Below are 72089 nucleotides of genomic sequence, written 5' to 3'. Positions count from 1 at the left end.
ATCCACCACCTCCAACCTTTCTCCCCAATATCATCTTACCACAAGGAGAGAGAAGCAGCGGACTGTTTACTATCCTCATGGTCCTTGTTTGTTGGCTTATAAAACGGTTTAGTAAAGTCATTTTCTACCACCTGAAACCTGTTTTTGTCTTCATTACTGTCAATAATAATAATACTGAGTCTTCCATAGATCTGTCCTCATGAACCTGGAGGAATAAGAACGTCTCAATGTTATTGTAGCAAAATTCAGAGTTATGAAAAAAATAAATAGAGGGGATTCCTCTTCTGGAGGGAGCTTCAGAGGTGCTATCTACAAGGGAAGGGGGATAGCACTATCAGTGGCGGATTAAGAAGACCATGGGCCCTGGGCTGTTACCCAAACTTGGGCCCCCCTTCTCCACCACCACCCTGCCGCGCCGTAACTATTGCTAACACTACCTAAACACTAGTACACAAAGTATGCACATTATGCACAAAGTATGCACATTATGCACAAAGTATGCACATTATGCACAAAGTAGGCACATTATGCACAAAGTACGCACATTATGCACAAAGTACGCACATTATGCACAAAGTACGCACATTATGCACAAAGTACGCACATTATGCACAAAGTACGCACATTATGCACAAAGTACGCACATTATGCACATGCACAAAGTACGCACAGTACACAAAGTACCACATTATGCACAAAGTACGCACATTATGCACAAAGTACACAAAGTAGGCACATTATGCACAAAGTACGCACAGTACGCAAAGTACCACATTATGCACAAAGTACGCACATTATGCACAAAGTAAGGACATTATGCACAAAGTACGCACATTATGCACAAAGTAGGCACATTATGCACAAAGTACGCACATTATGCACAAAGTACACAAAGTACGCACATTATGCACAAAGTAGGCACATTATGCACAAAGTACGCACATTATGCACAAAGTACACAAAGTACGCACATAATGCACAAAGTAGGCACATTATGCACAAAGTATGCACAGTACACAAAGTACCACATTATGCACAAAGTACGCACATTATGCACAAAGTACGCACATTATGCACAAAGTACGCACAAAGTACGCACATTATGCACAAAGTACGCACAGTACACACATTATGCACAAAGTACGCACAGTACAAAGTACGCACATTATGCACAAAGTATGCACAGTACACAAAGTACACACATTATGCACAAAGTACACAAAGTAGGCACATTATACACAAAGTATGCATAGTACACAAAGTACACACGAGTATGCACATTATACACAAAGTAATTTGACGTGTCTATATCAGGATCTCCTTTATTCCGCGCCGCCATTAGCCCCGTGTACCCCTGAGGACGCTACCTAGTGGCGAAACATGTCGGGGGGGCTGTTCAAATTTTAGACACTGCTGCTGATCGGACCTATTGCTGCTACTAGTTACTAACAATTTAACTGAATAGGGAAGACATAATCCTATGTTACATACAGATATGCCTGGTCAATCAGGTCATACATGTGTTTGTCCGATCTCGGCTGGTGATAATTTTAAATCCTAATTGTAGTTTGTCCAGCTATAAGTAGCTAATAAAATTGTAACTTTCTTTCATATATTAGTGGTGGCTGGGAAATAGGGTTGGCTGTTGCAGACAGCTTTTTTCTATGTTTATACACAAAGTAGGCACATTATACACGAGTATGCACGTTATACACAAAGTACACCTTGTAAACACATGAATATGGACATTAAACATACATGAATATGGACATTAAACATACATTAATATGGACATTAAACACACATGAATATGGATATTAAACATACATGAATATGGACATTAAACATAACATGAATATGGACATTAAACACACATGCACTTACCTTTTATGTCTTCACTGCAGCTCTTCTCCTGCTCACAGCACAGAGCCCGCCGACAGTCTCCCCTCCCCCATGTCCCGACAGCTAGCAGCAGAGGAGAGATGTTTAGAGCAGGGAAGGGTGGCTGGAGGGGGAGCTTCTAAAGCAGCACAGACCACGGCTGCTAAGTAGAAGCAAAGCTCCCCTCGCCTGACAGGTGCGGTCCTGGCACCGGGGCTCCCTCCGGTGCTAGCGACGCCACTGGGCATGAGGGGGTTCGGGCGGTCATAGGCCCCCTGGGAGCCTTGGGCCCCCTGGCAGCCTTGGGCCCCTTGCGACCGCCCGAAACGCCCTAATGATAATCCGCCACTGAGCACTATATACAGTGGGGGTGACACAATCTACATGGGTGCTGTGTGGCGCCATCTACAGGGGGTACTGTGACATTGTATATAATGAGACAGTACCCCCTGTATATAATGGTGCAGTACCCCCTGTATATATTGATGCAGTACACCCTGTATATAGAGGGCACTGCGGCATTATCTACAGGGGCATGTGTGGCACTATATACAGGGACGTGTGTGGCACTATTTACATGGGGCGCTAGGTGGCACAATCTACATGGACAAACGGTGGGGCTCAGAAGGGAAAGAGCGCCATTTGGCTTTTTGAGATCACATTTAGCAGGAATAGTTTACAGAGGCCATGTCACATTTGCAAAGCCCCTGAGGGACCAAAAGCAATGAAAACGCCCAAAAATTTACTCCATTTAGGAAACTACACCCCTTGAGGAATTCATCTAGGGGTGTAGTGAATTTTTGGACCCCACAGATGTTTCATAGAATTTATTAGAATTGGGCAGTGAAAATAAAAACAATCCCTTTTCTTGAATAAAACGTAGCTTTAGCTCAAAATTTCTCATTTTCTCAACAAATAAAGGAAAAAAAGAACTCCAGCATTTGTAAAGGAATTTCTCCCGAATACGGCAATACCCCATATGTGGTCATAAACTGCTGTTTGGGCACACGGCAGGGCTTAGAACGGAAGGAGCTCCATTTGGCTGTAACGTTGGGTACGTGGACCCACTGGACGGTACCGCCTTAACGGTATGGCTGCTGGCCGAATAGACACGAAGCGGCTCAGCGCTCACACGAGTGATTCAGCTGCTTCAATATAGCGATTGTTGGGGGTCTCAGTGCTCTGACGCCCACCAATCTAAACTTCTGACATGTCTCTATGACATGTCAGTAGTTTGTCGAACGTTTAGCTACACTTTAAATGTTAATTTAAATGTACCACAAAATAGTCACAATGAAGGGAGACAAAAGCGAAAAAAAATATTTGCAGCTTAAAAGACAAAATAGGTTGCAACATCAAGGGGTTAATAATTATAGTACATGCAGATCACTGTATAGAGCTTTTCAGCTCCCCAGGGGCATACGGTTGGGAGCTTTGACTGGCGGGGTCACTTTAACCCCTTCCCGCAATTTCACGTACAGTTATGTCATGGAAGATGGCCTTTTCCCGCATCTCCACGTAACTGTACATCATGGAGATGAAGCTGGCTCAGGAGCTGAGCCAGCGACATCACCGCCGGGTGACAGCTGTATGTTACAGCTGGCACCCTGAGGTATCGGCCAGGAACGGAGCTAGCCTCCGATCCGACCGATTAACCCCTCACATGCTGCGTTCAATAGAGATCGCAGAATGTGAGGAGTTTATAGCCATCGGCACCCCAGCAACGTGATCGCTGGGTTGCCAGTGGCTGCAAAGGCGATCGGAGGGCTAATACTTACCTCCCGATCAGTCTGTAACGGAATCCTCCTATGTCCCGTCGTCGGCGGGGCCCAGGAGGCTTCCGGTACCATCGGCAAGATGGCGCCGGCTCAGCTTCCGGTTCAGAAGCTGAGCCGGCGTCATCAGCAGTGGGTGTCCACTGTATGTTACAGCGGACACCCCGATCTATCGGCAGGAACCGGAGCTAGCTCCGATTCCTGCCGTTAACCCCTTCAATGCAGCGATTCAATGCAATCGCTGCATCAAAGTGGTTTGTATGCAATCGGCAGCCTTGCCATGCGATGGCAAGGCTGGCGACTGCTACTATGGCAAGTAAAAATAAAAGCTGTAAAAAATACAATAAAAGTTTCAAATAATAACACAAAACACAATCGCCCTTTTTCCCTTATCAAGTCATTTATTATTGATAAAAATAATAAAGCCATACATATTTGGTATCGCTGCGACCGTAACGACCTGAACTATAAAAATATGATGTTATTTATTCCGCACAGTGAACGGCGTAAAAAAAATAACTAAAAAATACTGACATAATTGCTATTTTTTGGTCACTTTGTCTTCCAAAAATTGAAATAAAAAGTGATCAAAAAGTCGCATGTACCCAAAAATGGTGTCTATAAAAACTATAACTCGTCTCGCTAAAAACAAGCCCTCATACAGCTCCGTCAACGAAAAATTTAAAACCGTTATGGCTCTCACAACTTGGCGACAGTAAAAATCCATTCTCTTTACAAAAGTTATTTTATTGTGCAAAAAGTTGTAAAACATAAAAAGTGCTATAAATTAGGTATCACCGGAATCGGACTGACCCGCAGAATAAAGCTAACATGTAATTTATAACACAAGGTGAACGCTGTATAAAAAGAACTAAAAAAATATGCCAGAATTGCTGTTTTTTGGTCACCTTGCCTCCCAAAAAAAAAGGATAACAAGTGATCAAAAAGTCGCATGCACCCCAAAATGGTACCAATAAAAACTACAGCTCATCTCACAAAAAAAAACAGCCGTCATACCACTACGTCTATGAAAAAATAAAATTAGTCAAGGCACCAATAAGTTAGGAAATTAAAAATATGCAGTTGTGCCGGCCTGAGGGGAACATTTCTTCTGTTGCAAGTGGCGAATTATCAAGGCCCCTAAAATTAGGGAACCAGGAAGGGGAGGGCCCAAACATATCTGCTGGAAGTGGGGCGCCCATATTATACCAGGACAACACTACCCAGCAAGATTCCCCAAACTTCAAAGGTGCGGAGTGCGGACCAAAAGGGGAATAAGTAAGGACCATTTATTAGTCCAACACCGGCCTGTGCAGAAAGGATTGTGTCACAGCATAACACACATCTATGGATTATTTTATTGTTTTTTTTTTACCCCACTATACCACCTGACTATGCCCCTTATATACTCCAGCCCGCCTTACATGTACCCCCACATTATAAACGGAAACACCAGTAAGACTCCAAACAAAACTACTACAAGCAAAATCCATGCTCCAAAAGCCAAATGGCGCTACCTCCCTTCTGAACCCTACAGTGTGCCCAAACAGCAGTTTACTTCCACATATATGGCATCGCCATACCCGGGATAACCCTTTTAACAATTTTTGGGGTGTGTGTCTCCAGTGGCACAAGCTGGGCGCCACTTATTGGCATATCTATTGAAAAACCATTTTCACTCTGCAACATCGCGTGCACACCAATTTCTGCCAATCACCTGTGGGGTTAATATGCTCACTACACCCCTAGGTGAATACCTTGAGGGGTGTAGTTTCCAAAATGGGGTCACTTCTGGGGGGGATCCACTGTTTTGGTCCCACAGGGACTTTGCAAATGCGACATAGCGACCAGAAACCAATCCAGCAAAATCTGTACTCCAAAAGCCAAATGGCGCTCCTTCCCTTCTGAGCCCTACTCTGTGCCTAAACATCAGTTTATGGCCACATATGTGGTATTGCCGTACACAGGAGAAGTTGCTTTACAAGTGTTGGGGTGCTTTTTTGCATTAATTTGTTGAGAATATGAAACATTTTCAGCTAAAACTACGTCTTATTGAAGAAAAAGGATTTTTTTTATTTTCACTGCCCAATTCTAATAAAATCTATGAAACACCTGTGGGGTCAAAATGCTCACTTCACCCCTAGATGAATTCCTCAAGGGGTGTAGTTTCGCGAATCGATTCACTTTTGGGGAGTTTCCACTGTACTGACACCTTAGGAGCTTTACAAAAGTGACATGGTGTCAAGAAACCAATCCAGCAAAATCTGTGCTCCAAAAGCCAAATGGCACTCCTTCTCTTCTGATCCTTGCCGTATGCCCAAACAGCAGTTTATGACCACAAATGGGGTATTGCCGTACTCCAGAGAAGTTGCTTTACAAATGTTGGGGTTCTTTTATTCCTTTATTTGTTGAGAAAATGAAAAATGTTGAGCTAAAGCTACGTCTTATTGGAAAAAAATGATTTTTATCTTCACTGCCCAATTCTAATAAAATCTATGAAACCCCTGTGGGTTCAAAACACTCACTATACCCCTAGATGTATTCTTCAAGGGGTGTAGTTTCCTAAATGGAGTCACTTTTTTGGTGTTTTCACTGTTTTGGTCCTTTAGGGGCCTTGCAAATGTGACGTGGTCTCCGCAAACCATTCCTGCTAAATTTGAGCTCCAAAAGCCAAATGGCGCTCTTTCCCTTCTAAGCTCCGCCGTGTGTCCAAACAGCCGTTTATGACCACATGCGGGGTATTGTTTTACTCGGGAGAAATTGCTTTAAAAAAGTAGTGGTGCATTTTCTCCTTTTAGTCCTTGTGGAAATGAGAAAAAAATTAGCTAAACCTACATTTTCTTTGAAAGAATGTAGATTTTCATTTTCACAGCCTACTTCCAATAATTTCTGCAAAATGGGGTCACTTTTGGGGGATTTCCACTGTTTTGGTGCCGCAAGAGCCTTTCAAACCCGACATGGAGCCTAAAATATTTTCTAATAAAAAGGAGGCCCCAAAATCCCCTAGGTGTTCCTTTGTTTCTGAGGCCTGTACTTCAGTCAATAAGTGCACTAGGGCCACATGTGGGGTATTTCTAAAAACTGCATAATCTGGGCAATAGATATTGAGTTGCGTTTCTTGGGTAAAACTTTCTGTGTTACAAAAAAAATAGTTAAAAAATGAATTTCTGCAACAAAAAAAAAGAAATTTGAACATTTCACATCTACTTTGCCTTAATTCCTGTGAAACATCTAAAGGGTTAAGAAACGTTCTAAATGCTGTTTTGAATACTTTGAGGGGTGAAGTTTTTAAAATGGGGTGACTTATCGAGGGTTTCTAATATATAAGGCCCTAAAATCCACTTCACAACTGAAATGGCCCCTGTAAAAATAGCCTTTTGACATTTTCTTGAGATGTGAGAAATCGCTGCTAAAGTTCTAAGCCTTGTGATGTCATAGAAAAATAAAAGGATGTTCAAAAAACGATGCCAATCTAAAGTAGACATATGGGTGATGTTAATTAGCAACAATTTTGTGGGGTATAACTATCTTTCTTACAAGCAGATACATATAAATTTAGAAAAATTCTATTTTTTGCAATTTTTCGCTACATTTTGGGGTTTTTCACAATTAAATACTTAATGTATCGAGCAAATTTTGCCAGTAACATAAAGTCCAATGTGTCACGAGAAAACAATCTCAGAATCGCTTGGATAGGTAAAAGCATTCCAACGTTATTACCACATAAAGTGAAACATGTCAGATTTGAAAAAATTGGCTGTGTCCTGAAGGCCAAAACAGGCTGTGTCTTGAAGGGGTTAAGAATAAATAAATGGGGGGTGGCATCACTTCATCATGATCTACAGGGATTGGCCAGTGATCACATAGTAGGGGGCTATAGAGCTCCCTATAAAATAGTAATGCCCTTCGTCCTCTTCCTCTTTGGACCCTGCAGCTTGGCGTCTTTCCCCCACTCCCTCTCTTGATTTGACTCCTTAATGACACGACCAATTTTTGTTTTTTCATATTCGTTTATTACTCCCCGCCTTCCAAAAGCCATCACTTTTTTTATTTTTTCGTCGGCATAACCGTATGAGAGCTTGTTTTTTATGGGACAAGTTGTCATTTTTTATGGTACCATTTAATGTATCAGATAATGTACTGGGAAACTGAAAAATTAATTATTTGTGGGGTGGAATGAGCAAAAAAAAAGCTAATGCGCCATTTTCAGGGGGATTTCGTTTTTACGGCGTCTATCGTGCGGTAATAACTACATGTTCACTTTATTCTACGGATAAATACGATTACGGCGATACTGAATGTATATTTTGTAATGTTTTACCACTTTGTAAAACTATTTGTTAAAAAAATTTGTTTTGCGTCTCCAAAATCTGAGAGACTTAATTTTTTTTATGGTTCCGTAGATTGAGCGATGTGAGGGCTTCGATTTTGCGAGGCGAGCTTTTGTTACCATTTTGGGGTACATGCGACTTTTTGATCAGTTTTTATTCCATTTTTTGGGGGAGCTAACGTGACCAAAAAAAAGCAATTTGGATGTTTTACATATTTGTTTTTCTTACAGTGTTCAGCGAGTGGGTTAGATAACATCAGATTGTAATAGTTCGGACTTGCAAACGCGGCGATATCAGTTATGCTAACTTATTTTGTTTAACATTACTTTAGGGAAAAAATGGGAAGAGGGAATTTTTTAGAAATAGAAAAATATATATTTTTTTGGGATATTTATTTTACTTTTTTTAAATTCTGTTTAGTAGTCCCCCTAGTGGACTTGAACCAGTGATCATTGGATCGCTCACACGATCTACTGCAATAGTAACGTATTGCAGTTTATCGTGATTCTTACAGCCACCTATGAAGCCCTGCCGGAGAACAAAGATGGCAGACCCTTCATTAGGCCCCCAGGCTGCCATTATAACCAGCCGCATCCCGCTATAGCATCGTGGGGGGACAATGGCACGTCGGAGGGGGTCGTCCCTCTCATTCTAATGCGTTAGATGCTGTTGTCGTGATTGACTTTGGCATCTAATGGGTTAAACAGGCAGACTCAAAGTGATATTTGATTCTGTCCATTGCAGTGCGGTGTTGGCTATATTACACAACCATTACCCGCTAAGTATGGAGTGACCCCAGCCCGTGATCTCGCTCCATACTTCCCTTCAACGACTGCCATGTACATGTATGTGACATCTTGTTAAGGAGTTAAATGTCATTTTGTTGATAATTGATTCAGAGTTTTTATGTTCATCCTGTTTTGATCATTTTCTTCTGTTCCAGACGTCACAGCGGCGGTTCTAGGAGGATCTTGTCTCTCCCGTTCGTGAAATCACCCGGAAACAACTGGAGCATGCCCATCGCGCCTGCAATGTTCTGGCACCCGGGGTGACCTGTTTATCTTGCAATGTGTTTATCCAACCAGCGGACATAATAATAATAAAAGCTGGGGCCGACCCCCACTTTACCCCACATCTTGGTCTGAGTCCCAGTTATTTCATATAAATGTTAGAGGTTGTGTTATGTGGGGGTGATGCCTTCATTGGTCCTGTCAGTCTTCTTTTACCAAATGTAATCCCCTGTGATACAATGCTGTCACCCAAAACAACATGGAAAAATCAATGGAGGGGGGTAAATAGTTTTTATTAGCACAGTATAACAGATGACCTTACATTGACCTCTGTGAAAAAAAACGCTAAAATGTCACTACATCAATGACTTATGTTCTGGGGTCTGCGAAGCGCATAGCAGAAATAAGTTCATAGCAGATACTAAACCATGGCAGCTCCAGAGCAGAACTGACCTTACTGTGACATCACGATGACATCACTGAGCTATGATGTCACAGAGAGCTGAGAATTTGGGAATTCCCCTGACAGCAGCAGAACTGACCTTACTGTGACATCATGATGACATCACTTAACTATGATGTCACAGAGAGATGATGGGAGGTTATAAATATTCCCCTGACAGCAGCCCGGTCTTTCTTTCTGTGAATTGACACAGAGTGTGATTTGCAAATTTATTGGCGACTTTTCACTATTATGGAAATCAACGGATTGGGATTCTTCCCCATCTTCTTGGCCTTTTGGTGTGTGGCCTGGCTCTCTGGTGGCTACACCCTGACTGTGATAAAGGACCATGCCCCCCCACTGATGTACATCAGGTAAGATGGAGAATTACACGACTCTTATTTTATAGTTTGGGAATGTATAAGGTAATTACTTAATTATGGAGGAAATATCTAATAACAAAATGGCTTCCATTACCCAGAGGGGCTGCAAGAGGACAGAGAAACGCATTCCCTCATCCCTATAGATTATTATCAGACTGCTGATTATTAAGATTAAACAATTATGAAAATTTTTCGATATTATTTAACATTGACTTTTTCTTTTTCGTTTCACAGTGAAACGGGAAATTTCTTTCCCGAAAATATCCTGTTTAGAATAGGATTCGTAGGAATGGCCATTGCCTGTAAGTAAATATCACAGAAGTGATTATAATATGTTCTTACTTCTGGGGGATGGCGGGTTATTATAAAATGTCTTATATCTGATTATATTACTCTGGGGTCAAACCTACATTTATTTTTATAAAAATTTGATTACTACGTCAGTGAGAGACGCAGGCCGGTTGCTAGGGACACATTGCTGGACAAGACTGTGGTTGTTAGGTAGTGTTTCCCTAGCAACCAGACTGTCAGACATGACTCAGACTTGGCATCAGTCCCGCCCTGTCCCTATCTCAGCCTGCAGCAGTAATCAGATTATTCAAAATAATAAATAAAGTTTTGTTAATCTCAATTGATAATAATAGTCCGGATCAGACGATGCAGATAAATGTTCCCGTCCATTATTGTAGGTTTCTTGTTGGGTTTAGCGCTTGGTCCGCGCTTCATAGATGTTATTAGGTTGTTTTACACGTGGTACAGGATTTATTTGGCTCATTTTCTCTTTTTCAGCTCTGGGTCTGACGTTTCTACATTACAAGTTCATCATGCTCCATGCTGAAGCCTTTGGGCCTCGTCAGACCTTGGTTCAAAAGATCCTCCTGGCAATTGGATGGTCATCATGCGTTGGGACGGCCGTGATGGCTATGTTTTCGGTAAGTTAATAAATGTTTTATGTTAATAGGGTTGTCCCATCTGCCCTAAATAGGGACCCGCTGGCAATCAGCTGATCACTGTGTTTCCGGCAGCTGAACCCCTGGTCATCATGATCAGCGGTTATCACCGTGTGGCCACACATTAAATTGGTAATACATGGCTTATTCGAATGAATGGACGACCATGTAGTAGATGTGTGTCTGCTCCATCTAACAGAGAGGAGTCCCAAGCAGGAGACCAGCCTCTATATCCATTATGTCTCTGTGGTTATTATATCAGAACACGTTATTTAGGATTTATTGGGAAGTTCTGAGGGTAAGTTAGTGATTATTTCCATAAGATTTGCTGTAACCTCTGTCTTCTTGTTTTCTAGACCTACCGTTATCCAATGACTCACCGGATTTGCGCTTTCATTGCATTCGGGTTTGGCAGCCTTTACAACCTTTGGCAGTCCATACTCCTCTACAAAGTGCCCGAAAGCCGAAGAGTCATCAGCCATTTCAGACTGGCGTCCTGTATAATGGCCGTGACCTTAGTGGTTTTCTGTATCCTTTCTTAAATAATATTTGAATGGAATCCAACCGTACTTGTCTTTAGGTTCACATGTAGGAAACATCAGATCCTGAGGTGATCATTTCCCTTTATTTTCTGATCTCCGCCGTCAGATGGCGACATGCTGGTGTAACACAGCGCCATCTGGTAACATTGTTCAGCTTCTTGCAGGAAGATACTGAATAGAAAGCAGCGGTACTGTCCTTGCTATACTGTATATGTATTATATTAACATTTATCTTACATAAAAGTGTAGTAAATTGTATAGGACACTTACTAAACATAATAAACGTTATTTTCCTATATAATAACCCACCAGTCATTGGAAGTAGGGTATCCGTATACACCTACCTGTGCGCTGGAGATCAATGTGTAAAGGTATGTACAGTATATCTCATACATAAGTTATTGACATGCTGAGCCGCTGGTACAAACCAGTGAACGTAAAATTCCTTTAATCCGGCACTAATGAGATTATCAATAATTCTGGAATATTGTATAGATTTCATTTGCACCCCTAGAAGCCGTTCTATAGGAAAACAATTGGACCTATAATCTTTGTGCTTATTCTCAGCATCATGGTGGTCGTGACGTCCGCAATGTAATGGATGTGGTGTCACATGACAATGGGTCAGGTCCGTTTTGCATCGCCGTCAGTCGCATGACTCCATGCAATAAACATGAATGCAGCAAAACCTCGCCCCGGTTGGAAAGTTCTTGTTTTGTGCAACTTTTAATGTATACATTTTGATATTTTTTTCACAGATCAGTGAAATGACAGCAAAGATCATGGAGTGGTCGATGTTGGTCCTCATGCTGGTGAATGTATTGAGCTACTATCAGAATATGCAGGTCAGTAGACGTCACCTCATTATCACCTCGTATACCGGACCTCGTAATAACATTATTATTCATCTCTACAATCATGGGGTTTATAATGTGGATATGTGTTTCTTTTCTTAGAGTTTATCTATAACAATAACCTGGAAAAGCTTCACCATCTCCAAGAGGGAGAAGAACCAGGACTCTGGAGTATAAAGAGGACCATCGTGGACGGTGACGTGAGACGGTTTCATCAGACCACCCAGATGCCTGTCTGTTTTAAAGAAACACTATGGGCCGGTCACTAACGGCTTAAAAGGGGATCCCGCCCCATAAATGTGAGGAAATAACCAGTCCACTACCCACCCTCTGCCCCCTTGGACCTTGCCCAGACAATGATGACTACTACCACTGGGTTCAGCTGTTATGGTCACTACTGTCTCCATTATCATCTAATAATGTTTTAGAAATATTAGAAGATTTGTCCATATAGTTACAGGTTTACTTTCTCTTATTTCCAGTTTTATACAATGATGTGGAATGGCGCGCCACAGCCAAGCAGTTATCACATCCCAAACTGCAGAAGATCTGGAGATGGCGACCAAGTGCCAAGACATCCACCATCTCCGACCTTTCTCCCAAATATCATCTTACATCAGGGAGGACGAACTACAAGAACCGTTTATAAACAGTGGACACTAGAGGTGGAATGGCACGTCACAGCCGAGCAGGAACTTCTCTGGGAACATCCTAAACTGATGAACTCCAGAGATGGCGACCAAGTGCCAAGACGTCCATCAGCTCCAACCTTTCTCAAAAAAAAAATCTTACAAACGGGGAGAAAGATCTGCAAGAACCGTTTATGACCAGCGGACTCTACAGCGAGGTGGAATGGCACGTCACAGCCGAGCAGGAACATCTCAAACTGCAGAGGCTCCAGAAATACAACCAAGTGCCAAGACATCCACCACCTCCAACCTTCCTCCCAAATATCATCTTACCACAAGGAGAAAGAAGCAGCGGACTGTTTACTATCCTCATGGTCCTTGTTTGTTGGCTTATAAAACGGTTTAGTAAAGTCATTTTCTACCACCTGAAACCTGTTTTTGTCTTCATTACTGTCAATAATAATCCTGAGTCTTCCATAGATCTGTCCTCATGAACCTGGAGGAATAAGAACGTCTCAATGTTTTTGTAGCAAAATTATGATTTATGAAAAAAATAAATATATATTTTTTACACTATAAGGCTATGTTCACACGGTGTATTTTGCAGGAGGAATATCTGCCTCAAAATTCAGTTTGGAAGTTTGAGACAGATTTTCCTCCCCCTGCACGCCGATTTCCGAGGAGTTTCTCGCGGCGTTATTCGCCCGCGGCCATTGAGCGCTGTGGGCATAAAAAACAGCGGAATACGCTTTCTCTGCCTCCCATTGAAGTCAATGGGAGGTCAGAGGCGGAAGCGCCCGAAGATAGGGCATGTCGCTTCTTTTTCCCTCGAGGCAGTTTTACTGCTCGCGGGAAAAAGACGCCGACGCCTCCCATTGAAATCAATGGGAGGCATTTTCGGGCCATTTTTGCCGAGTTTTGCGACACGGTTTCCGCGTCAAAAAACTAGGCAAAATACTCCGTGTGAACATAGCCTTAGACGTACATTTTATCAATAAAAAAATCTTGCTACAAAATGTGTACACGTGATAGTCTGGCCCCTTATTAACCCCTCTGATCTGTATGATTGATGCAGGGTGGGGAGGGAGTTCGATCACGATGTGAATATTGCATTCAGCTTCCCGTCAGCGGCAGGAAACACCACTAGAGCGTGTGGAGGAGGGTAAACCATTAGACTACCAAGGAGGAGGCAATTTACCTTTTCCTTACCCAAGACCACCAGGGAATCAAATACTGACCCCTCTATGTAATGTACGGATGTGCAAGTTCCACCAGAGAGATGCTCTTTATAGGTGAGGGTAGTGGCATAGTTATAGGGGTCACAACGGTCGCCCCTGTTCTTACACAGCGCTGACCGTGCTGGTCTCGCCTCCAACGGAATTTGCATCCGCAGGACACACATTCAGTGGGGTTCAATGCTGGAGCCTTTCTCCAGCATTCACTGTGCCGCGATGTAGTGACGTTATCGCGCCTGTCTGCGCCGAGTCACTCACAGCACAGACCGGAGGGGAAGGATCCTCCACCCATCGTGGGAACGGGAATAGGTAATTAATTGTTATTATTTTTCTATTAGGTACATACTTATGGGGGCATTATAGAGGGTATGGGAGGGGGGCTCATATGGTAGCTGCTGAGGGGGCATTATACTGAATGAGACAGCTATAGGGGGCATTATACTGTAGGGGGGCATTATACTGTATGGGGCAGCTATGGGGGCATTATACTTTATGTGGCAGCTATGGAGGGCGTTATACTGTATGGAGGTATCATACTGTATGGGGCAGCTATGGAGGGCTTAATACTGTATGGGGGCATTATACTGTATGGGGCAGCTATGGGTTGCATTATACTGTATAGGGGCATTATACTTTATGGGGCAACTATGGGGGCATTATACTTTATGGGGCAAATATGGGGGCAATATACTGTATGGGGGCATTATGTTGTATGTGGAAGATATGAGCGGCAATATACTGTGGGGGCAGCTATAGGGGCATTATACTGTATGGGGCAGCTATGGGGGGCATTATACTGTATGGGGGCATTATACTGTGGGGGCAGCTATAGGGACATTACATATTGGGGGCAGCTATGGGGCATTAAACTGGTGGTCAGCTATAGGGGCATTATATTGTTTGGGGGCATTATACGGTTAGGGCAGCTATAGGGGGCATTATAGTGTGGGGGCATTCATGAGGTCTGTCGGGCATAAGCGTGCGCAGGGGTCTGGTGGTGTTGGGGAGGAGTAGGGGGGTCCAAGCTGAATTCTTGCACCAGGGACCATGAGCCTTAGCTACGCCCCTGGGTGAGGTTATTAATGGGTGAGGGTCCTGAAGGGCATCCAGTGCACAGTGACTGTTAGGGGAGAAAGGTTTAAATGTGGTTTTAATTTATGTGCAGATTGTGAAGGGGTTAATAAAGTTTTCTCCTCTTCCATTATCTCTAATTAGCATATGGGTGCAACATATAAAGAAGCTTACCCTTCTATGCTGTCTGAGGGTACTGGCCACACTCATGGGCCAATAGAGAGAGGTTTTGTACTGGACTTTGCCCACAAGCAAAGGGCTTAAATTGTCTGCTTTATAGTGCGGCTTCCTCTTTTCACTGGGATCCTGGAGGCGAGTTTTGAGGTACCGCTGCCCTGTCCAGAACAGAGTGCCATGGCTGCTGCTGATGGTGATTTAATGACAGCCTTTAGGGCTCGTATCCTAACAGAAGGGAAAGGTTGGCTCAGCCACTTCCTTGATGAGACGGCTTCCCCACCCACTTCTATTGATTTTCCACACACTTTCTATTACCGCTGCGGTGATGCAGCAGAATGCTCAGGCACCGATCATACCGATGACGACTCCGGTGGTCCCCTTACCATCCCCATCCACTTCAACTGGTACTTGTGAGTTCCCATACACTGGGGCCTGGGGTGCGTGGGGTTAATGACTCTGAGGAATTATCCACCTTAAAAACTGTCTTAGGGGCCGTTCACATATGTCTGGTGTCAGCTTCAGTTTACCACCCGGTGTGTTGAAGAAAAGCAGGAGGCAAACTGATGCTAGAACGGATGCCATAGCTTTCTATGGGATCTGTTCTGGCACAGGGCATATCAGTTTTGGCGCCGTACGGTGCCGGACCTCCCTGGGAGCTGGATCCCATGGAGGTCCGGCGCCGTATCCTATCTATTTTAATTGTGGTCGGATGAACGCCAGGTGCTGCCGCATCCACCTTTCGGCAGCACCCGGCGGGAAGGTGGTCGTGAGCTAGGAGCGGAATCCTCTGTCATAGTATTGCTGGGGATTCCGCTCCAGGTGGAACCCCTGACGACTACCCTCCCCCCGTCCCGGATTCAACGGGACAGTACCCGATTCCGGGCGGTGTGCCCGCTGCTCTGTGCGCCTGGGGGTATGTCTAGCTGTCAACTGTGATCAGGTCCCTGCTTGAGAATTAGTTCAGAGTGGAGGAGCAGAGGGAGCTCCTCCGCTCACCGAGAATTCCCCTGGGCACAGCGCTACTTTAACCCTTTCATGCCAACAATCTGTATAGCCACGTCCTTTTCGTACATAGCAGAAAAAGAAAGTTGGAGCCAGCGCTGGAAGTGGTTAATCTGTTAAAAACGGGAAACTTCTTCCAAGTTTTAATGTTACTTTGGTAAAAACAAATGGACAACAAAATAATGATGATGGGCGGGTAATGTCCAAAGTACAGAGGGTGATGAGGAGATAGTTTACTTTGAAACGCAATTAACCAACCAATTATGAGATCGACTGGCTACAAAAGGTCTAGACTGCATAGTCAGACAAACTACAAGCCATGACTAAGGACCCAGCAGGGGTCTGAAACGCGTAGGCTACCGCCTATCTCCTCATCACCCTCTGTACTTTGGACATTACCCGCCCGTCATCATTATTTTGTTGTCCATTTGTTTTTACCAAAGTAACATTAAAACTTGGAAGAAGTTTCCCGTTTTTAACAGATTAACCACTTCCAGCGCTGGCTCCAACTTTCTTTTTCTGCCATTTCCAATGCGTGTGCCGACACGAGGATCCGTGCGCTGACTACCATACCTGTGACAAGGTGAGCTGAAGGAAATTACCCCCCCCCCTTTTTTCCTTTTCGTACATACCCTGTGCAGCCAGGGCGTGAATATACAGATCACTGTTCCAGCTGGCATAGCGCTGTGAAAAGCGCTCGGACGCCGGCTGTGTCAGTGTCTGCGGGTTTGTGCAGCACCGACGTTAATTTACAGTGGGTGTTAAAAGCGCGATCCGGGTGTCTAAGAGTAGTGCTGACACCCGGATCGCGCTGTTATCCCCTGCCTCTGGTCCCGGAGACATGACCGGGACCTGATTGGTTCAGGTCTTGATCATGTGATCGCAGGGAAAGTTTGTTGTAGCAACAAATTGGAAAGTTTGTTGCTACAACAAACTTTCCCGAGGACCGATTGCGGGTGCTGCCGTCAGTTGCATGGCAAAACCGGAGGCCATACAACAGCCTCCGGTCTGCCATTCTACGGACCAGCTGATCCTCATAGGCTTCCTGTCAGTGTGACTGTCAGCGTTGCACTGACAGTTTATAATACGTTACACTACCTATGTAGTGTAATGTATTATAGCAGCCATCAGTGCTGCAGGTCTTCAAGTAAAAAAAAAAAAAAGTAATAAAAATGTTTTATACAAATGTAAAAACAAGTTATAAGCTACAAAAAATGCTTTTTTTTCCTATAATAAGTCTCTTATTATAGGAAAAAAATAAACCGTTAAAACAGTACACATATTTGGTATCACCGCGTTCGTAACGCCCCCAACTATAAAACAATGATATTATTTTTCCCGCACGGTGAACACCGCAAAAAATAATTAAAAAACAATACTAGCATCACTTTTTTTTTGTCAATCACCCCTCCCAAAATATAGAATAAAAAGTGATTAAAAATTTGCATGCAGCCCAAAATAATACCAATAAAAACTACAACCCGTCCCGCAAAAAACAAGCCCTTACACAGCTTTTTTGGACTGAAAAATAAAAAAATTACGGCTCTCAGAATATGGTGACACAAAAAATAAATAATTTTATAGAAAAGTGATTTTATTGCGCAAACGCCACAAAACGTAAAAAAACTATATCGCCGTAATCGTACCGACATGCAGAATAAAGTAAAATGTCATTTATAGCGCACAGTGATTACTGTAAAAAAAAGGACAAAAACATTGTCAAAATGTATGTTTTTTTTTGTCACTTTGCTTGCCAAAAAAATCAAATAAAAAGTGATCAAAAAATCACATGTACCCTAAAATGGTACCAATGAAAACTACAGATTGTAACGTAACAAATAAGCCCTCACACGGCTCCGGTGGAAAAAAAAAACAAACAAGTTCTGGCGCTCAGAATATAGCGACAGAAATTGTGCAGAGTGTCCAAAAGCGGATAAGATCGGGCACCATTTATCAGTGCGACACCGGCCACAAATCTATGAGTTTTTTATTTACCCCCTTATTATGCCCTGATGTACTCTGCCCAGCTTACATATACCCCCACATTATAAACTGAAATACCAGCAAAACCCCAAACAGAACTATTACCAAGCAAAATCTGCGCTCCAAAAGCCAAATCCCTTTCTGAGCTCTGCCATGGGTCCAAACAGCAGTGTATTACCACATATGGGGTATTGCCGTAATCGGGAGAAATAGCTTGACAAGTTTTGGGGTGCTTTTTATTCTTTATTCCTTGTAAAAATTACATTATATTTTTTCAGAAAAAATGTAGATTTTAATTTTTACAGACATATTCCAATAAATATAGCAAAAGACCTGTCTGGTCAAGATGCTAACTATACCCCTAGATAAATTCCTTGAGGTGTGTAGTTTCCCAAACCACTTTTGGGGAGATTCCACTGTTTTGGCACCACAAGACCTCTTCAAACCTGACATGGTGCCTAAAATATATTCTAAAAAAAGGAGGCCCCAAAATCCACTAGGTGCTCCTTTGCTTCTGAGGCCGGTGCTTCAGTCCATTATCATACTAGAGCCACATGTGGGATATTTCTAAAAACTGCAGAATATGGGCAATAAATATTGAGTTGCATTTCTCGGGTAAAACCTTCTGTGTTACAGAAAAAAAGGTATTACACATTAATTTCACCAAAAAAAATTAAATTTGTAAATTTCACCTCTACTTTGCTTTAATTCCTGTGAAACGCCTAAAGGGTTAATAAACTTTCTGAATGCTGTTTATAATACTTTGAGGGGTGCAGTTTTTAAAATGTGGTGATTTATGGGGTCTATCTAGTACATAAGGCCCTCAAAGCCACTTCAGAACTGAACTGGTCCTTGACAAAATATTCTTTTGAAATTTTCTTGAAAATGTAAGAAATTGCTGCTAAAGTTCTAAGCCTTGTAACGTCCTAGAAAAATAAAATAATGTTCAAAAAACAATGCAAATATAAAGTAGACATATGGGGGATGTCAATTAACAACCATTTTATGTGATATTACTATCTATTTTACAATGGAGATTACATTTAAAATTAGAAAAATTATAATTTTTGCAAATTTTCTTTAAATTTTGGCGTTTTTCACAAATAAGCTACGAATTTATTGACCAAATTTTTCCACTAACATAAAGTACAATATATCACGAGAAAACAATCTCTGAATCGCTTGGATAGGCAAAAGCATTCCAGAGTTATTACCACATAAAATGACACATGTCAGATTTGAAAAAATGGGGCTGGTCATTGAGGCATCGACGACCCTTGGTCCTGAAAGGGTTAAGTGCTGTGCTCGGGGGAGCCCTTGACATCATTGTCCATATATGGACAGTGATGTCAGTGGCTACTGATTGAGCGGAATCCCCGTTGCCGATGATCTGGTCGGGGATTCCGCTCCTAGGGGAAACCCCTGAGGTTACTGTCTATATATGGACATTGATGTAAGGGGGCTCCTCCTGGAGTGGAATCCCCGGCCAGAGTCGGCAATGGGGATTCCGCTCAAGGAGTAGCCGTCAGCGATGCTTTGGCCGGGGATTCCATTTAGGGAGTAACTCCTGACATCACTGTCCATATATGGACAGTGGCGTCAGGGGGTCCTCCGAGAGGGAATCCCCGGCCACAGCGTTGGCGATGCTCTGGCCGGGGATTCCTCTGCTGGAGGGAGCTTCAGTGGTGCTATCTACAGGGGAAGGGGGATAGCACTATATACAGTGGGGGTGGCGCTATCTACAGGGGGACGCTATGTTGCACAATCTACATGGGGCGCTATGTGGCACAATCTACATGGGGCGCTGTGTGGCGCCATCTACAGGGGGCTGTGTGACATCATATACAGGGGGTACTGTGGCATTGTATATAATGACACATTACCCCCTGTATATATTGGCGCAGTACCCCCTGTATATAGAGGGCATTGCGGCATTATCTACAGGTGCATGTGTGGCACTATATACAGGGGCATGTGGGGCACTATATAAAGGGGGGTGTGGCACTATATTAAGAAGTCACTGTGGCATTATCTACAGGGGTGTGTGGCACTATATACAGAGGGCAATGTGGGTATCTGTAAAGGTGCCAAAAACAATCTACTCCTTGAAGATATAGTGAGTGTTTGGCGTCTTTTCAGGCTCCCATGGCTGCTTCGTAGACCTGATCTGAGGTCAGTGGACGGCAGCTGCCTTCTGGGCTCTCTTTTGGCGCCGGCCTTAGCGCTGCACTGAACATGACACACGTGATATTACAATGTGTGTGTCAGACTTCAGTGTAGCGCCAAGGCCGGAGCAGAGAAGGAGAGCCCTGACATGGAACACAAGAAGTATCTAATCTATCATGTATCTAATCTATCACAAACTATGGCACATTTTCAGACCCTGGACCACCTTTTTGGTGAACCATTGTGGTAAAAACGGATGTTAAATACTGATGGTAAGAAACTGATGACAACTGACGCTTTTGTAGTAAAAATTGTGAAAAAGCCTGATGGCGACTCATACGTTTTTGCATCAGTTGTAATCACTTGAGAGACAAAAAAAAACTGATGCTGATGCAACTGATACATGTGAACGCAGCCTTAGAGAAGCTCTCCACCCCTAACGCAGTCTCTGCTAGTAAAGCGGCTCCGCCGGTAATGGCAGGGTACATATGCTGGAATATTACAACATCTGCAGCTGAGTGCTGGAGGAACTATCTCTCACTGACAGTAGATGGCGCTGTGGTAACTATTAGTTGTTATCCCTGTGCAGCTCCTCTGGTGATGATGTGTTATCTCTGGTATTCTCCATCTTGATGTTGTTACTGATGTCGGTTGCTGTCTGTCCCAGTCTTATTCTCCCACAATGTCTGACTGCTGCTGAAAGCTGCAAATACTGCAACAGGTTCTGGGCCCAGACGAGGAGCAGAACAGCTCAGTGACCCGACTGATAGCAGGAATCACCCCGAGGTCTCACCTCCTGAATACAGGAGACATATAAGGAAGATGGCGGCAGCTCAGAGCTGACACTGACAGCCGCCTAACTGAGCCCTGACAATCACCAGCAATGGAAGGTTAAAGTGGAAATGTCACTATCCAGAGAGGACGTGTGGGGGCCATTACTGCAGGGACCAGAGAGCAATTATCAGGACTGGGACCAGATAAATAGACAGGGACCACCATAAAGTTATTATACTGTATACCCCTAGATTGCCCACTGCCCGAGATCCTGGTTAGGTAGCAATGACACCTCTCATTTAGAATTTGGTAGGTAGGTAGGGTATCCCCACTTTTAAATACAGCAGGGTCACTGGTGGACGCTCCGCTCCTATTGTTCAGTTGAAATATAAAAAAAAACAACTACGGTCATCAGACCTGTCATCGCCTGTCATCAGACCCGTCATCGCCTGTCATTGCCTGTCATCAGATCTCTCATCGGCTGTCATCATCTGTCATCAGACCTGTCATCGCCTGTCATCAGACCTGTCATCAGACCTGTCATCGCCTGTCATCAGACCTGTCCATCGCCTGTCATCTGACCTGTCATCAGACCTGTCATCGCCTGTCATCAGACCTGTCATCGCCTGTCATCAGACCTGTCATCAGACCTGTCATCGCCTGTCATCAGACCTGTCATCGCCTGTCATCAGACCTGTCATCGCCTGTCATCAGACCTGTCATCATCTGTCATCAAACCTGTCATCGCCTGTCATCAAACCCGTCATCAGACCTATCATCAGACCTGTCATCGCCTGTTATCTGACCTGTCATCAGACTTGTCATCGCCTGTCATCTGACCTGTCATCGCCTGTCATCTGACCTGTCATCGCCTGTCATCAGACCTGTCATCGCCTGTCATCAGACCTGTCATCGCCTGTCATCAGACCTGTCATCGCCTGTCATCAGACCTGTCATCGCCTGTCATCAGACCTGTCATCAGACCTGTCATCGCCTGTCAGAAACTGACTCTGAACCCCCCATCAGCGCGGATGAGTCGCAGGTCCTGCTATGCCCGGATTATCACGGGTAGCTGCAGATAATTATAGCCCCAAGTGCCTGATTTTACAGCCTCCTCAGGTATCAATTTGATGCCACAGGTTCGAGGCCATTGATTCGAGCAACGTATCCACATCAGACATGACAGCGCTGCAAAAGCTGCACGACAGCTCCAGTCTGAACAGCAGCTTATTTCTGCTGAGGAAACGGTATAAAATGAGACCCAACATAGAGAAAGATATAAATGCAGCGCTGGAGGCGGCACAACATGAATAGAAGGTTACATTATAGGTATCGCCGCGTTCACAACGGCCTGAACGATGAAAATATCGCATTATTTACCGCACGGTGAACACCGTAAAAAAATAAATAAAACACAATGACAGCATTTTATTTTTTTGTCGTCTTGTCTCAAAAAAAATTAAATAAAAAGTGATGAATAAGTCGCGAGTAACGCAGAATTGCACCAATAGAAACGACAGTTCGTCACGCATAAAACAAGTCCTCCCGCAGCGATATCAACCGGAAAATAAAAAAGTTACGGCTGTCAGAAAATGGCGACACCAAAACAGGATTTTTATTGTGGGAAAATAGTGAAACGTAAAAAAACGATATAAATTTGGTGTCGCTGTAATCGTATCGCCCCGCAGAATAAAGGTCACATGTTGTTTATACCGCACGGTGAACGCTGTAAAAAAGAAGAAACAAAACTGCGCTAGAATTGCTGTTTTTTGGTTTCCTCATCTCCCAAAAAATATAATAAATAGCGATAAAAAAAATTGTATTTACCCCAAAATGGAACCAATAAAAATGACAGCTCGTTCCCCAACAACCGATCCCTCGCACAGCGCCGTCACCGGAAAATAACACATTATGACTCTCAGAACGCAATCACGCTGAATGACGGCCCAGACTCATATTTTAGGTCCAGTCGTTTTTCACTAATTACCCCACATCATCATTTACTGGACCCCACAGGTGACCCCGTAGATGCAGCGGAGATGAGGAAACTTTAGGGCCTTGTGCGGCTTATAGGACTAATGAAGAAGTCACATATAAGGCGATACTGGAGCGCAGATATTCTGTATAATCCCCAATAATCCCGGCCTGTGCATGAAGTGACCCCACCAATCCATGGATATTCACCCCATTATTACATCATCCTATTACCCTGATGTACTCCGCCCAGCTTACATATACCCTGATGTACTCCACCCAGCTTACATATACCCTGATGTACTCCACCCAGTTTACATATACCCTGATGTACTCCACCCAGCTTACATATACCCTGATGTACTCCTCACAGCTTACATATACCCTGATGTACTCCTCACAGCTTACATATACCCTGATGTACTCCGCACAGCTTACATATACCCTGATGTACTCCTCACAGCTTACATATACCCTGAGGTACTCCGCCCAGCTTACATATACCCTGATGTACTCTGCACAGCTTACATATACCCTGATGTACTCCGCCCAGATTACATATACCCTGATGTACTCCGCCCAGCTTACATATACCTTGATGTACTCCGCCCAGCTTACATATACCCTGATGTACTCCTCACAGCTTATTTATACCCTGATGTACTCCGCCCAGGTTACATATACCCTGATGTACTCCTCACAGCTTACATATACCCTGATGTACTCCGCCCAGCTTACATATACCCTGATGTACTCCACCCAGTTTACATATACCCTGATGTACTCCGCACAGCTTACATATACCCTGATGTACTCCGCACAGCTTACATATACCCTGCTGTACTCCGCACAGTTTACATATACCCTGATGTACTCCGCACAGTTTACATGTACCCTGATGTACTCCGCACAGTTTACATATACCCTGATGTACTCCGCCCAGTTTACATATACCCTGATGTACTCCGCCCAGTTTACATATACCCTGATGTACTCCGCCCAGCTTACATATACCCTGATGTACTCCGCACAGCTTACATATACCCTGATGTACTCCGCACAGTTTACATATACCCTGATGTACTCCGCCCAGTTTACATATACCCTGATGTACTCCGCACAGCTTACATATACCCTGATGTACTTTGCCCAGCTTACATATACCCTGATGTACTCCGCACAGTTTACATATACCCTGATGTACTCCACCCAGCTTACATATACCCTGATGTACTCCGCACAGTTTACATATACCCTGATGTACTCCTCCCAGCTTACATATACCCTGATGTACTCCGCCCAGCTTACATATACCCTGATGTATTCCGCACAGTTTACATATACCCTGATGTACTCCGCCCAGCTTACATATACCCTGATGTACTCCGCCCAGCTTACATATACCCTGATGTGCTCTGCACAGTTTACATATACCCTGATGTACTCCACCCAGCTTACATATACCCTGATGTACTCCGCACAGCTTACATATACCCTGATGTACTCCGCACAGTTTACATATACCCTGATGTACTCCGCCCAGTTTACATATACCCTGATGTACTCCGCACAGCTTACATATACCCTGATGTACTTTGCCCAGCTTACATATACCCTGATGTACTCCGCACAGTTTACATATACCCTGATGTACTCCGCCCAGTTTACATATACCCTGATGTACTTTGCCCAGCTTACATATACCCTGATGTACTCCGCACAGTTTACATATACCCTGATGTACTCCACCCAGCTTACATATACCCTGATGTACTCCGCACAGTTTACATATACCCTGATGTACTCCACCCAGCTTACATATACCCTGATGTACTCCGCACAGTTTACATATACCCTGATGTACTCCGCCCAGCTTACATATACCCTGATGTATTCCGCACAGCTTACATTTACCCTGATTTACTCCGCACAGCTTACATATACCCTGATGTACTCCGCCCAGCTTACATATACCCTGATGTACTCCGCCCAGCTTACATATACCCTGATGTACTCCGCACAGTTTACATATACCCTGATGTACTCCGCACAGCTTACATATACCCTGATGTACTCCGCACAGCTTACATATACCCTGATGTACTCCGCCCAGCTTACATATACCCTGATGTACTCCTCACAGCTTACATATACCCTGATGTACCCCGCACAGCTTATATATACCCTGATGTATTCCGCACAGCTTACATTTACCCTGATTTACTCCGCACAGCTTACATATACCCTGATGTACTCCGCACAGCTTACATATACCCTGATGTACTCCTCACAGCTTACATATACCCTGATGTACCCCGCACAGCTTACATATACCCTGATGTACTCCGCACAGCTTACATATACCCTGATGTACTCCTCCCAGCTTACATATACCCTGATGTACTCCGCACAGTTTACATTTACCCTGATGTACTCCGCACATATTACATATACCCTGATGTACTCCGCACAGATTACATATACCCTGATGTACTCCGCCCAGCTTACATATACCCTGATGTACTCCGCACAGATTACATATACCCTGATGTACTCCGCCCAGCTTACATATACCCTGATGTATTCCGCACAGCTTACATTTACCCTGATTTACTCCGCACAGCTTACATATACCCTGATGTACTCCTCCCAGCTTACATATGTCAATACCTATACCAGACTGTGAAGACTACTAGTAAATCCAAAAAATGAGCGACACATAGCACAAATTATGTACCATGACAGTATAAAACAAACTTTATTGAAATGCAAATAACACATTGGCCATGAAGAGATAAAAACAGTATTGCACACAATTTAAAAAGGAGAGTGTGGAGGAACTGCGTAAATAATCCAAGTTATAAGCTAACACAATATAAACATCCTGTGATGTGGTAAAGTGCAGAGGTCTACATCCAAAGAGGATGTGTAATGAGTCAATTTGTTAAACTGCTGAAGAGGCTATAGATATACTATGCACCTAACCAAAGAGCACAACATTGTGCATACGTGTGAAAATACACGGCTACGACTGCACAATTGCACCCAAAAATTGCCCTACTTCATAAATTAAGAAGACTGCACAAACCCGTGGATTGCATGATGGATCTCACACAAGATAACTCCACACTGACCGCCCCCGACGCGCGTTTCGCCGTCAGCTTTCTCAAGGGGTATTGACTGCTGGGATAATGGTCACTTTAAGTATGAGATACAAAGGGAGGGGATTATGTCAATGTCCAATAGACACAAAGTGTGCACAGCATATGGGCATTATAATCACAGGCAAGGTTACACCTACCATGCTGCAGAGATCAGAGATGTGGACAGATGAAAGGAGCTGCACTTGTGTTTGCGGACGCCATTATGCCTCCGTTGCGCATGCGCACCGGCGTTCATCCGAGCGCCGGAAGTCATGCCCATAGACATCAGCCGCATCAGAGTACGCACTGCGCGTGCGCGCCGCAAAAGAACTAAAGGGAGGGACTGGCGTGGCCATACTTGTTATGTAGGGAGAGGTCAGTGGCCATCTTAGAGCCTGGCAAATATGCCAGAAGCCCAAACAAGGGACAATAGACGTATGCAAGCTAGGGATGCCGTATACATCGCTGAGACAGTTCACCCCGAAGGAGTAGAGACCATGTCTCAGCGATGAAACACAGCTGGCAAAGTTTAAAATAATCCCGAATACCAGGGTATATCCCAAGGCAGTTCATACATACTTTCTAGACGCCTATAGCACGCACATAAACATCACATATGAATATACATAAATACATATATGTGCATACACCAACACAAATATAAGAATCTATACTTTACAGGCATATATATATATATCAATATAAAGAGTACCATACACTTTAAAAATTCACTTTCATTTACAATAAAAAACCATAATGGTAAAGATATATATTCGTGTATGCATAAGTATTGAAAATAAAAGAATAAATAAATAAAGTGAGGCTAATAGACAGAGAGCGAATACAGGTGAGTGAACACGCGTGCTCGTGACAGTGATAAAAAGAGAAAAATACAAAAGAAATAAAATATGTGAGAAGAGATGAGGACGGCACCTGAAAAACATAAAACCGCTGCTACTCATACACAAGTCTTACACACATTTTTTATGTGGATCATTGTATAATGTGCTGTATAAATCGACAAAAATAGGGACCTATATGAAAGTGTCAAAATACAGATCGTTGTAAAATGTGTTATATAAAAGGAGAAAAAATATACTTATCTGTGTACAGATATAAAAACAATATATGAAATAATAAATATGTAGTAACCTGAAATCCATCAATGTAGATGGTCTAATACATAATAATATATCCAACAATAAACATGGATTGACCTAAAATCCATATGTGTAAAAAAATATACTACATCATTACATATCCAATAATAAATATTTTGTGGAATAAAGTGCATATGTGTAAATATGATGTCATAATGAATTTGTTTCATAAAACATAAAACAAGTGAATTTGTGCATATTCAATATATATATAATATGCTATAGGGCATAAACATGAGCATGTAAATATATGAATTAGTGCACCCATAGTTCCATGTAATACTAAAAATATAAATAAGGTCGGTACACAAAGAAATATAGTATATACATGAAATAGATATGATATCGTGCAGAAATACAGACATACCAATATATAAATGAATATACCAATAGGCATATATAAGAATAAAAATAGAGCCGGTACGCATAAAAGTACCAATACCTACCCCTTGAGAAAGCTGAAGACATACCGAGACGCCAAATCCATATATAGAAAAGAAAAACAAGTATATAAATGCGTATACATAAGGTAACACTCCCATGCATACAGAGGGCCCGCATGTGGTAATAACCAACAGGAGAAAGGGGGAACAAGCCCACAATTTCCAAAGTTGAACATCATAGACAACCTCCACTATAGAACTGGACGAATGGACCATAGGTATCCATAACACCTGTAGAAAGATTAAGAATTTATTGGAAGATGGTATCAGATAATCAAAATATTCCAACCTGAGTGTACATGTTACACCAACAAAAAATTGCCTTACATATACCCTGATGTACTCCGCCCAGCTTACATATACCCTGATGTACTCCACCCAGCTTACATATACCCTGATGTACTCCACACAGCTTACATATACCCTGATGTACTCCGCCCAGCTTACATATACCCTGATGTACTCCACCCAGCTTACATATACCCTGATGTACTCCACCCAGCTTACATATACCCTGATGTACTCCACCCAGCTTACATATACCCTGATGTACTCCGCACAGTTTACATATACCCTGATGTACTCCGCACAGCTTACATATACCCTGATGTACTTTGCCCAGCTTACATATACCCTGATGTACTCCGCACAGTTTACATATACCCTGATGTACTCCGCCCAGTTTACATATACCCTGATGTACTTTGCCCAGCTTACATATACCCTGATGTACTCCGCACAGTTTACATATACCCTGATGTACTCCACCCAGCTTACATATACCCTGATGTACTCCGCACAGTTTACATATACCCTGATGTACTCCACCCAGCTTACATATACCCTGATGTACTCCGCACAGTTTACATATACCCTGATGTACTCCGCCCAGCTTACATATACCCTGATGTATTCCGCACAGCTTACATTTACCCTGATTTACTCCGCACAGCTTACATATACCCTGATGTACTCCGCCCAGCTTACATATACCCTGATGTACTCCGCCCAGCTTACATATACCCTGATGTACTCCGCACAGTTTACATATACCCTGATGTACTCCGCACAGCTTACATATACCCTGATGTACTCCGCACAGCTTACATATACCCTGATGTACTCCGCCCAGCTTACATATACCCTGATGTACTCCTCACAGCTTACATATACCCTGATGTACCCCGCACAGCTTATATATACCCTGATGTATTCCGCACAGCTTACATTTACCCTGATTTACTCCGCACAGCTTACATATACCCTGATGTACTCCGCACAGCTTACATATACCCTGATGTACTCCTCACAGCTTACATATACCCTGATGTACCCCGCACAGCTTACATATACCCTGATGTACTCCGCACAGCTTACATATACCCTGATGTACTCCTCCCAGCTTACATATACCCTGATGTACTCCGCACAGTTTACATTTACCCTGATGTACTCCGCACATATTACATATACCCTGATGTACTCCGCACAGATTACATATACCCTGATGTACTCCGCCCAGCTTACATATACCCTGATGTACTCCGCACAGATTACATATACCCTGATGTACTCCGCCCAGCTTACATATACCCTGATGTATTCCGCACAGCTTACATTTACCCTGATTTACTCCGCACAGCTTACATATACCCTGATGTACTCCTCCCAGCTTACATATGTCAATACCTATACCAGACTGTGAAGACTACTAGTAAATCCAAAAAATGAGCGACACATAGCACAAATTATGTACCATGACAGTATAAAACAAACTTTATTGAAATGCAAATAACACATTGGCCATGAAGAGATAAAAACAGTATTGCACACAATTTAAAAAGGAGAGTGTGGAGGAACTGCGTAAATAATCCAAGTTATAAGCTAACACAATATAAACATCCTGTGATGTGGTAAAGTGCAGAGGTCTACATCCAAAGAGGATGTGTAATGAGTCAATTTGTTAAACTGCTGAAGAGGCTATAGATATACTATGCACCTAACCAAAGAGCACAACATTGTGCATACGTGTGAAAATACACGGCTACGACTGCACAATTGCACCCAAAAATTGCCCTACTTCATAAATTAAGAAGACTGCACAAACCCGTGGATTGCATGATGGATCTCACACAAGATAACTCCACACTGACCGCCCCCGACGCGCGTTTCGCCGTCAGCTTTCTCAAGGGGTATTGACTGCTGGGATAATGGTCACTTTAAGTATGAGATACAAAGGGAGGGGATTATGTCAATGTCCAATAGACACAAAGTGTGCACAGCATATGGGCATTATAATCACAGGCAAGGTTACACCTACCATGCTGCAGAGATCAGAGATGTGGACAGATGAAAGGAGCTGCACTTGTGTTTGCGGACGCCATTATGCCTCCGTTGCGCATGCGCACCGGCGTTCATCCGAGCGCCGGAAGTCATGCCCATAGACATCAGCCGCATCAGAGTACGCACTGCGCGTGCGCGCCGCAAAAGAACTAAAGGGAGGGACTGGCGTGGCCATACTTGTTATGTAGGGAGAGGTCAGTGGCCATCTTAGAGCCTGGCAAATATGCCAGAAGCCCAAACAAGGGACAATAGACGTATGCAAGCTAGGGATGCCGTATACATCGCTGAGACAGTTCACCCCGAAGGAGTAGAGACCATGTCTCAGCGATGAAACACAGCTGGCAAAGTTTAAAATAATCCCGAATACCAGGGTATATCCCAAGGCAGTTCATACATACTTTCTAGACGCCTATAGCACGCACATAAACATCACATATGAATATACATAAATACATATATGTGCATACACCAACACAAATATAAGAATCTATACTTTACAGGCATATATATATATATCAATATAAAGAGTACCATACACTTTAAAAATTCACTTTCATTTACAATAAAAAACCATAATGGTAAAGATATATATTCGTGTATGCATAAGTATTGAAAATAAAAGAATAAATAAATAAAGTGAGGCTAATAGACAGAGAGCGAATACAGGTGAGTGAACACGCGTGCTCGTGACAGTGATAAAAAGAGAAAAATACAAAAGAAATAAAATATGTGAGAAGAGATGAGGACGGCACCTGAAAAACATAAAACCGCTGCTACTCATACACAAGTCTTACACACATTTTTTATGTGGATCATTGTATAATGTGCTGTATAAATCGACAAAAATAGGGACCTATATGAAAGTGTCAAAATACAGATCGTTGTAAAATGTGTTATATAAAAGGAGAAAAAATATACTTATCTGTGTACAGATATAAAAACAATATATGAAATAATAAATATGTAGTAACCTGAAATCCATCAATGTAGATGGTCTAATACATAATAATATATCCAACAATAAACATGGATTGACCTAAAATCCATATGTGTAAAAAAATATACTACATCATTACATATCCAATAATAAATATTTTGTGGAATAAAGTGCATATGTGTAAATATGATGTCATAATGAATTTGTTTCATAAAACATAAAACAAGTGAATTTGTGCATATTCAATATATATATAATATGCTATAGGGCATAAACATGAGCATGTAAATATATGAATTAGTGCACCCATAGTTCCATGTAATACTAAAAATATAAATAAGGTCGGTACACAAAGAAATATAGTATATACATGAAATAGATATGATATCGTGCAGAAATACAGACATACCAATATATAAATGAATATACCAATAGGCATATATAAGAATAAAAATAGAGCCGGTACGCATAAAAGTACCAATACCTACCCCTTGAGAAAGCTGAAGACATACCGAGACGCCAAATCCATATATAGAAAAGAAAAACAAGTATATAAATGCGTATACATAAGGTAACACTCCCATGCATACAGAGGGCCCGCATGTGGTAATAACCAACAGGAGAAAGGGGGAACAAGCCCACAATTTCCAAAGTTGAACATCATAGACAACCTCCACTATAGAACTGGACGAATGGACCATAGGTATCCATAACACCTGTAGAAAGATTAAGAATTTATTGGAAGATGGTATCAGATAATCAAAATATTCCAACCTGAGTGTACATGTTACACCAACAAAAAATTGCCTTACATATACCCTGATGTACTCCGCCCAGCTTACATATACCCTGATGTACTCCACCCAGCTTACATATACCCTGATGTACTCCACACAGCTTACATATACCCTGATGTACTCCGCCCAGCTTACATATACCCTGATGTACTCCACCCAGCTTACATATACCCTGATGTACTCCACCCAGCTTACATATACCCTGATGTACTCCACCCAGCTTACATATACCCTGATGTACTCCGCACAGTTTACATATACCCTGATGTACTCAGCACAGCTTACATATACCCTGTTGTACTCCGCACAGCTTACATATACCCTGATGTACTCAGCACAGCTTACATATACCCTGATGTACTCCGCACAGCTTACATATACCCTGATGTACTCCGCCCAGCTTACATATGTCCCCACATTATAAATTGAAATAACAGTAAAACCAAGCAAAATCTGCGCTTCAAAAGCCAAATGGTGGTCCAACTGAACCTGGCAGCGTGCCCAAACGGCAATTTATGACCACATATGGGGTATTACTGTATTCTGGAGAACCTGCTTAAATATTTATGGGGTGTTCGTCTACGATGGTACAAGCTGGGCACAACACATTGGGCACTGAAGTGGCATATCTGTGGAAAAGGGCAATATTCAATCTGCAACATCTATTGTGTACTAATTTTTTCAAAACACTTGTGGGGTCAAAATGCTCACTACCTTCTAGATGAATTCCTTGAGGGATGTAGTTTCCAAAATGGGGTAAGTTTTTTGGGGTTCCACTGTACTGATACTATAGCTCAATGCAACATGGTGTCAAAAAACGAATCTTGTAAAATCTCCACTCCACATACTAAATGGCGCTCCTTCCCTTTAGAGCCATTGCCTTACCCTGGAGAGAATGCTTTACAAAAGTTGAGGTACTTTTCTCCTCTAGTCCTTGTGAAAATGCAAAATGTTGGGCTAGAACTACAACTTTTCTCAAAAAAAAATGACAATTTTTTTATTTTCACATCCCAATTCTAATAAATTCAGCAAAAACCTGTGTGGTCAAAATGCTCACTGCACCCCTAGATGAATTCCTCAATGGGTGTAGTTTCCAAAATGGGGTCTTTTTTGGGGTGTTTCCTTTGTTTTGGCACCACAAGACCTCTTCTAACCTGACATGGTGCCTGAAATATAATTTAAGAAAAGGAAGGCCCTAAAATCCACTGGGTGCTCCTTTTCTGCTGAGGCCGGTGTTTCAGTCCAGTACCCCACTAGGGCCACATGTGGGATGTTTCTAAAAACTGCAGAATCAGGGCAATAAATATTCCGTTGTGTTTCTCTGGTAAAAACCTTCAGTCTTACAGGAAAAATCGATTAAAATGGCATTTCTGCCCAAAGAAAATGGAATTTGCAAATTTCCCTTCCACATTGCTTTAATTCCTGTGAAACGCATAAAGGGTTAAGAAACTTTCTAAATACTGTTTTGAATACTTTAAGGGGTGCAGTTTTTAAAATGGGGTGATTTGTAGGGGTTCATAATATATAAGGCCCTCAAAGCCACTTCAGATCCGTTCTGTTCCCTAAAAAAATAGGCTTTTGACATATTCTTGAAAATGTGAGAAATTGCTGCTAAATTTATAAGCCTTGTAATGTCCCAGAAAAATAAAGGGATGTTTAAAAAATGATGCAAACATAAAGTAGACATATGGGAAATGTTTAGCCAACTGAGCAATAAACCCAAATATATCAGTGGTCCTAGTGACTAATAACTTAGACCAAAAAAGAAAAGAACAGTCACGACCAAATAATTGAAGAAATACAAAAAATCCTTTATTAAACTCAAATAGACAAATGCAAGCAGACAACATAGAACATATTAAAATAGCGTAACCCTCGCAAAATCAAAGATGGAATCAGAACACTAGCGCAGCAGGACAACCAAATAGTAATCCGGAAAAATGATCCCCCAAAAATGCTAAAGTGTCTAAGTAGTTTTCAAGCAGGCAATAAGTATAAAACTTTTGCACAGATAGGCATATACCAAAAAATAAATGTGAATACAATCAAGATAATGACATATGAACAGCAATATACATACACCTGCAGAGTACGGGAATAGCCGGGACATCAAAGACCGGGGGTCCACTGCTGAACCCAACGCGCGTTTCGCAAATGCTTCGTCAGGGGAAATATGGGAAATGTTGACTAATGACTATTTTGTGTGGTATTACTATCTGTCTTACCAGCAGATACATTTGACTTTAGAAAAATGACAATTTTTGCAATTTTTCTCTAAATTTTTGTGTTTTTCACAAAAACATTTAATTTTTTCACTAACATAAAGTACAATATGTCACGAGAAAACAATCTCAGAATCGCTTGGATAGGTAAAAGCATTCCGGAGTTATTACCACATAAAGTGACACGTCAGATTTTAAAAATGAGGCTCTGTCATTTGGTCCAAAACTGGCTGTGGCGGGAAGGGGTTAAAGCTACAGAGACAAAATATCAAAATAAGGAAAGAAGAGAATGTTTCAGGTGCAACAAACAGGGACACCTAAAGAAGGACTGTACAATATGGAAAGCAGAACAGCAGAAACCATTTCCAAAAGGGACTAAACAAAAGGTCAAAACCACAATCTCTGATCCACGTGCAGATAATTGGAATGGCAGATTTAAAGGGACAAATGGGGGCAGCAGAAAGGAAGAACAGAACTCTGATGGAAATGATCAGATGCATGCTGACAGATCCTGGATTACCTGAAAAATATTGGTCCCTAGTACATTTTATGGGTAGGCTAAAATTCCGCCAATACCTACCCAGTAAGAGGGCAAGGTATGGGATAAAAATGTACAAACTGAGCTAGAGCAGCTCAGGTTTTGGGTTTATGAAGGGAAGGACTTCAGGATTGAACCCCAGAATCCCCCCCCCCCTCTTGGAGCTCCAACATTACGTGAATAACTTCTACATCAGCATCCCACTATTTAAATGCCTCTCCACCAGAAATATTGCAGCCTGCGGCACGGTGCGCAATAACCAGAGAGGCCTCTCTAAAACTCTGATTGGGCAACATGTCAAAAGGGGTGCATTATGCAGCGAGAAAGTGTTGTTCGTCAAGTATAAGGACAAGCGGGATGTCCTTCTCTTGACCACAATACATGGAAACGGCAGAACCCCTGTCCCTGTACGAGGTGCCACCACGGTGACCCACAAGCCAGATTGCATCGTGGGCTATATATAATAAATACTTGGGAGGGGTTGATCTCTCAGATCAAGTGCTGAAGCCGTATAGTGCAATGCGGAAGACAAGGGTGTGGTACAAAAAGGTGGCCGTGCCATTGGTACAGATGGCATTGTATCACACTTACGTGCTATGCAAATGTGCAGGCCGGACAGAGTCATTCCTTAATTTTCAGGAGGAGATTATCAAGGTGCTTGTGTTTGAAAACCAGGTTGGGGAGGGCCCAAACACATCTGCTGAAAGTGAGGGCGCCCGTATTGTACCAGGGCAACACTTTACCGGCATCGTTCCCCAAACTGCAAAGAAGGGGAGATACCAAAAGAGGTGCAGAGTGTGTAGCAAAAGTGGCATAAGAAGGGTCACCACTTATCAGTGCAAAACCTCCCCCCTGAAAAAACGGGTCTGTGCATAAAGGTGTTTCCACTGTTTTGGGCCCTCGGGGGCTTTCCAAATGTGACAGGGTGCCGCAAACCAATCTAGCAAAATCTGAATGCTAAATAGAGCTCCTTCCCTTCTAATCCCTGCCGTGTGTCCAAATAGTAGTTTATAACCACATATGGGGTATTGCTGTGCTCAAGAGGATTTTCTTTATAAATGTTGGGGTGCCTTTTCTCCTTTAGTCCTTGTGGAAATGAATTTTTTTTAGGCTTAGCTAAATTTAATCGTAAAAAAATGTAGATTTTCATTTTCACAGCCTACTTCCAAAAAATTCTGCAAAAAAACTGTGGGGTCAAAATGCTAACTATACTCTTAGTTAAGTTCCTTGAGGGGTGTAGTTTCCTAAATGAAGTCACTTTTGGGGGTTTCCACTGTTTTCTCCCCTCAGGGGCTTTGCAAATGCGACATGGCCTCTGCAAACCATTCAAGCTAAATTTGAACTCCAAAACTCAAATGGCGCTCTTTCCCTTCGGTAGTTTCCAAAATGGGGTCACTTTTGGGGGGTTTCTACTGTTTTGGCACCACAAGACCTCTTCAAACCTGACATGGTGCCTAAAATATATTCTAAGAAAAAGAAGGCCCCAAAATCGACTAAGTCCTCCTTTGCTTCTGAGGCCTGTGCTTCAGTCCAACAACTTCAGAATCTGGGCAATAAATATTCAGTTGCGTTTCTCTGGTAAAAATTTCTGTGTTACAGAAAAAAATGGATTAAAACTGATTTTCTGCAAAAAAAATTACATTTGTAAATTTCACCTCCACTTTGCTGTAATTCCTGTGAAGCACCTACAGGGTTTAGAAACCTTCCTATAATCTATTTTTAATACTTTGAGGGTTTAGGTTTTGATAATGGGGAGTTTTATGGGGTTTTCTGATATATGGGCCCCTCAAAGTCACTTTAGAACTGAACTGGTCCCTAAAAAATAGCCTTTTGACATTTTCTTGAAATTGTGAGGAATTGCTGCTAAAGTTCTAAGCCTTGTAACGTCCTAGAAAAAGAAAAGGATGTTCAAAATACGATGCCAATCTAATGTAGACATATGGGGGAAGTTAACTAGTAACTATTTTGTGTGGTGTTGCTATCTGTCTTATAAGCAGATACATTTAAATTTTTACACATTTTCTCAAAATTTTGGTGTTTTTTACAAATAAACACGGACTGTATCGACCAAATTTTACCATAGGATCGAAAACCCAGGGTAGCCAAAACCATGAATAATTGCATACCGGCCTTTTCCGTTATGGGTTGTGTCATGGGTCAGCACCACCCTGAACGCTGTTCGGAACTTTTCATTTACATGGATAGCATTTATAGTGCTTATAAGTCACATGGCGGTTCCACATGGTGGCTCATCAGCTCCTTTTCCTCAAGGGTCAGTGGCCGTCCGCAGGCCTGGTGCATGCTGGTTATTCAATGAAGGCCATTGTAAATTTGCAGGATTATGCAAATATAAGCATTGGTGCTCCGCATGTGGAGGTCCACACACAGCATCTCGTGGTTCCCGCCCAACACATGAGACACCTTCAAAGCAAAATGCTCAATGTGACGGAAAGGACCCCAGTGAGCGAAACCACGATGGGGCCTTGGCTAGATAAGTATCCTGACAGAGCAGCGGCAGCACAGTTACGTTTTGGTTTCACGTTTGGTTTCTTTATCCCATTTAACCTAAGCAGCCATTCTTTATTTGTGGACAACTTGAAATCGGTTAGGGAGCAGCCGGAGGTCTTAAGGGAGAAGTTGGCAAAATAAGTATCTTTAGATAGAATCGAGGGTCCTTTCTTCCCTAACCTTCGGGTTTCTCTGTTGGGAGTGGTCCCAAAGAAGGAAGTCGGTAAGTTCCGCCTTATACACCATCTTTCATTTCCTAAAGGTCTTTCGGTAAACTATGGGATTTCGTTGGAGGATTCCTCGGTCTCTTACGTTTCCTTTGATCGTGCAGTTGCGCTGGTCAGGGAGCGCTGAAATCAGATATAGAATCAGCTTGTAGCTTGCTGCCAGTACACCCAGATTGATATCACCTATTAGGCTGTTTCTATGAGGATCACTATTATTTTGATACTTTGTTGCCCATGGTCTGTTCCATATTGTCGCTGCAGAATTTAGTATGTCCATTAACGTTGGACATTATCTGCATTTGTCTATGAGCTCCAAATTAATTAATGAATGCTCTCTCAATGGTGGATCTGAGAGAGGCCGGCCGGAGAGACCAGGACACGCAGCTTCAGTGTTCAAACGATCTCTGCCCTAGGGGGCGGATCCATCTTTATTTATAGGAAAATGAGAGTAGGTGGTGACCTCATACTTGCAAACATAAACATTCTATATATGGTAATATCCCAAAACTCCACATATGGTATAATGACAGGAAAGGTGTAGGCTTTGGTTTCAGCCAATCATCTACAATATGATAATGACTCTGATTCAGCCAATAAGAATTATTTCAATGCATTATAATAATACTTCACCCTCCAAGCCCCAGGTGGCCTGAACCTTGTCCCATGGGAAGGACACACATTTCAGATACACAAGTTAATTTGTCTCTACTTCCTATCTCACTAGAGAATGGAGACTGCAGATAAGTTTAAATTAATTAAACAGAGGGCTTCTTCCAAGGCTGAGAGATGGTAAACAGTCATTGTCCATTCGGCCAAGGCTATTTGATCTGCTCCTTAAAAGAGTAATAAAACATTCAATTCAAGAACACAACATAGAATTGCTTCAGGACATCTGCTGATATTTACTTTTTACTTATTAACCTCAAGATGGCTCCTTCAGGCCAAAAGATAGATTCCAATGATCCAAAATGGATGCCTACCATACAAGATGGAGTCCATGTAAAATGTTATCTTTTTAAACATATTCTAATCACCTTCACAAAAGCAATATATGTTCACACATATAAAGATAATTAAAATATTTTTGACAATATCATGTCACTATTTCGAGATGTTTAGCTCATTTCTGTAATGGGTGGTAAGATATGAGACTGGTTCACGGTCAGCAGTTCATTATTCAGACGATTTCTTATTTGTCGCCCCAGCAGATGAGGATACCGGCCATCACATGCTAAAAACATTTCAATTCTTCATATCTCGTTTTGGCGTCCCTCTTTCTGCAGAAGAAACCGAAGGTCCAATAACAAGGTTGTCCTTCCTCGGCATTGAAATTGACACCATAGAAATGGTTTTCAGGTTACCTGAAGAAAGATTAAGAAACTTTTTAGCTTGATTGAAGGATTTTGTGGAGTAGTAAAAGTCACTACTGGGTCTTTTGGTCTTTGCTTGCCGTGTCATTCCAATGGGAAGGATTTTGTCCGCTTATCATTGGCTACTCGAGGAGTTAAATTAGCTGGGCATCGGATTCGTCTCACCAAACCCTTAAAAGCGGACCTTACCATATGGGGTAGTTTTCTTTCCAACTATATCTTTATATCCAAGTATATATACTATATACTTTCCAAGTATATCTTTCCAAACATACATGTTTCAGGTCAGGAGAAGGCAACAATGCAGAATTATCATTATACACAGATACATCGGGCCCCTGCGGTTTTGGAGCAGTTGTTTGCCCGGCTTGGTGTATCATCCTGGCCTGCAGCGTGGCATGCCGCTGGCCTTTGCCGGAATCTTACTTTGCTGGAACTTTTTCCAATCATTGTGGCAGTCGAAATCTGGGGACCAATGTTCAAAAATCGACATATTTGTTTCTAGTCCGACAACGCCAGTGTGGTTGCCGGTATTAACAGTCTGTCTTGTTCTTCACTATCTGTTATATCTTTATTACGTGACTTAGTTTTGCGCTGTCTACAACATAACATTTATTTTAGATCAAAACATGTTCCTGGTCTTAATAATGTTGTTGCTTTTTCTCTCTCACGTTTTCGCTGGCACGAATTCCAGGCTTTGCTGCCCAATACGGAGAGGGTCCGCATCTCATGCCCAAATCATTTATGGGAGTTGGTGGACCTCAACTGATGTCTCTCGTCAGTTCATCAGTAGCGCCAACTACGTGGCAGAGAAACGCTAAGGCGTGGTTGGAGTGATTACAGGTCGTGAAAGGTCGCAATATTTCTTCTTCGGATAAGTTATGTTTAGAGGTAACAATTGAATATGTTCTATCCTTCAGGGCTTTAAACATATCTGGCACAGCCGCACAGAAACGTTTATCTGGTATTGCTTTTTATTTTAAGTCACTGGGGGGGGGGGGGGGGGGGAGATGTCACCAAATGCTTTTTAATTACCCAGACTGGAAAAAGTGTCATATTCGTCAGGAATCACGACGGCCAATTTCCTATCCCTTGCTTTGCCGTTTTGTAATGGCAAGTCCAAAAATGTGCTCATCTCCATACGAGACTTTACTGGCCCTCAGTTTCAGCCTTGCCTTCTTTAAGCCTTTAGAATCAGTGAATTATTACCTCCTTCAAAAAAAAAGCAGGGTGGCTTACAGCACACGGATGTTATCATAACCGCTGAGGCTGCTCGATTACGGGTACGGGATCTTACGGGTACGAAGATCTAAGACTGACGTATTTGGCCACGGTGTTTGGATTCACCTGCGTGCCACCCAGGGCGCGGTCTGCGCCATGCGTTTACTTTCTGAGTATTTACTCATTCGTTTCCATTACTCCCAGTTCCTAGTACATATGGATCGCACTCCCCTCACTATTTATCAGTTTAGAACAGTTCTCCACCACTGCCTTATCATCGCGGGTGTTTCCTCTTGCTTTGCCAGATACATACGTCCGGATTTGTTATTGTAGAACACTGTCATAATGTGTTTTTCTTTTTGATCATGTTAGGCCCACAGTTTGGATGCTAGAGCATTCTTATATATTCTGGGCCGCCCAGCGGGCTGATTGTAGGCCTGGTGGCCGTGCGTTGGGCTTTCGAGACATCAATATTTCTTGGAGAGGAATACGTGGTTTAAAATGGTGTCAAGTCCTTCCAGAAGTGGTAAACCTCAGGTGTTAATGGCCCAGTGATACTGGTCATTCACGCGGGGGGCAATGATCTCTGTCTCCTAAGAATGGTCGAATTGATGACGATAATGCGCTCTGATATGGAGCGCTTCTCCTCCTTTTTCTCCGAAATGATACTCGTCTGGTCAGAGATTGTCCCCCATATGGTATGGCAGGGTGCACGGGATGCGGAGTTGAACAGGCACTCTTTCTGCTGGGTGGGGGTCGGAACCCTGTGTAGGCATACAAGGGCTCCTTCATGGCAGTCTTTGAGACTTTGCTGGTATGAGTAGGGGCTAAGAGGGTGGATTTGCCCGTCGGCAGTCTGGCAGTTGGCATAACGCCTGATAGCTGTGGAAAAATATATAAGGGTTTCACCGCTAAGCGGTTCTGGTTTAAGAGGTTAAAATAAAAGCTGTGGCCGATCACCCTCCAGCAAAAGACTAAATTTGGTGTCCTGGTCTTTATTTCTATATTAGTCAATAAGAAAGCTTCCCTCGCATGTTATGTTTGGTTTACCCTGCTAACAGCCTGAATGAGGGACTCCCCTCTAATAAATCACAATGCCTTAAATGGTTATTTTTATGATTGTGTTATATAAACTGGACGTCCCCCATAACTGTATCGTACAACCAGAGCCAGTGAATCACGTACAATCCCATCTATACCTTTCCACTCCACGCTGATGTCCTTTAAACATTGCTGCCCCCAGTGGCTGTGACTGGTTTATGCAGCTTTATCTATATCTCCACATTGCAGGTATAAGGACCTTACACTTTGCACCTTTCTTCATCACCCCAGGTCATCAGCTGGTATGGAATAAATATATTGCCTGCCGGCAACAGAAGCCCTGTTTTCCAACTAACAATTAGAAAATAACAAAGTATTTATTAAATTTATGCAAAGAAAGGACAGACTACATATAATTTAAAAATTAGAGTCCGTTGCTGACTGCAATCAGCTTAGTGCAAGGTATAGAAAGCCTGGAGCTGACGGCTGCAGCACGCAGCACCAGACCAAACGTTCAATTCTAAGAGTCAGCAGGACACGTGTTTAAAATTTAGATTAGAAGCCCCCCCGACATGTTTCGCTACGAAGTAGCGTCTTCAGGGGTATCGGGGCTAATGACAGCGCGCGGCGAGATGGCCCTGTTTAAATATGTAATGGAGTTGCTCCACATGTTCTATTGATTGGCGTAGGGCCAATCACAGAGTGAGCAGAGAACGAGCCCCCCGTTCTGTGACGGGCATGCCACACCACCAATAAGCAGCCACCCTATGTGACCAATGAGGGCATAGCAAAGCGCGCATGCGTATGAGGGCAAAAACAAGTGATAGAGTAATTTGCCGTGGAGCTATTAAGCTCGATGGACATGCGTATTGGGAAAAAATAGAGTGATAGACAAATTCCCAAATGTCAGGGGCTGACATAGTGGCAATAAGAATATTTATGTGGTGGGGAATGAGTGGAGCTAACTCGTGATGATGACACAGTGGGTCAGTACAGACTGGCCAATCACAGCGCTCGCTGGCACCGGACCAATCTGATTGATCCCATGCCAGCATCTCCTGCCCGGCAACTCTGCTTTAGAGCTGAGTTGCCGGTTCTGTCACTGTGTCGCTTTACACAGCGACAGCTTAAAGTCCTGACATGCTTGGTACATAGGACTGCAGTAAGTTACTTGCAATACCGACGTACCAGACACATCATTTTGCGGGAAGGGGTTAATGTGACAGTGCCCCCTCCCCCTTACCTACAGGGCCCCTGCTTTATAGAGAAATATTAGTATAGAAAAGACATGCAGGAGTTGTCCATAGCAACCAATCAGATTCCTGGTTTTATTTTTCTAAGACAAGTTTGAAATTGAAAGAAGTGATCTGATTGGTTGCTATGGACAATGTTACCTGCTAAATTTTCGACTCCACATCTTCCCAGAAGTAACCATAGCAACCAATTCAATGGATGAGAGTTGGTAGGTAGATTGGAGGGTCTGATAAGTGACAACCACAGCCCACCATGCAGTGACAGCCAGAGCCTCTAGAGGCAACAGCTACTGCCACCATTATAGTGACAACTACTGACCCCAATAATAGTGACAGCTACTGCCACCATTATAGTGACAACTACTGACCCCAATAACAGTGACAGCTACTACCCCAATAATAGTGACATCTACTGACCCCAATAATAGTGACAGCTACTGACCCCAATAATAGTGACAGCTACTGACCCCAATAATAGTGACAGCTACTGACCCCAATAATAGTGACACCTACTGACCCCAATAATAGTGACAGCTACTGAGCCTAATAATAGTGACAGCTACTGACCCCAATAATAGTGACACCTACTGACCCCAATAATAGTGACAGCTACTGAGCCTAATAATAGTGACAGCTACTGACCCCAATAATAGTGACAGCTACTGACCCCAATAATAGTGACAGCTACTGACCCCAATAACAGTGACAGCTACTGACCCCAATAATAGTGACAACTACTGACTCCAAAAATAGTGACAGCTACTACCCCCCAATAATAGTGACAGCTACTGACCCCAATAATAGTGACAGCTACTGACCCCAATAATTGTGACAACTACTGACTCCAAAAATAGTGACAGCTACTACCCCCCAATAATAGTGACAGCTACTGACCCCAATAATATTGACAGCTACTGACCCCAATAATAGTGACAGCTACTGACCCCAATAATAGTGACAGCTACTGACCCCAATAATAGTGACAGCTACTGACCCCAATAATAGTGACAGCTACTGACCTCAATAATAGTGACAGCTACTGACCCCAATAATAGTGACAGCTACTGACCCCAATAATAGTGAGAGCTACTGACCCCAATAATAGTGACAGCTACTGACCCCAATAATAGTGACAGCTACTGACCCCAATAATAGTGACATCTACTGACCCCAATAATAGTGACAACTACTGACCCCAATAACAGTTTACAGACTCGAACAATAACACCTTATTTATGGTGAATGATGAAGGGCATAAAAAAACTTAAAAAAGCAATAAAAATAAAGATAGATTATTGGAGGACTCCACTTATTTTTTTTTATTGCACCCTCCATTTGTACATTGGTGTTTCAGTGGGGTGCTGTGTGCAAAATACTTACCGATCCCCGCATTTTGTATTTTTCGGGTCCAAGGCCGCTCACCTGATCTTCCCTCTGACTTGTCTGGAGTCACGGTGCTTTTGAATAAACCGGAACTCAGGCTCTCAATGCATTCCTATGGAAGCCAGCAAGACCAGGACGAGGCCAGAACGAGGCTCCATAGGAATGCATTGACATCAGGTTTTCTGAACCGCAGTGATTCCAGAACAGGTCAGAATGAAGATCACGTGTGCGGCCCTGGACTCGAAAAACGACAGGATCCAGGGATCGTAAGTATTTCTACACCCAGCTCCCCACTGAAACACGAATGCACAAATGGAGGGTGCAAAAAATAAATAAATAAATAAAGTGGAGTGCTTCTTTTAATGCTCATGGTCACAATGAAGGGAGACAAAAGCGAAAAAAAAATAATTGCAGCTGAAAGGACAAAATTAGTTGCAACATCAAGGTGTTAATAATTATAGTACATGCAGATCACTGTATAGAGCTTTTCAGCTCCCCAGGGGCATACGGTTGGGAGCTTTGACTGGCGGGGTCACTTTAAGAATAAATAAATGGGGGGTGGCATCACTTCATCATGATCTACAGAGATTGGCCAGTGATCACATGGTAGGGGGCTATAGAGCTCCCTATAAGATAGTAATGCCCTTCGTCATCCTCTTTGGCCCCTGCAGCTTGGCGTCTTTCCCCCACTCCCTCTCTTGATTTGACTCCTTAATGACACGTTTTTTTTCATTTTCGTTTATCACTCCCCTTCCTCGCTTTCGTTTTTACAGCGTCTATCGTCCGGTAATAACTACATGTTCACTTTATTCTACGGATGAATATGATAACGGCGATACCGAATTTATCATTTTTTCATGTTTTACCACTTTGTAAAACTATTTGTTAAAAAAATTAGTTTTGCGTCACCAAAATCTGAGAGCCATAACTTTTTTATGTTTCTGTAGATTGAGCGATGTGAGGGCTTATTTTTTGCGAGGCGAGCTTTTATTGTTACCATTTTGGGGTACATGCGACTTTTTGGTCAGTTTTTATTCTATTTTTTGGGGAGCTAACGTGACCAAAAAACAGCAATTTGGGTGCTTTAAACATTTTTTTTTTTTTTTTTACTGTGTTCAGTGGGTTAGATAACATCTGATTGTAATAGTTCGGACTTTTGCAAATGTGGCGATATCAGTTATGCTAATTTATATTTTGTTTAACATTACTTTAGGGAAAAAATGGGAAGAGGGAATTTAACTTTTTTTAAATTCTGTTTAGTAGTCCCCCTAGTGGACTTGAACCAGCGATCATTGGATCGCTCACACGATCTACTGCAATAGTAAAGATTGCAGTATATTGTGATTCTTACAGCCACCTATAAAGCCCTGCCGGAGAACAAAGATGGCAGACCCTTCATTAGGCCCCCAGGCTGCCATTATAACCATCGGCATCCCGCGATAGCATCGTGTGGGGACAATGGCACGTCGGAGGGGGTCGCCCCTCTCATTCTAATGTGTTAGATGCTGTGGTCGTGATTGACTGTGGCCTCTAAGTGGTTAAATTGACATAATCAAAGTGATATTTGATTCTGTCCGTTGCAGTGGGGTGTTGGCTATATTACACAGCCATTACCCACTAAGTATGGAGCGACCCCAGCCCGTGATCTCGCTCCATACTTCCCCTTAACGACTGCCATGTACATGTATGTGGCATGTTGTTAAGGAAATAAATGTTATTTTGTTGATTGTTTCAGTGAATTTTTTTGTTCATCCTGTTTTGATTATTTTGATTATTTTATTCTGTTGTAGATATCACAGCGCGCGGTTCTATGAGGATCTTGTCTAGATGACGGTGAAACACATAGGTAGAGCGCCAGGGACTGCAGGGAAGTGCAACCCGGTCTTTCTTTCCGTGAATTGACACAGAGTGTGATTTGCTAATTTATTGGCGACTTTTCACTATTATGGAGTTCAACGGATCGGGATTCTTCTCCATCTTCTTGGCCTTTTGGTGTGCGGCCTGGCTCTCTGCTAGCTACACCCTGACCTCACATCAACAACCATGCCCCCCACTGATGTACATCATCCCCTCAGTTCTGTAGATTATCAGACTGCTGATTATTAAGATGAAACAATTCTGACAATTTTTCCATATTATTTAACATTGAGCGTTTTCTTTTTTGTTTTGCAGTGAAATGGGAAATTTCTTTGCAGAAAATATCCTGTTTAGAATGGGATTCATAGGAATGGCCATTGCCTGTAAGTAACAATCACGGAAGTGATTATAATATTCTCTTCATGCAGCAGTAATCAGATTTTTCTAAAAAATAAATAACGTTTTGTTCATTTCAATTGATAATAATTGTCCGGATCAGACGATGCAGATAAATGTTCTCGTCCATTATTGTAGGTTTCTTTTTGGGTTTAGCGCTTGGTCCGCGCGTCATAGATGTTATTAGGTTGTTTTACACGTTTTGCACGGTACAGGATTTACTTGGCTTATTTTCTCTTTTTCAGCTCTGGGCCTGACGTTTCTACATTATAAGTTCATTATGTTCCATGCTGAAGCCTTTCGGGATCGTCAGACCTTGGTTTAAAAGATCCTCATGGCAATTGGATGGTCATCATGCGTCGGGACAGCCGTGATGGCTACATTTTCGGTAAGTTAAAAAATGTTTTACATTGATGGGGTTGTCCCATCTTCACTAAATAGGGACCCGCTGGCAATCAGCTGAACCCCTGGTGATCATGATCAGCGGTTATCACCGGGTGGCCACATCATAAAGTGGTATTACATGGCTTATTCCAATGAATGGACGACCATGTAATAGATGTGTCTAATAGAAAGGAGTCACAAACAAGAGACCAACCTCTATATCCATTATGTCTCTGTGGTTATTATATCAGAACACGTTATTTAGGATTTATTGGGAAGTTCTGAGGGTAAATTAGTGATTAGTTCCATAAGATCTGCTGTAACCTCTGTCTGCTTGTTTTCTAGACCTACCGTTATCCAATGACTCACCGGATTTGCGCTTTCATTGCATTCGGGTTTGCCAGCCTTTACAACCTTTGGCAGTCCATACTCGTCTACAAAGTGCCCGAAAGCCGAAGAGTCATCAGCCATTTCAGACTGGCGTCCTCTATAATGGCCGTGACCTTAGTGGTTTTCTGTATCCTTTCTTAAATAATATTTGAATGGAATCCAATTGTCCTTGTCTTTAGGTTCACATGTAGGAAACATCAGATCCTGAGGTGATCATTTCCCTTCATTTTCTGATCTTGCCCGTCAGATGGCGACATGCTGGTGTAACACAGCGCCATCTGGTAACATTGTTCAGCTTCTTGCAGGAACATACTGAATAGAAAGCAAGCGGTACTGTCCTTGCTATATATGTATTATATTAACATTTATCTCACATAAATATGTAGTAAATTCTATAAGACACTTATTAAACGTTATTTTCCTATATAATAAATTACCAGTCATTGGAAGTAGGGTATCCGTATACACCCACCTGTGCGCTGGAGATCAATGTGTAAAGCTATGTACATATTTTATTTGCACCCCTAGAAGCCGTTCTATAGGAAAACAATTGGACCTATAATCTTTGTGCTTATTCTAGGCACCATGGTGATCGTGACGCCCGCAATGTAATGGATATGGTGTCACATGACAATGGGTCAGGTCCATTTTGGCATCGCCGTCAGTCACATGGAGTATACAATAAACATGAATGCAGCAAAACCTCGGCCCGGGTGGAAAGTTCTTGTTTTGTGCAATTTTTAATGTATTAATTTTGATATTTTTTCACAGATCAGTAAAATGACAACAAAGATCATGGAGTGGTCGATGTTGGTCCTCATTCTGGTGAATGTATTGAGCTACTATCAGAATATGCAGGTAAGTAGACATCACTTTCTTTGTCCCCTTAAACATCTTATATGTATATAACAGATATTTATCTCATCAATGTTTAACCTTTTGGGATTTGGGTTTGGCTGGCGCTGCCCTTTTGGTGCTCTCCACATAGGTATAGTACTTTAAGCTCTGTTTTCTTTGCAGATTCTGGGAGGTCCACCAGCATGGACTTCAAGGCCAGGGAAAGATCCTGGTTGACCAAACTAGACTTGGTCTTTAAAGATGATCCCACAGTGGGAGATCCCGACACCCGGGGTAATATAGCTGCTATCAAAAATAATCTCAGGTCACTGGTTCACAAGCAGACTAAAACACGGTGGAATAAGGCCTTTTTGGAGAAGTATCTACAGAGAGGTCTTATACCCAGAGGACTCAGGATTCAGGTATTCCCGACCCTCAACAGTTTGGACGAATGCTTTGTCTCCCGGTGGGAGGACACTTGCAGGACATCATCCCAAACATTTATGGAACTGTTGATTGGTCTGGATAAGCAGACACTTGAGATGCTTAATGCTGAGATCGAAAAAACACAGACTGAACTCAAGACCAAGTTGAGTGATGAGGAGTGGATCAATACATTCCAACAACTTGACCTGGAGACGGACAAATGGGAGAAGAATATTCAAGACATCAAAAGTCGGAAATTCCAACGAGACCTAAACGACAAATTGACAAACCGTATGTACAGGTGGCAATATCCCAAACAATTCCGTATGGATGGGAGAAGATCTCCCTCCGTGTCATCAGCGAGCTCAATGTCAGAGCCTGAAGAGAATGCGCAGAGAGGCAGGACACGGAGTGGTATAGATTATAGGAGACCAAACACGTTTAGACAGAAGACTCGGCAAAGAGGTAGGGGTAGCGAACAACGGATGCAGACATATAACTATGATCCATCCAATAGACAAAGAGGAGAAGGCTGGCGTAATCCAACGGCCACCCAACTGCCTGAGAATCCGAGAATGCAGGTAATTAATCTGTCTACCCATCAGTTGTCCCCTGTAGATATTGGGGTACTGTCCAAGGGGTTGACTTTTGCACCTTCTTCTCACTTTGACACCTTTACAGCTATAAAGGACTTACACCTATTTGCCAGAGGATTGATCTTCAAAAGATGGTTCCATAGGAAGGAAGATGAGATCTTTGTCACACCGGAAGAAAGAGAGGCTTTACAGTCCTTACAACAGCTACTTAAAGAACAACAAAATCCTGAGACAGGTATGATCCCCCAAAATATAAGAAAACGATCTTCCAAATTTCCTCCACTCACTATATGCCCACCGATCGACTTATTTGTTAAACTGGTAGCTCGCGACTTCGAGAGAATTTCCACGGGTATTAAGCATGACAATCTAACCTGTGCTGAACGGAGGAGTCTAAAGAGACTAAAAACTCTCGAGGATACTGTAATTAAACCCGCAGATAAGGGGGGCAATATAGTGATGTGGCCAAGGGCTTTGTATGAACGGGAAGCATATCGACAACTGAGAAACACGACCTGCTACAAAAAGTTGACCTTTAACCCTCTCTCTTCTTTCAGTGGTCTGCTTGATGATATATTAGAAGAAGCTCTAAATGAGGGTACTATCTCTGCGGCCCTCACTGAATGTCTCATGGTACAGGATCCCACAGTAGCATGCTTATACTTATTACCCAAGATACATAAAGACCCCAAATCACCACCAGGGCGCCCCATTATATCTGGAAGAGGCAACTTAAGCGACAACATAAGTAAGTATATTGATGCTATACTGAAACCCATGGTCGAGACCCTACCATCATATCTCAGAGATTCCTCAGATCTCCTTAAAAGACTGGAAGGGATCCAATTAGAACCCAACATGTTGCTAGCTACGTGTGACGTAGAATCCCTATATACCAACATCCGACATCAGGATGGTCTCCAGGCAGTGTCATACTTTCTGGGGATGACTGACAGCAACCCATCCATGTCCCAGTTTATTCTCACCCTTCTAGAATTTGTGCTCACGCACAACTTCTTTACTTTTAACGGATCCTTCTACCTACAGCTCCAGGGTACGGCAATGGGGGCAGCCTGCGCACCTTCATATGCCAATTTGTTCCTGGGGCTGTGAGAGAGGGATCTGTTTCTATCCGACCGGATATCATCAATGGACAAGGTGGTCCTTTGGACCCGGTTCATTGATGATATCTTTATCATTTGGCATGGCACGAGTGATGAATTTGCTCTTTTCATGACAAATCTCAACATCAATGATCTCAATATTCACCTGACTTGGAAAACTAGTGAAGTAGCTATTGATTTTTTGGACGTACTTGTCAGACGTGATAATGGCGGTTATATCAGGACAGATATACATAGAAAGGATACGTCAGTCAATTCATATTTACATGCCTCATCTTCGCACCCGAGTCATTTGATCCGTGCCATCCCCATCGGTCAGTTTTTGAGGATTAAAAGGCTATGTTCATCTAACGATGACTTTGAGATACAGGCAAAGAACCTTAAACAACGCTTTCTTGACAGGGGATACAACAGAAGATGTATTAACAGGGCATATGAGAGGGCAAGGCGTTCAACACGGATCCAACTCCTTCACCCTACCACCAAGAGAAATGTGGATTCGACAATCAGGTATGTCACTACCTACCATGACAGGTGGGGGCAGATGAGGAAATGTCTGGCCAAACACTGGTCAATATTACAAACCGATATTACCTTATCAAAGATTCTCCCTGCAAAACCTGCAGTAGCATCGAGAAGAGCAAGGAATCTTCCCGATACCCTTGTCCACAGTTACCACCAACCCCAAAGTATAAAACCAATCTTTGGAGCGTCCAAACCAAAATGGGGCTGTCGCCCCTGCGGAAGATGTATAGCCTGCCCAAATGTGGCTAACAGCGATGAATTTGTGGATTCGACTGGCAAGATGACATACAAAATCACTTGGCCAATCAACTGTGGTACCAAGGGAGTGGTCTACTACGCATGGTGTCCATGCCCAAAGATCTATATTGGTCTCACTAGTAGAGAACTCAAGATTAGAACAAGGGAACACGTGAATAGCATAGAGGCAGCGAGGGGCACTGCCCCAGAAAACATTGAATCATTAAAAACCCTCCCGAGGCATTTCTTTAAGTACCATGGATGTGAATCCAGAGCCCTCAAAGTCAAAGGCATTGATTGTGTAAGAACTGACCTGAGAGGTGGTTCAATAATGAAAAAACTGTCAAAATTGGAATCCAGATGGATCTGGAAACTAAAGACAGTACAACCAAATGGTTTGAACGAAAATTTGGGATTTGCAGCATTTTTATAGAGGTGTCGGGATCTTCCATGGTGTCAGTTTTAATTGTCTAGCAACGATCAAGTTACTGTCGTTTCTAACTTTTATTTTTCTAACTTTTATTTTTAATGTTACAGATGATCGTTTATGAACTTGCTGTGATCTAACATTTAATGACTTCCTGAGACCATAACAACTCCCTCATTCGATCTCTAAACAGTTTATTTTAGGGGATTTACTCAACTATCTTACAACAATGGATATGCAGAAGACCTGGGGATACAATATTAATATGTATGGATATTTTGATATGCATTTTTTAGTGCAATTTTGCACAATTGGATGTAAACATTTTCCTTACCCGCAGGGATTAGTTGAGTGTGTTCCTCACACTATTTTATCATATTATTCAAATATATATAAAAAATTTCTCACTCTATCATTACTTCTATATCACACACATACACATACACATACACATTCTTCACTCACTTTATTTTATTTTTTCCATTCTTGCACGCACACACACATATATCTTATATATACATATATATATTTTTTTTTACACACCTATCCACATATTCTGATTTGGTAGTTTAATCATATATTTACTTATTATATCTAGTCACTGTCACTTATCCAGTAGCACATGCACTTTCATGTCACTTTTATCATTGGTGCATCTAATAGTGCCATCACCATTACGTATTATACACCTCTTCACCATTCTTTGAGCGTATTTGTATGATCATCAGATCCGAATTAATGTCTGTTCTATAAATATATATACACAATATACATTTGATGATTTCTTATATTGGAGCTTGTTATACACACCTGTCCCTCATCATCACAACATCACCACACCACTACACTCCAACCACTATCAAAGCTCTTTTTATTGTGGGCATGTCTTTTTATTTAAATCTGTATTAAAATTATTATATCTACATATGTCGTTAATTTTTAAATTTCTAATGTATTGAGTGTACATATTATATTGTATTTGAACTTTGGCACTTTTGTATATGTGAATGTGTGGATGTATGTGTGTGTGTGTGTGTGTGTATGTATATATATATATATATATATATATATATATGTATATGTGTATGTATATGTTTTTATGTATATGTTTGGTTATGTGCTCACATGCCTCGTATAACAATTTATACTTGTATATTCTTATTCAAACCGTACTACAACACTGTAATTATCTGAATTCACTTGATTGCATCTGTCTATGTCTGTTTTGAGAAAACACACGGAAATCTCTTTGGATATGGCACACACGCACACATGCAACATAATTCATATCATCCAATTTATATCATTTTATTTATACTATGAAATTGCGGTAGGGAAAGTAATAGGGACAGTCAAACAAAGAATTAATTGTGACCAATTTAATATTAATATTCATATTTATTTCATTATGACCTTTATTCTTTTATTTTAATTTATTTTATTATATTTTTTCCATCTCCATCTTTATCATATATGTTTTGTTATATTTATATATATATATTTCTATATATAATATATTTGATTTCATTTATTCATCTATTTATTTATTATTTTTTTATTTATTCATATTCATTTTCTCCTTTGTGCTATGTGTACCTTGGTCAAATTCATCCAAATACCCTATCATTGATTTTGGCACTTGTGCAATCTGTGCACAAGTGTAATCTAACACATTATATACATATATACAAATTTTTCTTATGATTCGTGTCGCTCCGTCTTCTGCCCAGTGCGCATGCGCGGCCTGTCAGTCTGGGTCTTCGCTGCCTCGGCCGGAGCATCTTGGAGGCGTGGCTCCCGTCTTCCGGGGTCTGAGTTCGTGCCTGGGATGTTGACACGCTGGAACTTTTGTCTGGCTGTCTTTGTCCCTGGCCGGACCAGGCTGCGGGACGCGTGACCCTCGTCTGTGTTCCGGTTCCGGCGGCTGACACACCGGACTGTCGGGCCGCGATACCTTAGTTGTTAATACTGATTTTTAGCAGCCTCAGCTGCCCCCCTTATGTTTTATTGGTCTTGGGTTGCTTAAATGATGCCTCCTTACTTTCTGACACCACCCCCAGACGAAGGCTCGAGGGCCGAAACGCGCGTCGGGGTTGATGCCAGACAGTATTGATTGTGACATGGGTAAGACGTCCTTCTTTATCTTAGAGTCTTTCATTAATTTGGTGTGTTGCTGCTTTCATGCATGCATACACCCGTTGATGCCTATATACATGTGAGTAATACTGTTGCTGCACTCAAACTCCTGCATCCGACTGTGACTAATATTCACCGCTTGGTGTGGTTTTCACCTGTTTACTGGATGCAGGACTGTGTGCACACTTTCTCTATACTCACACTCATGCATCTATTTACTCGTGTAATAGGAACTGTCAATTTTCCCATTTGTCACTTTGTTATCTAATGTATTATCACTTTAACATTGCATATTTCACTGTCCGGTATCCTTTCATACTGTGGCTATCATCTTTAACTTTTAAATGTTTTTTGTTTATTGTTCTAATAAAACTTGTTATTTTTAATCTAACCTTGGTGTGTCGGACTCCGTTTTTAGGTTTATAATGTATTGAGCTACTATCAGAATATGCAGGTCAGTAGACGTCACCTCATTATCACCTCGTATACCGGACCTCGTAATAACATTATTATTCATCTCTACAATCATGGGGTTTATAATGTGGATATGTGTTTCTTTTCTTAGAGTTTATCTATAACAATTACCTGGAAAAGCTTCACCATCTCCAAGAGGGAGAAGAACCAGGACTCTGGAGTATAAAGAGGACCATCGTGGATGGTGACGTGAGACGGCGCAGGGGCACAGCAGTGAGGGCATTGCATGGCCCAACCCCCTATCAGAGGACAAGAGCTGGAGAAGAAGTCGTCCGGTCTCAGCCAGGGCTGCGGTCTCCTGCACAACTGTGTCATTATTGAATGTACCGTCCAGTTCTGGCCCGCAGCTGGAGGGTCCGAGCAGGGATGTGGCACATGCTGTTGGTGCCAAGGGGGATCGATTTGATGTTAATCACGCTTCTGCCTTGTCCCTTTTTTCTCTTTCAGGTTTGGCAAAGGAATCGTCAAGGAGAGGGAGGAAACACAGATCTGGCGGTGGGCGCAGGCACGGTCGGCGGAGATCGCCCTCGTCATCTTCTGAGCGACAACCCTCCTCTTCTTCTTATCAATATCTACATAATCTTCCCCGCCGAGGACGCAGAGCCGTGCTGATGTCACAGAGAAATGACGAGGGGTTATAAATATTCCCCTGACAGCTGCCCGGTCTTTCTTTCCATGAATTGACACAGTGCGATTTGCTAATTTATTGGCGACTTCTCACTTTATGGAGACCAATGGATTGGGATTCTTCTCCAACTTCTTGGCCTTTTGGTGTGTGGCCTGGCTCTCTGCTAGCTACACCCTGACCTCACATCAACAACCATGCCCCCCACTGATGTACATCATCCCCTCAGTCCTATAGATTATCTGACTGCTGATTATTAAGATGAAACAATTCTGACAATTTTTCCATATTATTTAACATTGAGCGTTTTCTTTTTTGTTTTGAAGTGAAATGGGAAATTTCTTTGCAGAAAATATCCTGTTTAGAATGGGATTCATAGGAATGGCCATTGCCTGTAAGTAACAATCACGGAAGTGATTATAATATTCTCTTCATGCAGCAGTAATCAGATTTTTCTAAAAAATAAATAAAGTTTTGTTCATTTCAATTGATAATAATTGTCCGGATCAGACGATGCAGATAAATGTTCCCGTCCATTATTGTAGGTTTCTTGTTGGGTTTAGCGCTTGGTCCGCGCTTCATAGATGTTATTAGGTTGTTTTACACGTTTTGCACGGTACAGGATTTATTTGGCTTATTTTCTCTTTTTCAGCTCTGGGTCTGACGTTTCTACATTATAAGTTCATTATGTTCCATGCTGAAGCCTTTGGGGATCGTCAGACCTTGGTTTAAAAGATCCTCATGGCAATTGGATGGTTATCATGCGTCGGGACAGCCGTGATGGCTACATTTTCGGTAAGTTAATAAATGTTTTACATTGATGGGGTTGTCCCATCTTCACTAAATAGCGACCCGCTGGCAATCAGCTGAACTCCTGGTGATCATGATCAGTGGTTATCACCGGGTGGCCACATCATAAAGTGGTATTACATGGCTTATTCCAATGAATGGACGACCATGTAATAGATGTGTCTAATAGAAAGGAGTCACAAGCAAGAGACCAACCTCTATATCCATTATGTCTCTGTGGTTATTATATCAGAACACGTTATTTAGGATTTATTGGGAAGTTCTGAGGGAAAATTAGTGATTAGTTCCATAAGATTTGCTCTGACCTCTGTCTGCTTGTTTTCTAGACCTACCGTTATCCAATGACTCACCGGATTTCCGCTTTCATTGCATTCGGGTTTGGCAGCCTTTACAACCTTTGGCAGTCCATACTCCTCTACAAAGTGCCCGAAAGCCGAAGAGTCATCAGCCATTTCAGACTGGCGTCCTGCATAATGGCCATGACCTTAGTCGTTTTCTGTATCCTTTCTTAAATAATATTTGAATGGAATCCAATTGTCCTTGTCTTTAGGTTCACATGTAGGAAACATCAGATCCTGAGGTGATCATTTCCCTTCATTTTCTGATCTTGTCCGTCAGATGGCGAAATGCTGGTGTAACACAGCGCCATCTGGTAACATTGTTCAGCTTCTTGCAGGAACATACTGAATAGAAAGCAAGCGGTACTGTCCTTGCTATATATGTATTATATTAACATTTATCTCACATAAATATGTAGTAAATTCTATAAGACACTTATTAAACGTTATTTTCCTATATAATAAATTACCAGTCATTGGAAGTAGGGTATCCATATACACCCACCTGTGCGCTGGAGATCAATGTGTAAAGCTATGTACAGATTTTATTTGCACCCCTAGAAGCCGTTCTATAGGAAAACAATTGGACCTATAATCTTTGTGCTTATTCTCAGCACCATGGTGATCGTGACGCCCGCAATGTAATGGATATGGTGTCACATGACAATGGGTCAGGTCCATTTTGGCATCGCCGTCAGTCACATGGAGTATGCAATAAACATGAATGCAGCAAAACCTCGCCCCGGGTGGAAAGTTCTTGTTTTGTGCAATTTTTAATGTATTAATTTTGATATTTTTTCACAGATCAGTGAAATGACAGCAAAGATCATGGAGTGGTCGACGTTGGTCCTCATGCTGGTGAATGTATTGAGCTACTATCAGAATATGCAGGTCAGTAGACGTCACCTCATTATCACTTCGTATACCAGACCTCGTAATAACATTATTATTCATCTCTACAATCATGGGGTTTATAATGTGGATATGTGTTTCTTTTCTTAGAGTTTATCTATAACAATTACCCGGAAAAGCTTCACCATCTCCAAGAGGGAGAAGAACCAGGACTCTGGAGTATAATGAGGATCATCGTGGACGGTGACATGACACGCTTTCATCAGACCGCACACCCAGATGCCTGTCCGTTTTAAAGAAACACTATGGGCCGGTCACTAACGGGTTAAAAGGGGATCCCCCCCCCCATAAATGTGAGGAAATAACCAGTCCACTACCCACCCTCTGCCCCCTTGGACCTTGCCCAGACAATGATGACTACTACCACTGGGTTCAGCTTTTATGGTCACTACTGTCTCCATTATCATCTAATAATGTTTTAGAAATATTAGAAGATTTGTCCATATAGTTACAGGTTTACTTTCTCTTATTTCCAGTTTTATACAATGATGTGGAATGGCGCGCCACAGCCAAGCAGTTATCACATCCCAAACTGCAGAAGATCTGGAGATGGCGACCAAGTGCCAAGACATCCACCATCTCCGACCTATCTCCCATATATCATCTTACATCAGGGAGGACGAACTACAAGAACCGTTTATAAACAGTGGACACTAGAGGTGGAATGGCACGTCACAGCCGAGCAGGAACTTCTCTGGGAACATCCTAAACTGATGAACTCCAGAGATGGCGACCAAGTGCCAAGACGGCCATCAGCTCCAACCTTTCTCAAAAACAAATCTTACAAACGGGGAGAAAGAACTGCAAGAACTGTTTATGACCAGTGGACTCTACAGCGAGGTGGAATTGCACGTCACACCGCCGAGCAGGAACATCTCAAACTGCAGAGGCTCCAGAAATACAACCAAGTGCCGAGACATCCACCACCTCCAACCTTCCTCCCAAATATCATCTTACCACAAGGAGAGAGAAGCAGCGGACTGTTTACTATCCTCATGGTCCTTGTTTGTTGGCTTATAAAACGGTTTAGTAAAGTCATTTTCTACCACCTGAAACCAGTTTTTGTCTTCATTACTGTCAATAATAATAATACTGAGTCTTCCATAGATCTGTCCTCATGAACCTGGAGGAATAAGAACGTCTCAATGTTATTGTAGCAAAATTCTGATTTATGAAAAATATAAATAGAGGGGATTCCTCTTCTGGAGGGAGCTTCAGAGGTGCTATCTACAGGGGAAGGGGGATAGCACTATCAGTGGCGGATTAAGAAGACCATGGGCCCTGGGCTGTTACCCAAACTTGGGCCCCCCTTCTCCACCACCACCATGCCGCGCCGTAACTATTGCTAACACTACCTAAACACTAGTACACAAAGTAGGCACATTATGCACAAAGTACCCACATTATGCACAAAGTATGCACATTATGCACAAAGTAGGCACATTATGCACAAAGTACCCACATTATGCACAAAGTATGCACATTATGCACAAAGTAGGCACATTATGCACAAAGTACGCACATTATGCACAAAGTACACACAGTACACAAAGTACGCACATTATGCACAAAGTACGCACATTATGCACAAAGTACGCACATTATGCACATTATGCACAAAGTACGCACAGTACACAAAAAACCACATTATGCACAAAGTACGCACATTATGCACAAAGTACACAAAGTAGGCACATTATGCACAAAGTACGCACAGTACACAAAGTACCACATTATGCACAAAGTACGCACATTATGCACAAAGTAAGGACATTATGCACAAAGTACGCACATTATGCACAAAGTAGGCACATTATTCACAAAGTACGCACATTATGCACAAAGTACACAAAGTACGCACATTATGCACAAAGTACGCACATTATGCACAAAGTACACAAAGTACGCACATAATGCACAAAGTAGGCACATTATGCACAAAGTATGCACAGTACACAAAGTACCACATTATGCACAAAGTACGCACATTATGCACAAAGTACGCACATTATGCACAAAATACGCACAAAGTACGCACATTATGCACAAAGTACGCACAGTACACACATTATGCACAAAGTACGCACAGTACAAAGTACGCACATTATGCACAAAGTATGCACAGTACACAAAGTACACACATTATGCACAAAGTACACAAAGTAGGCACATTATACACAAAGTATGCATAGTACACAAAGTACACACGAGTATGCACATTATACACAAAGTAGGCACATTATACACGAGTATGCACGTTATACACAAAGTACACCTTGTAAACACATGAATATGGACATTAAACATACATGAATATGGACATTAAACATACATTAATATGGACATTAAACACACATGAATATGGATATTAAACATACATGAATATGGACATTAAACATAACATGAATATGGACATTAAACACACATGCACTTACCTTTTATGTCTTCACTGCAGCTCTTCTCCTGCTCACAGCACAGAGCCCGCCGACAGTCTCCCCTCCCCCATGTCCCGACAGCTAGCAGCAGAGGAGAGATGTTTAGAGCAGGGAAGGGTGGCTGGAGGGGGAGCTTCTAAAGCAGCACAGACCACGGCTGCTAAGTAGAAGCAAAGCTCCCCTCGCCTGACAGGTGCGGTCCTGGCACCGGGGCTCCCTCCGGTGCTAGCGACGCCACTGGGCATGAGGGGGTTCGGGCGGTCATAGGCCCCCTGGGAGCCTTGGGCCCCCTGGCAGCCTTGGGCCCCTTGCGACCGCCCGAAACGCCCTAATGATAATCCGCCACTGAGCACTATATACAGTGGGGGTGACACAATCTACATGGGTGCTGTGTGGCGCCATCTACAGGGGGTACTGTGACATTGTATATAATGAGACAGTACCCCCTGTATATAATGGTGCAGTACCCCCTGTATATATTGATGCAGTACACCCTGTATATAGAGGGCACTGCGGCATTATCTACAGGGGCATGTGTGGCACTATATACAGGGACGTGTGTGGCACTATTTACATGGGGCGCTAGGTGGCACAATCTACATGGACAAACGGTGGGGCTCAGAAGGGAAAGAGCGCCATTTGGCTTTTTGAGATCACATTTAGCAGGAATAGTTTACAGAGGCCATGTCACATTTGCAAAGCCCCTGAGGGACCAAAAACAATGAAAACGCCCAAAAATTTACTCCATTTAGGAAACTACACCCCTTGAGGAATTCATCTAGGGGTGTAGTGAATTTTTGGACCCCACAGATGTTTCATAGAATTTATTAGAATTGGGCAGTGAAAATAAAAACAATCCCTTTTCTTGAATAAAACGTAGCTTTAGCTCAAAATTTCTCATTTTCTCAACAAATAAAGGAAAAAAAGAACTCCAGCATTTGAAAGCAATTTCTCCCGAATACGGCAATACCCCATATGTGGTCATAAACTGCTGTTTGGGCACACGGCAGGGCTTAGAACGGAAGGAGCTCCATTTGGCTGTAACGTTGGGTACGTGGACCCACTGGACGGTACCGCCTAAACGGTATGGCTGCTGGCCAAATAGACACGAAGCGGCTCAGCGCTCACACGAGTGATTCAGCTGCTTCAATATAGCGATTGTTGGGGGTCTCAGTGCTCTGACGCCCACCAATCTAAACTTCTGACATGTCTCTATGACATGTCAGTAGTTTGTCGAACGTTTAGCTACACTTTAAATGTTAATTTGAATGTACCACAAAATAGTCACAATGAAGGGAGACAAAAGCGAAAAAAAATATTTGCAGCTTAAAAGACAAAATAGGTTGCAACATCAAGGGGTTAATAATTATAGTACATGCAGATCACTGTATAGAGCTTTTCAGCTCCCCAGGGGCATACGGTTGGGAGCTTTGACTGGCGGGGTCACTTTAACCCCTTCCCGCAATTTCACGTACAGTTATGTCATGGGAGATGGCCTTTTCCCGCATTTCCACGTAACTGTACATCATGGAGATGAAGCTGGCTCAGGAGCTGAGCCAGCGACATCACCGCCGGGTGACAGCTGTATGTTACAGCTGGCACCCTGAGGTATCGGCCAGGACCAGAGCTAGCCTCCGATCCGATCGATTAACCCCTCACATGCTGCGTTCAATAGAGATCGCAGAATGTGAGGAGTTTATAGCCATCGGCACCCCAGCAACGTGATCGCTGGGTTGCCAGTGGCTGCAAAGGCGATCGGAGGGCTAATACTTACCTCCCGATCAGTCTGTAACGGAATCCTCCTATGTCCCGTCGTCGGCGGGGCCCAGGAGGCTTCCGGTACCATCAGCAAGATGGCGCCGGCTCAGCTTCCGGTTCAGAAGCTGAGCCGGCGTCATCAGCAGTGGGTGTCCACTGTATGTTACAGCGGACACCCCGATCTATCGGCAGGAACCGGAGCTAGCTCTGATTCCTGCCGTTAACCCCTTCAATGCAGCGATTCAATGCAATCGCTGCATCAAAGTGGTTTGTATGCAATCGGCAGCCTTGCCATGCGATGGCAAGGCTGGCGACTGCTACTATGGCAACTGGTTGCCTAACAATAGCTTCCTATCTGCCATTACGTTAGCCGATTAGGCCCCGCCCGGAGGCGGAGCCTGATCGGCTTGCTGTCAGTGAACTACTGACAGTTCTAATACATTGCACTACATAGGTAGTGCAATGTATTAGAACATCAAAAAAACAGTTGGACCTTCAAGTCCAACTGTGTAAAGTGTAAAAAAAAGTGTAAAAAAAAGTAAAAATAAAAGTTGTAAAAAATACAATAAAAGTTTCAAATAATAACACAAAACACAATCGCCCTTTTTCCCTTATCAAGTCATTTATTATTGATAAAAATAATAAAGCCATACATATTTGGTATCGCTGCGACCGTAACGACCTGAACTATAAAAATATGATGTTATTTATTCCGCACAGTGAACGGCGTAAAAAAAAAAACTAAAAAATACTGACATAATTGCTATTTTTTGGTCACTTTGTCTTCCAAAAATTGAAATAAAAAGTGATCAAAAAGTCGCATGTACCCAAAAATGGTGTCTATAAAAACTATAACTCGTCTCGCTAAAAACAAGCCCTCATACAGCTCCGTCAACGAAAAATTTAAAACCGTTATAGCTCTCACAACTTGGCGACAGTAAAAATCCATTCTCTTTACAAAAGTTATTTTATTGTGCAAAAAGTTGTAAAACATAAAAAGTGCTATAAATTAGGTATCACCGGAATCGGACTGACCCGCAGAATAAAGCTAACATGTAATTTATAACACAAGGTGAACGCTGTATAAAAAGAACTAAAAAAATTTGCCTCCCAAAAAAAAAGGATAACAAGTGATCAAAAAGTCGCATGCACCACAAAATGGTACCAATAAAAACTACAGCTCATCTCACAAAAAAAAACAGCCGTCATACCACTACGTCTATGAAAAAATAAAATTAGTCAAGGCACCAATAAGTTAGGAAATTAAAAATATGCAGTTGTGCCGGCCTGAGGGGAACATTTCTTGTGTTGCAAGTGGCGAATTATCAAGGCCCCTAAAATTAGGGAACCAGGAAGGGGAGGGCCCAAACATATCTGCTGGAAGTGGGGCGCCCATATTATACCAGGACAACACTACCCAGCAAGATTCCCCAAACTTCAAAGGTGCGGAGTGCGGACCAAAAGGGGAATAAGTAAGGACCATTTATTAGTCCAACACCGGCCTGTGCAGAAAGGATTGTGTCACAGCGTAACACACATCTATGGATTATTTTATTGTTTTTTTTTTACCCCACTATACCACCTGACTATGCCCCTTATATACTCCAGCCCGCCTTACATGTACCCCCACATTATAAACGGAAACACCAGTAAGACTCCAAACAAAACTACTACAAGCAAAATCCATGCTCCAAAAGCCAAATGGCGCTACCTCCCTTCTGAACCCTACAGTGTGCCCAAACAGCAGTTTACTTCCACATATATGGCATCGCCATACCCGGGATAACCCTTTTAACAATTTTTGGGGTGTGTGTCTCCAGTGGCACAAGCTGGGCGCCACTTATTGGCATATCTATTGAAAAACCATTTTCACTCTGCAACATCGCGTGCACACCAATTTCTGCCAATCACCTGTGGGGTTAATATGCTCACTACACCCCTAGGTGAATACCTTGAGGGGTGTAGTTTCCAAAATGGGGTCACTTCTGGGGGGGATCCACTGTTTTGGTCCCACAGGGACTTTGCAAATGCGACATAGCGACCAGAAACCAATCCAGCAAAATCTGTACTCCAAAAGCCAAATGGCGCTCCTTCCCTTCTTAGCCCTACTCTGTGCCTAAACATCAGTTTATGGCCACATATGTGGTATTGCCGTACACAGGAGAAGTTGCTTTACAAGTGTTGGGGTGCTTTTTTGCATTTATTTGTTGAGAATATGAAACATTTTCAGCTAAAACTACGTCTTATTGAAGAAAAAGGATTTTTTTTATTTTCACTGCCCAATTCTAATAAAATCTATGAAACACCTGTGGGGTCAAAATGCTCACTTCACCCCTAGATGAATTCCTCAAGGGGTGTAGTTTCGCGAATCGATTCACTTTTGGGGAGTTTCCACTGTACTGACACCTTAGGAGCTTTACAAAAGTGACATGGTGTCAAGAAACCAATCCAGCAAAATCTGTGCTCCAAAAGCCAAATGGCACTCCTTCTCTTCTGATCCTTGCCGTATGCCCAAACAGCAGTTTATGACCACAAATGGGGTATTGCCGTACTCCAGAGAAGTTGCTTTACAAATGTTGGGGTTCTTTTATTCCTTTATTTGTTGAGAAAATGAAAAATGTTGAGCTAAAGCTACGTCTTATTGGAAAAAAATGATTTTTATCTTCACTGCCCAATTCTAATAAAATCTATGAAACCCCTGTGGGTTCAAAACACTCACTATACCCCTAGATGTATTCTTCAAGGGGTGTAGTTTCCTAAATGGAGTCACTTTTTTGGTGTTTTCACTGTTTTGGTCCCTTAGGGGCCTTGCAAATGTGACGTGGTCTCCGCAAACCATTCCTGCTAAATTTGAGCTCCAAAAGCCAAATGGCGCTCTTTCCCTTCTAAGCTCCGCCGTGTGTCCAAACAGCCGTTTATGACCACATGCGGGGTATTGTTTTACTCGGGAGAAATTGCTTTAAAAAAGTAGTGGTGCATTTTCTCCTTTTAGTCCTTGTGGAAATTAGAAAAAAATTAGCTAAACCTACATTTTCTTTGAAAGAATGTAGATTTTCATTTTCACAGCCTACTTCCAATAATTTCTGCAAAATGGGGTCACTTTTGGGGGATTTCCACTGTTTTGGTGCCGCAAGAGCCTTTCAAACCCGACATGGAGCCTAAAATATTTTCTAATAAAAAGGAGGCCCCAAAATCCCCTAGGTGTTCCTTTGTTTCTGAGGCCTGTACTTCAGTCAATAAGTGCACTAGGGCCACATGTGGGGTATTTCTAAAAACTGCATAATCTGGGCAATAGATATTGAGTTGCGTTTCTTGGGTAAAACTTTCTGTGTTACAAAAAAAATAGTTAAAAAATGAATTTCTGCAACAAAAAAAAAGAAATTTGAACATTTCACATCTACTTTGCCTTAATTCCTGTGAAACATCTAAAGGGTTAAGAAACGTTCTAAATGCTGTTTTGAATACTTTGAGGGGTGAAGTTTTTAAAATGGGGTGACTTATCGAGGGTTTCTAATATATAAGGCCCTAAAATCCACTTCACAACTGAAATGGCCCCTGTAAAAATAGCCTTTTGACATTTTCTTGAGATGTGAGAAATCGCTGCTAAAGTTCTAAGCCTTGTGATGTCATAGAAAAATAAAAGGATGTTCAAAAAACGATGCCAATCTAAAGTAGACATATGGGTGATGTTAATTAGCAACAATTTTGTGGGGTATAACTATCTGTCTTACAAGCAGATACATATAAATTTAGAAAAATTCTATTTTTTGCAATTTTTCGCTACATTTTGGGGTTTTTCACAATTAAATACTTAATGTATCGAGCAAATTTTGCCAGTAACATAAAGTCCAATGTGTCACGAGAAAACAATCTCAGAATCGCTTGGATAGGTAAAAGCATTCCAACGTTATTACCACATAAAGTGAAACATGTCAGATTTGAAAAAATTGGCTGTGTCCTGAAGGCCAAAACAGGCTGTGTCTTGAAGGGGTTAAGAATAAATAAATGGGGGGTGGCATCACTTCATCATGATCTACAGGGATTGGCCAGTGATCACATAGTAGGGGGCTATAGAGCTCCCTATAAAATAGTAATGCCCTTCGTCCTCTTCCTCTTTGGACCCTGCAGCTTGGCGTCTTTCCCCCACTCCCTCTCTTGATTTGACTCCTTAATGACACGACCAATTTTTGTTTTTTCATATTCGTTTATTACTCCCCGCCTTCCAAAAGCCATCACTTTTTTTATTTTTTCGTCGGCATAACCGTATGAGAGCTTGTTTTTTATGGGACAAGTTGTCATTTTTTATGGTACCATTTAATGTATCAGATAATGTACTGGGAAACTGAAAAATAAATTATTTGTGGGGTGGAATGAGCAAAAAAAAGCTAATGCGCCATTTTCAGGGGGATTTCGTTTTTACGGCGTCTATCGTGCGGTAATAACTACATGTTCACTTTATTCTACGGATAAATACGATTACGGCGATACTGAATGTATATTTTGTAATGTTTTACCACTTTGTAAAACTATTTGTTAAAAAAATTTGTTTTGCGTCTCCAAAATCTGAGAGACTTAATTTTTTTTATGGTTCCGTAGATTGAGCGATGTGAGGGCTTCGATTTTGCGAGGCGAGCTTTTGTTACCATTTTGGGGTACATGCGACTTTTTGATCAGTTTTTATTCCATTTTTTGGGGGAGCTAACGTGACCAAAAAACAGCAATTTGGATGTTTTACATATTTGTTTTTCTTACAGTGTTCAGCGAGTGGGTTAGATAACATCAGATTGTAATAGTTCGGACTTGCAAACGCGGCTATATCAGTTATGCTAACTTATTTTGTTTAACATTACTTTAGGGAAAAAATGGGAAGAGGGAATTTTTTAGAAATAGAAAAATATATATTTTTTTGGGATATTTATTTTACTTTTTTTAAATTCTGTTTAGTAGTCCCCCTAGTGGACTTGAACCAGTGATCATTGGATCGCTCACACGATCTACTGCAGTACTAACGTATTGCAGTTTATCGTGATTCTTACAGCCACCTATGAAGCCCTGCCGGAGAACAAAGATGGCAGACCCTTCATTAGGCCCCCAGGCTGCCATTATCACCAGCCGCATCCCGCTATAGCATCGTGGGGGGACAATGGCACATCGGAGGGGGTCGTCCCTCTCATTCTAATGCGTTAGATGCTGTGGTCGTGATTGACTTTGGCATCTAAGGGGTTAAACAGGCAGACTCAAAGTGATATTTGATTCTGTCCATTGCAGTGCGGTGTTTGCTATATTACACAACCATTACCCGCTAAGTATGGAGTGACCCCAGCCCGTGATCTCGCTCCATACTTCCCTTCAACGACTGCCATGTACATGTATGTGACATCTTGTTAAGGAGTTAAATGTCATTTTGTTGATAATTGATTCAGAGTTTTTATGTTCATCCTGTTTTGATCATTTTCTTCTGTTCCAGACGTCACAGCGGCGGTTCTAGGAGGATCTTGTCTCTACCGTTCGTGAAATCACCCGGAAACAACTGGAGCATGCCCATCGCGCCTGCAATGTTCTGGCACCCGGGGTGACCTGTTTATCTTGCAATGTGTTTATCCAACCAGCGGACATAATAATAATAAAAGCTGGGGCCGACCCCCACTTTACCCCACATCTTGGTCTGAGTCCCAGTTATTTCATATAAATGTTAGAGGTTGTGTTATATGGGGGTGATGCCTTCATTGGTCCTGTCAGTCTTGTTTTACCAAATGTAATCCCCTGTGATACAATGCTGTCACCCAAAACAACATGGAAAAATCAATGGAGGGGGGTAAATAGTTTTTATTAGCACAGTATAACAGATGACCTTACATTGACCTCTGTGAAAAAAAACGCTAAAATGTCACTACATCAATGACTTATGTTCTGGGGTCTGCGAAGCGCATAGCAGAAATAAGTTCATAGCAGATACTAAACCATGGCAGCTCCAGAGCAGAACTGACCTTACTGTGACATCACGATGACATCACTGAGCTATGATGTCACAGAGAGCTGAGAATTTGGGAATTCCCCTGACAGCAGCAGAACTGACCTTACTGTGACATCATGATGACATCACTTAACTATGATGTCACAGAGAGATGATGGGAGGTTATAAATATTCCCCTGACAGCAGCCCGGTCTTTCTTTCTGTGAATTGACACAGAGTGTGATTTGCTAATTTATTGGCGACTTTTCACTATTATGGAAATCAACGGATTGGGATTCTTCCCCATCTTCTTGGCCTTTTGGTGTGTGGCCTGGCTCTCTGGAGGCTACACCCTGACTGTGATCAAGGACCATGCCCCCCCACTGATGTACATCAGGTAAGATGGAGAATTACACGACTCTTATTTTATAGTTTGGGAATGTATAAGGTAATTACTTAAATATGGAGGAAATATCTAAATAAGAAAATGGCTTCCATTACCCAGAGGGGCTGCAAGAGGACAGAGAAACGCATTCCCTCATCCCTATAGATTATTATCAGACTGCTGATTATTAAGATTAAACAATTATGAAAATTTTTCGATATTATTTAACATTAACTTTTTCTTTTTCGTTTCACAGTGAAACGGGAAATTTCTTTCCCGAAAATATCCTGTTTAGAATAGGATTCGTAGGAATGGCCATTGCCTGTAAGTAAATATCACAGAAGTGATTATAATATGTTCTTACTTCTGGGGGATGGCGGGTTATTATAAAATGTCTTATATCTGATTATATTACTCTGGGGTCAAACCTACATTTATTTTTATAAAAATGTGATTACTACGTCAGTGAGAGATGCAGGCCGGTTGTTAGGGACACATTGCTGGACAAGACTGTGGTTGTTAGGTAGTGTTTCCCTAGCAACCAGACTGTCAGACATGACTCAGACTTGGCATCAGTCCCGCCCTGTCCCTATCTCAGCCTGCAGCAGTAATCAGATTATTCTAAATAATAAATAAAGTTTTGTTAATCTCAATTGATAATAATAGTCTGGATCAGACGATGCAGATAAATGTTCCCGTCAATTATTGTAGGTTTCTTGTTGGGTTTAGCGCTTGGTCCGCGCTTCATAGATGTTATTAGGTTGTTTTACACACGGTGCAGGATTTATTTGGCTCATTTTCTCTTTTTCAGCTCTGGGTCTGACGTTTCTACATTACAAGTTCATCATGCTCCATGCTGAAGCCTTTGGGCCTCGTCAGACCTTGGTTCAAAAGATCCTCCTGGCAATTGGATGGTCATCATGCGTTGGGACGGCCGTGATGGCTATGTTTTCGGTAAGTTAATAAATGTTTTATGTTAATATGGTTGTCCCATCTGCCCTAAATAGGGACCCGCTGGCAATCAGCTGATCACTGTGTTTCCGGCAGCTGAACCCCTGGTGATCATGATCAGCGGTTATCACCGTGTGGCCACACATTAAATTGGTAATACATGGCTTATTCGAATGAATGGACGACCATGTAGTAGATGTGTGTCTGCTCCATCTAACAGAGAGGAGTCCCAAGCAGGAGACCAGCCTCTATATCCATAATGTCTCTGTGGTTATTATATCAGAACACGTTATTTAGGATTTATTGGGAAGTTCTGAGGGTAAGTTAGTGATTAGTTCCATAAGATTTGCTGTAACCTCTGTCTTCTTGTTTTCTAGACCTACCGTTATCCAATGACTCACCGGATTTGCGCTTTCATTGCATTCGGGTTTGGCAGCCTTTACAACCTTTGGCAGTCCATACTCCTCTACAAAGTGCCCGAAAGCCGAAGAGTCATCAGCCATTTCAGACTGGCGTCCTGTATAATGGCCGTGACCTTAGTGGTTTTCTGTATCCTTTCTTAAATAATATTTGAATGGAATCCAACCGTACTTGTCTTTAGGTTCACATGTAGGAAACATCAGATCCTGAGGTGATCATTTCCATTTATTTTCTGATCTCCGCCGTCAGATGGCGACATGCTGGTGTAACACAGCGCCATCTGGTAACATTGTTCAGCTTCTTGCAGGAAGATACTGAATAGAAAGCAGCGGTACTGTCCTTGCTATACTGTATATTTATTATATTAACATTTATCTTACATAAAAGTGTAGTAAATTGTATAGGACACTTACTAAACATAATAAACTTTATTTTCCTATATAATAACCCACCAGTCATTGGAAGTAGGGTATCCGTATACACCTACCTGTGCGCTGGAGATCAATGTGTAAAGGTATGTACAGTATATCTCATACATAAGTTATTGACATGCTGAGCCGCTGGTACAAACCAGTGAACGTAAAATTCCTTTAATCCGGCACTAATGAGATTATCAATAATTCTGGAATATTGTATAGATTTTATTTGCACCCCTAGAAGCCGTTCTATAGGAAAACAATTGGACCTATAATCTTTGTGCTTATTCTCAGCATCATGGTGGTTGTGACGTCCGCAATGTAATGGATGTGGTGTCACATGACAATGGGTCAGGTCCGTTTTGCATCGCCGTCAGTCGCATGACTCCATGCAATAAACATGAATGCAGCAAAACCTCGGCCCGGGTGGAAAGTTCTTGTTTTGTGCAACTTTTAATGTATACATTTTGATATTTTTTTCACAGATCAGTGAAATGACAGCAAAGATCATGGAGTGGTCGATGTTGGTCCTCATGCTGGTGAATGTATTGAGCTACTATCAGAATATGCAGGTCAGTAGACGTCACCTCATTATCACCTCGTATACCGGACCTCGTAATAACATTATTATTCATCTCTACAATCATGGGGTTTATAATGTGGATATGTGTTTCTTTTCTTAGAGTTTATCTATAACAATAACCTGGAAAAGCTTCACCATCTCCAAGAGGGAGAAGAACCAGGACTCTGGAGTATAAAGAGGACCATCGTGGACGGTGACGTGAGACGGTTTCATCAGACCGCACACCCAGATGCCTGTCCGTTTTAAAGAAACACTATGGGCCGGTCACTAACGGGTTAAAAGGGGATCCCGCCCCATAAATGTGAGGAAATAACCAGTCCACTACCCACCCTCTGCCCCCTTGGACCTTGCCCAGACAATGATGACTACTACCACTGGGTTCAGCTGTTATGGTCACTACTGTCTCCATGATCATCTAATAATGTTTTAGAAATATTAGAAGATTTGTCCATATAGTTACAGGTTTACTTTCTCTTATTTCCAGTTTTATACAATGATGTGGAATGGCGCGCCACAGCCAAGCAGTTATCACATCCCAAACTGCAGAAGATCTGGAGATGGCGACCAAGTGCCAAGACATCCACCATCTCCGACCTTTCTCCCAAATATCATCTTACATCAGGGAGGACGAACTACAAGAACCGTTTATAAACAGTGGACACTAGAGGTGGAATGGCACGTCACAGCCGAGCAGGAACTTCTCTGGGAACATCCTAAACTGATGAACTCCAGAGATGGCGACCAAGTGCCAAGACGTCCATCAGCTCCAACCTTTCTCAAAAAAAAAATCTTACAAACGGGGAGAAAGATCTACAAGAACCGTTTATGACCAGCGGACTCTACAGCGAGGTGGAATGGCACGTCACAGCCGAGCAGGAACATCTCAAACTGCAGAGGCTCCAGAAATACAACCAAGTGCCGAGACATCCACCACCTCCAACCTTTCTCCCCAATATCATCTTACCACAAGGAGAGAGAAGCAGCGGACTGTTTACTATCCTCATGGTCCTTGTTTGTTGGCTTATAAAACGGTTTAGTAAAGTCATTTTCTACCACCTGAAACCTGTTTTTGTAAAAAAGAAGAAACAAAACCGCGCTAGAATTGCTGTTTTTTGGTTTCCTCATCTCCCAAATAATATAATAAATAGCGATAAAAAAAATTGTATTTACCCCAAAATGGAACCAATAAAAATGACAGCTCGTTCCCCAACAACCGATCCCTCGCACAGCCCCGTCACCGGAAAATAGCACGTTATGTCTCTAAGAACGCAATCACGCTGAATGACGGACCAGACTCATATTTTAGGTCCAGTCGTTTTTCACTAAATACCCCACATCATCATTTACTGGACCCCACAGGTGACCCCGTAGATGCAGCGGAGATGAGGAAACTTTAGGGCCTTGTGCGGCTTATAGGACTAATGAAGAAGTCACATATAAGGTGATACTGGAGCGCAGATATTCTGTATAATCCCCAATAATCCCGGCCTGTGCATGAAGTGACCCCACCAATCCATGGATATTCACCCCATTATTACATCATCCTATTACCCTGATGTACTCCACCCAGTTTACATATACCCTGATGTACTCCGCCCAGAATACATATACCCTGATGTACTCCGCACAGATTACATATACCCTGATGTACTCCACCCAGTTTACATATACCCTGATGTACTCCACCCAGTTTACATATACCCTGATGTACTCCTCCCAGCTTACATATACCCTGATGTACTCCACCCAGCTTACATATACCCTGATGTACTCCGCCCAGATTACATATACCCTGATGTACTCCACTCAGATTACATATACCCTGATGTACTCCGCCCAGCTTACATATACCCTGATGTACTCCACCCAGATTACATATACCCTGATGTACTCCGCACAGCTTACATATACCCTGATGTACTCCGCCCAACTTACATATACCCTGATGTACTCCGCACAGTTTACATATACCCTGATGTACTCCGCCCAGCTTACATATACCCTGATGTATTCCGCCCAGCTTACATATACCCTGATGTACTCCGCCCAGCTTACATATACCCTGATGTACTCCACCCAGCTTACATATACCCTGATGTACTCCGCCCAGTTTACATATACCCTGATGTACTCCGCCCAGTTTACATATATCCTGATGTACTCCGCCCAGCTTACATATACCCTGATGTACTCCACCCAGCTTACATATACCCTGATGTACTCCACCCAGATTACATATACCCTGATGTACTCCACCCAGCTTACATTTCCCTGATGTACTCCGCCCAGATTACATATACCCTGATGTACTCCGCACAGTTTACATATACCCTGATGTACTCCGCCCAGCTTACATATACCCTGATGTATTCCGCCCAGCTTACATATACCCTGATGTACTCCGCCCAGCTTACATATACCCTGATGTACTCCACCCAGCTTACATATACCCTGATGTACTCCGCCCAGTTTACATATATCCTGATGTACTCCGCACAGCTTACATATACCCTGATGTACTCCGCCCAACTTACATATACCCTGATGTACTCCGCACAGTTTACATATACCCTGATGTACTCCAACCAGCTTACATATACCCTGATGTACTCCACCCAGTTTACATATACCCTGGTGTACTCCACCCAGATTACATATATCCTGATGTACTCCACCCAGTTTACATATACCCTGATGTACTCCGCCCAGTTTACATATACCCTGATGTACTCCTCACAGATTACATATACCCTGATGTACTCCGCCCAGATTACATATACCCTGATGTACTCCATCCAGCTTACATATACCCTGATGTACTCCGCCCAGATTACATATACCCTGATGTACTCCACCCAGTTTACATATACCCTCATGTACTCCGCCCAGATTACATATACCCTGATGTACTCCGCCCAGCTTACATATA

The sequence above is a fragment of the Rhinoderma darwinii genome (genome assembly GCF_050947455.1).
Source record: "Rhinoderma darwinii isolate aRhiDar2 chromosome 10 unlocalized genomic scaffold, aRhiDar2.hap1 SUPER_10_unloc_10, whole genome shotgun sequence".
NCBI lineage: Eukaryota > Metazoa > Chordata > Amphibia > Anura > Rhinodermatidae > Rhinoderma > Rhinoderma darwinii.
Note: the sequence above shows the minus strand (reverse complement) of the source record.